Source organism: Dryas octopetala, chromosome 2 (genome assembly GCF_963921425.1).
Source record: "Dryas octopetala chromosome 2, drDryOcto1.1, whole genome shotgun sequence".
Lineage (NCBI taxonomy): Eukaryota > Viridiplantae > Streptophyta > Magnoliopsida > Rosales > Rosaceae > Dryas > Dryas octopetala.
The window spans coordinates 7,764,350-7,836,438 of record NC_141367.1 but is presented as its reverse complement, the minus strand read 5'-3'; the positions used below and the strand labels follow the sequence as shown (position 1 = coordinate 7,836,438).

Sequence of the window (72,089 nt, the reverse complement as noted above, 5' to 3'; positions counted from 1 at the left end):
ATGCTTGAAAAGGCAAGAAAAATTTAGCACAACAATCACCTTCATGGAGAATCCTATATCTAAACCAACACCTCTATAACCTCTCTAACACAAACATATATCAATAAGTCCTATATCCTTAATTTCTAAAATTATAAGAATTGATCGAAATACAATTATATCTCTAAGCCTAATCTCAGATTAATAAAAAAAAAAAGCTCTACAATGTGATGCTAACCATCTAGTGTGCTCTTTCATATCCAAAGAAACAAAGTTGATCTTCCTAGCTTATAATTTTATTAGCCCACTCCATAATGAATCAAAATTTAGACCGACAATAGAATAAGCAACAAATTACTATCTTACCATCACTTCCAATACTAGTTCGACAACTTTGTTGCCTCTGCCTACAGCAAGGATACTGGCTTGAAGAAGTAAAAGACAAATTTGTACGAGAGATACCAAACACAAGCATATTTTTCCATTGTGAAGTATCTGAAGGCTCCTAGTCCAAGACTCGTAATCAAACTCCGCCCTAGCCTGCACTCCCCAGAACCAAATCCCCCAAAATCCAAAACCTTAATTAATCCAAAAAAAAAAAATTAGATTACGCTAAACTAACCTTGCGGTCATGCTCTTCGGCGAAGAACTCAGTTCACATCGCTCTTGGGAATGGAGTCGTTGGAGTCGATGGCGAGGGCGGTGTCACGAACCTAGACTGGGAGGCCTTACTCGAGGTCCAGGAGGTTCTTAAACTTGTTGTAGGCCTGGAAAATCTCAGCCTTCCTGAACAGGGCATCGGGGCCGAGCCGCCACTGGAAGACGGTGAAAGGGCTCGTGCAGATCTTGCACTCCTTGCCGTAATCGGTGCGTGTCAAGCCAACGTAGGGCTTGTCGCCGAGGCACGACTTGCAGATCGGGAAGTCTGAGCTCTCGATCTTGCGACGTCGTCCAGATCGAGCTCTCTTCTCTTTCTCTTCGCGACTTCTCAGACTTCTCTTTCTCTCGGATTGGAAAACCAGCTAGCTTATAACCACAGCCGTATGGAAAACCAGCTACCTTCAACTTCGCGCTCAATCATCTTCGTCGGAGATCGATGAAGAAGATGGATGAGCTTGGGTGTGGCTGTGGCTGTGGTTGAGTCTGGATGTGAGTGTGGGTGTGTGAATGCAAGTCTGTGTGAGCTATAGAGTGTAAATGCGGGTTGTCAAATTTTTTTTAAGTGGTGAACAGTAGCGCCTTTTTTCCATTATTAGTATAGATATCAATTTTAAAGTAGAGTTAATAAATTTGTCCAATAAAATATATCGCATTGAAAATTTTGATGATATGTAAAATAGTTTATGTATCAATTTTTCAAAAAAAACCATTTAATCGATATTAAAAATTATATTATATCGAATACCTATAAAATTGATATTAATATAGTGATATGTATGAGCTTTTTTGTAGTAGTGAAATCACCAATGTAGATTTTCTAATGAGTTAAAATATCTAGAACCTAGATTACTTTTTATTATTTTTTATGAGAAACAGACTTTCATTAATGAAAAAAGAAGTACAGAGTACAATACAGTGGACAAGATCCTAAATAACAAGCTCTAGGATGTTCTAATAATAAAACAAGTAGAATACAACAGCAATCAATTAACATATAGCAGAGTACAACATCCTAAAAACAAACTCTAGTATGTAGTACAACAACAGAAACAAACTCTAACACACAACATCCTCCCAATTAGACATAATTACAGAGAATTAATAGTCCCTGAAATCTGGATCGACTGATGCCCATAGGCGAAGCCCAAAACCAAACTCTCTCCCCACCTTTGAACAAACAGAAAAGAAGAAACAAACTACGCTCTTACCATCGAAGTGTTGAGAACTAGCCCCATATTGGTTAGGCTAGATGTCTAGTAAAGTTATATATACCCACTTAGTCTCTCCATGTAGTAGTTTAAACTTTTCGGGTGGATGTTCAATACCATCAAAAATAGGTCATCTTAACAGGGATCACATATTAGAAATTCTGGACACATAAAAAAGGGGGCATTTGCCCAGTCTATGACCAACTAAAATAGGGGTCCAACATGAGGGAAAGTGTTTGGCACAAGTCCCACAGTGGATGCCAGCTTAAAGTGCACAAAATATGAACGGCTAAGTCAACAATAAAGATCAAGTTTCAGCATTCTTAAGCCTAAAAATGTTGGCTAACAAACTCTTCTCATGAAATGACATTTTTTTTGCAAGGTCATCAATATTCTTTGTGTGTCCATACACATACATACACTAACACTAATATAAAACCTTTAAATATCAGAAAAACAACAACCTAACTGAAGAAAAATAATGCAATATAAATATAAACAGAAAAAGACTAACAATAATAATAAAATAAATAAATAATTCACATTATATATCCAAAATTGAATGGAACGCACCTTTACTAAAAGAAAATTCACTGAAGCGATTGAGAGGACAAATATGATGCTTACAGAAAGGAAAAACCACTGAAGCGATAGAGAGGACAAATATGATGCTTACAGAAAGGAAAAACCACTGAAGCGATTGAGAGGACAAATATGATGCTTACAGAAAGGAAAAACGAAAGAAAGTCAGAGAATTGCCACTCCATAGAAGGATTATAAAATCAAAATATATAATGCAAAAACCTAAATGAAGAAATGATAGACATAACTATATAAGTGCAAAATACATATATACATTTACCTGAAGAAATGCCTTCAATACCCACAATAATGCCAGCAAAAGCACACCATTAACCGAAAACCCACCTATATATGTGCACAAATAAATTTTCAGAACCAAAAACAAATAGATAAATTCATAGACCAAAGAATGAATATAAGTGCACAGACTGTAACGCCCCGAACCTCAGGCTCATAAATGCACTGAAACCTTGACATTTAAACCTCTTTTCAAAGAATGAGCCATGCAATTAACATAATAAATAAATATATCTGATAAATCATAGTGTGAGCCCAAAACATTTATGTAAAATTTTACTGTATAAATCCGATTAAATCAAATTAAAATGGGTCCTGCTGCATCGACATGGTACGGTCCGACCTCGGTGGTCGCTACTACCTGGGGGAACGTCAAAAACAAAATTTTTGAGAAAAACTCTCAGTGATTGGACCAAATAACTCCAAAACTTTTCATTTGAAAACCATTTTATAAAACTACTCATTCTCTTTGAAAACTCCCAATTTTTAAAACTACGTTTTGAACTGATAAAAAGAATAACTAAAAATGTTTTTATCAAATAAAATTTTGTGGTAATATCGTTGGCCATATAAGTACCCATTCGACGGGCTCCACACTGGTACCGTTACAAAACCGTCGCACCAAGTGGATCGTCTACATAACCTTCCACCCGCACCGTCGCAACGCCGTCATGCGAGTGGACTACGGTGTCCCTTGTACCGTCGCAACGCCGTCATACAAGTGGACACACGATGGCCTTTGTACCGTCGAATCGCCGTCGTACAATAAGCCAAAGTGTCGTACGTGCTCTTAAATTGCCCTTCCACCCACACCGTCGCAACGCCGTCATGCGAGTGGATTTAGGGTGTCCCTTGTACCGTCGAATCGCCGTCATACAAGTGGACTTATAGTGGCCCGTGTACCGTCGAATCGCCGTCATACAAGTGGACTTATAGTGGCCCGTGTACCGTCGAATCGCCGTCATACAACAAGCCAAAGTGTCGTACGTGCACTTAGATTGCCCTTCCACCCACACCGTCGCAACGCCGTCATGCGAGTGGATTTAGGGTGTCCCTTGTACCGTCGAATCGCCGTCATACAAGTGGACTTATAGTGGCCCGTGTACTGTCGAATCGCCGTCGTACAACAAGCCAAAGTGTCGTACGTGCACGTAGACTACCCCCAAAGGGCGAGGCATCCCGGCACACGGCCCAAAGCCTATGTGTGTGCTGTGATGGGTCCCAAAGACCTACTTAATAACCGGTGGGTACTTAGACGGCATTTAAATAATTTGTTTAAACATTTATTAACCCTTAAGCTCTAAAACTTAAAACATTTAACAAAACTTTTTAATATAACATAAGTACTCATAATAATTCAAATATAATCATTTATTTTCCAAATCGATAAGCTTCCGAGTTACTTTACTGAATAAATCTCAAACTTAAAAAGAAACTTGTCCGAGGCTCACTTCGATTCAGAAAGCTCGTCCTAGAGTGAAATCGGTATATTAAAACAATTAATATTTATTTTTATATTTGAACTAGTCTCACTGCCTTGTCCTCTCCACGCCGACTCCTCAACTTAGTTAATCTACAAAACAAACCCCTGGATCGTGGAATGGTTCATCGGGTTACACGAAACCCAGTAAGCTATGAAACTCGTGTGAGATAACTTAAATTAAACATAATCTCATGTGCATTCAATAATGACAAAACATCATCCATAAATCCGCAATCACAATGATCCAATTATTTAATTAACAAGCAACCCATCAATCTAATTCTCAAGTTTCAATTATGAAATCTCCAACTAGATCAATAGACTAAATAACATTTCATAATAATCCGGTTTCATTTTCCATTTATAGCAAAACCATATAACATTCCACAATATTACAATTATTCACTTAGCATTCTATACTAATCCAATTATTCAATTCATACTGAATATATCATTAATTCAATCCCAGAGCTACCATTTGATTCAATATACCGAAGTTATAATTAACTGAGTCATCCTATATCTCAATTAACAAAACCAAACTAAATTAAATTCATTTAACCAGGAAATCAATTATCGATCCACAATCAGCAAAACCATTAACACCACTAATTCAACCATGGAAATTCACCTATTTCAATCAAATCAAGCTCAATGATGGTCAGCGGCCCACAACCTAAATCAGAGTCCGTAAACAAATTACTATAAATATGAACAATGGCCGGAAATAGGGTCGGCTGCCACAAATGGTGGTTGCCCACACCATATTTCCTACTCAAACGCGAATTCATAATTCTCAAGCTATCAACCAGTTGCAGTCCATCACAAACAAACCCAAATTTGCAGAAAAGAACACAAAACCATCGAAATAGGATCACCAGCACTGTCACATGCGGCGGAGCTCGCAGTGGCAGTGGGTGCCTCACCTGCAATTTCCTAGTTTACAACTAATTACACAATTTTAATCCAGCCAATAACAAAAACACCCAGAGGGAAGCAAAACTCACCTAAACCTGCGGCTAAGAGTGGCCGGAATCGCCGCAGACGACGGTGGCAGTGGCGTTTGGATTGGGGGCTTTCCGATTCCGGCCCCATTGACTTCATCCGAACACACCCATGTGTTCAGTTCAGCGAGAGGGGACTAACCATACCCTCAGAGCGGCAAGACACCGCCGGAAAAGCAGCATCGCCGCCGGGAGCCACCGACTGCTTCTCTCCTTCGAAACGGCGGCGGTGGAAGTCGGTTGGATAATCGGAGACCACCTTCAGGCTCGCCACGATGAGAAAAAGGAGACCCGACCGGTCCGACGTCGTAACTCCTACGGGATCGGTGGATTGTCGACGAGATCGATTTCTGTCTCGCGCCGATTCTCCGTCTTCGGCGGTCGGCCGACGATGGGAAGGGCTGCTGGGGGTCGGCGACGTCGAGGGGAACTCGCCGGTACCCGTCTCCGGTCGAGAGGTGGCCGGACGGCGAGTCTGCCGAGGGGAGAAGGCGGGCGGAGGTAGAGAGAGAAGAGAGAGGGGAGACGCGAGAGAGGGGAGAGAGAGTGAATCCAGAAATTTCTGGATTTGGATATTTATAACTTACTCATGCAAAATTACGAAATTGCCCCTCCTTTCAAATGCCCGTATCTCTTAAACCGTAACTCTGATTTATGCGTGCTTCGTGTCTACGAACTCGTAGGCTCAAAATCTATCCAACGGACCCAAAATCAAAATCAAAAGTCTACTAATTTTAAAAGTAAACTTTGGGTCAATCTCCTTTTAAAATAATATTTATAATAAATCCAAAACCCTTTTAATTTCCAAATAAATTCTTAAAATGATCAAAATAAATTCTCAAAATATTTAAAATAAAACTTTGAAAGATACGGGATCTCACACAGACAGATTTAGAGAAATTAAACAAATATAGATGCACAGAAAGGAACATTAAAATTTTGAGAAAAAAATTGAGTCTACTGCACATAATTTTTCCAAAACCCACTAACCCTAAAATTGTAACGACCCGACCAAAATTTCATTATAAATTAAAATTTTTATTTTTATTTGTATTGGTCATTTAAAGGCGTAGTGGGAGATTAAAGTGTGAGACTTCGTATTTTGTTCCAAAGAATTTTTTTTTAATATATATTTTCGGAATTTATTTGAGAAATAAAAGGTTTTGAATTTAAATTTTAAATTTTTGTTTTAAAATTGAGCTTGACCCAAAGTTGACTTTTAAAATTAGTGGGTTTCTGAATTTGACTTTAGACTTGATGGGAAGGTCTCGAGTCCACGAGTTCACAGACACGTAGCACATGTCGATCCGAGTTACGGTTTGAAAGATACGGACATATGAAGTGAGTGGCAAACTTGTAATTTTTACGAAAGTAGGTTTTAAAACCCAAAAAATCAGATTTTTAGGGGGACTCTCTCTCTCCTCTCTCACACATCTCTCTCTCTCTCTCCCCGGTTTTCTCTCTCCCCGCGACCTCTCTCTCTCATCATTCCTCGGTCGTCCGGTGTCGGACATCAGCGAGCCGACCGGTGTTGGACTCGTCTCCACGCCGCCGACCTCACAGTGAGGTCCGATCAGCCAACCCAGCCGCAACGGCGGCGCAACGGTGCGATTTTCGAACGAAGTTCTCCGACGACGACGCGACTTTTCCGGCGAGTTCGAGGGCGGCGATCACTTGGGTCTTCTTCCCCAGTCCACGGCGAGTCATGTCGTGCCACCTCCTTGCTCCGACAAGCTCTCGCGACGGCGGATCGTGGCTGAGAAGTCCGCCGGCTTCCACTGCCGATTTCGGCCATTTCCGGCAACTTTTGGCCGTCGGTCCAGTTTTGGAAAACGATCCTCTAGGTATGGGCTTTCTTTCCCCCTTGTTCTTGCGTGTCAATTTTGAGAATTTGGAGATTGAAATTTTAATGATTGTACCCATTTCGGGTTTACCTTGAATTGAGCATATTTGAATGAATTCTGAGTTGTTTTTGGTCCAATTGAAGTGCCTAGATTGATTGGGGTTGATTTTAGTTGAAAAACCAATTTGTTGTAGGATCGGTCGCCGCTGCCACCACTTCCTCCGCCACTTGTGGCGGCGGGTCAGCGGTTATTTGTCTCTTTTTGCCCAAATTGAACTTCTAGGAAACCCTCGAAGGTTGTTTGGAGAATTCTGTGAAATTTCTGTATATATTGAAGTTGGTTGTCTGGTCTTAACAGGTACACGAGCTCGGGAAATCTCATTCCCGATGCCGTTATGCTGCCGGATTTGGTATCCGAGCAGTGGAACTGTGAATGATGCTTATTGGATTGTAATGTAGAGTACTGTTATTGAATGATCTGTTTTGTGTGTTTGTTGCTTTATGTTAGGAAGACTAAGGGTAGGATTTGGATCATGAGAATGAATTGATGAGGATCTGAGGTTAAGGAAATAAATTTGGAAATTTAGAGTTTGTCCTGAGGATAATTGTTGGATTAGGAAAGAAATGTTTATTGTCGAAGTAAATAAATGATGATTAGGCGATTATTATACCGATTTGATCGAATTGAGTATTGAGAAAGTATTGGTATGATTTGAGTGACAAACAAGTGAAGGGTCGTGAGTAGGAATCAATCTCGGAAAGGTTTCGGTGTAGTTCGAAGTAAACAGTGAGTGGATTTTGTTTATGATTGATTATTTATACAATGATGATTAAGACGTTGTGATTTGAGGAGAGACGCCTCCTTTTGATAAGTGGGTTTGATAAGGAGAATTTCGAAAAGAATATTTAAAGACTGCTGTGTAAATGCACGTGTTGATCGGTCGAGCCTGCCTGTGTAAAATACACGGGATTGTGGCCAAGATGTGAGCCTGCTCGTATGGAGTGACCCTCCGTACGAGATTGTAGCCAAGATACGAGCCTCCTTGTGCGGAGAGACCCCTCCGCACGACATTGTGGTCAGGATACGAGCCTGCTCGTGCGGAGCAACCCCTCCGTACGAGATTGTGGCCAGGATACGAGCCTGCTCGTGGGGAGCGACCCCTCAGTACGAGATTGTGGCCAGGATACGAGCCTGCTTGTGCGGAGAGACCCCTCCGTACGAGATTGTGGCCAGGATACGGTTCTGCTCTTACAGAATGACCTCTATGTGCGAGATTATGGCTAGGATATGGGCCTACCCGAGGGCGGGATTGTGGCCAGGACATTGTCTACAGTACAGGTACGAGAATGATGTGAGTTTTAAGAATAAGTGTTTCGAGATATCAGTTTCCAAGGATAAATTCAATCAGAGTTTGATTTACGGTTGAGGGGATTTAAAAATGGTTTTGAAAGACGATATTTTTTTTTAAGTAGTTATAAAGCTGGAGAAATTCCAAGAAACGTAGTGTGTGAAATTAGATAGATGGTTGTTTGGTTGCTTGTCTGCATTTGCTTCCTAGGTCTTAGTAAAGTCTAGCTTGAATCGTGAGGACGGAAATGATGGTGTCCATGCATTGAGGATATTAATTAGGATGTCAATGATTGAGGTTGAGGTTAATGGTCGATGGTTAGGCAATTGATTTGTCAGAGTATAATTATTATTATTGATGGAACATTAGGTGATTGAAGAATTTCGGATTTATGAGGATTAATTAGTTACGCCTTGGATTTTTTGCGAATATCTTGTGGATTGTAAATTGAGATAACTGACAATAGTATTTTGAGGCCTTGTGAATTCTTATCAAGGATAAATATTTACGTCATTTCATTCATACGAGCTCTAGTGAGCTTACCGGGTTAATTGTTTGAATGACCCGGTGCACCCTGGATAGGGTGAGTGTGGTTAATGTTTTGCAGGTTAAGCAGGCTGAGGAGGCAGTGAGGAGAAGTTGAGGCAGTGGGACCCACTTTGTTTTGATTTAACTGATTTTATACAGTGATTTTTACATACATGTTTTTGGGCTCACACTCTGATTTATCAAATGTATTTATTTATTATGTTAAGTGCATGGCTCATTCTTTGAAAAGAGTTTTAAAGGACAAAGTTTCAGTATATTTTTGGGCCCTAGGATCGGGGCGTTACAGATGGTATCAGAGCTAGACCTGGCCGGAAGTGTGTGGATTGCAAGACCCAGGAACCAAGACCCTGAGTGGGCGGCTGCGCGAGGCAGTGGCGAGCTACCAGGTGAGGAGAAGTGAGTGATCTCACACTGCCCGGGTGAGGAATGGTGATGTTACAGAAAGTTTGAGAAAATCAGTTCAGAAAATGTTTGTGAAAGCTAGTTTGAGAAAGAAAATGATTTTCAAGTGATTTCAGAAAAGTATTTTATTTGAGCCATGAAAAATGTTGGAGAAAGTTTTGCGAAATGTCCCCTGCAATGCCATCGCCTCTCTGCTCCTCAGCAAGTTCAGGAAAGGTGGAAGTTGGAAACTTAGTAAGAGGTTTGAATTTAGAAGAGTTTGAAGTTGAAGTAAGTTTATTAGTTAGAGAACAAAGGTTCAAGGGGTATTACTTTAGAAATTTATTAATTACAACAAAAGGAAATTAAAGAGGTAGAAAGCATTTGGAAAGTGACAATCCTAAGGTAGTGGATACAAGTAGTGTTGATAAAAGAAAAAGAAGGAAGGAGTACTTGGTACGTTGGTAGCGTGTGGAGTGGTGAATGAATTTAAGAATGAACCTGGAAATTTGTAGTGATTCCACTAACCTTTCTTAACTTGGGGCCTATGATTTTTGGAAGGATTGATGATGACTCGACGGATGGTAATGTGGAGTTAGATCAATTCGGAGATTTTCGTATCATGTGCAGGAAGTTTGGATAATTGGAATAAGGAATGGTTTGATGGATGTATTCACAAATGATTTTGAAAATTGTGATCAAATTTTATTTTGAATATTGCTAGTTACAATTTGAGCGCAGAAGAATAATCAGAATGGCGCAACGGAAGCGTGGTAAGACTTGGAATAGTCACGTCGGTACATGGTCAATAGAGGGATCAGCGAGGCCGATAGGAGGTACGAGTTTGGGCATCACTTGTCTATTACGATATATGCTAAATTTCGAGGACGAATTTTTGTAAGGGGGGAAGGTTGTAACGACCCCTCCAAAATTTCATTAGAAATTAAAATTTTTATTTTTATTCGTATTGGTAATTTAAAGGCGTAGTGGGGGATTAAAGTGTGAGACTTCGTATTTTGTTCCAAAGAATTTTTTTTTTATATATATTTTGGGAATTTATTTGAGAAATAAAAGGTTTTGAATTTAAATTTTAAATTTTTGTTTTAAAATTGGGCTTGACCCAAAGTTGACTTTTAAAATTAGTGGGTTTCTGAATTTGACTTTAGGCTTGATGGGAAGGTCTCGAGTCCACGAGTTCACAGACACGTAGTACGTGTCGATTCGAGTTACGGTTTGAAAGATACGGACATATGAAGTGAGTGGCAAACTTGTAATTTTTACGAAAGTAGGTTTTAAAACCCAAAAAATCAGATTTTTAGGGGGACTCTCTCTCTCCTCTCTCACGCATCTCTCTCTCTCTCTCCCCGGTTTTCTCTCTCCCCACGACATCTCTCTCTCATCATTCCTCGGTCGTCCGGTGTCGGACATCAGCGAGCCGACCGGCGTTGGACTCGTCTCCACGCCGCCGACCTCACAGTGAGGTCCGATCAGCCAACCCAGCCGCAACGGCGGCGCAACGGTGCTATTTTTGAACGAAGTTCTCCGACGACGACGCGACTTTTCCGGCGAGTTCGAGGGCGGCGATCACTTGGGTCTTCTTCCCCAGTCCACAGCGAGTCATGTCGTGCCACCTCCTTGCTCCGACAACCTCTCGCGACGGCAGATCGTGGCTGAGAAGTCCGCCAGCTTCCACTGCCGATTTCGGCCATTTCCGGCAACTTTTGGCCGTCGGTCCAGTTTTGGAAAACGATCCTCTAGGTATGGGCTTTCTTTCCCCTTGTTATTGCGTGTCAATTTTGAGAATTTGGAGATCGAAATTTTAAGGATTGTACCCATTTCGGGTTTACCTTGAATTGAGCATATTTGAATGAATTCTGAGTTGTTTTTGGTCCAATTGAAGTGCCTAGGTTGATTGGGGTTGATTTTAGTTGAAAAACCAATTAGTTTTAGGATCGGTCGCCGCTGCCACCACTGCCTCCGCCACTTGTGGCGGCGGGTCAGCGGTTATTTGTCTCTTTTTGCCCAAATTGAACTTCTAGGAAACCCTCGGAGGTTGTTTGGAGAATTCTGTGAAATTTCTGTATATATATTGAAGTTGGTTGTCTGGTCCTAACAGGTACACGGGCTCGGGAAATCTCATTCCCGATGCCGTTATGCTGCCGGATTTGGTATCCGAGCAGTGGAACTGTGAATGATGCTTATTGGATTGTAATGTAGAGTACTGTTATTGAATGATCTGTTTTGTGTGTTTGTTGCTTTATGTTAGGAAGACTAAGGGTAGGATTTGGATCATGAGAATGAATTGATGAGGATTTGAGGTTAAGGAAATAAATTTGGAAATTTAGAGTTTGTCCTGAGGATAATTGTTGAATTAGGAAAGAAATGTTTATTGTCGAAGTAAATAAATGATGATTAGGCGATTATTATACCGATTTGATCAAATTGAGTATTGAGAAAGTATTGGTATGATTTGAGTGACAAAAAAGTGAAGGGTCGTGAGTAGGAATCAATCTCGGAAAGGTTTCAGTGTAGTTCGAAGTAAACAGTGAGTGGATTTTGTTTATGATTGATTATTTATACAATGATGATTAAGACGTTGTGATTTGAGGAGAGACACCTCCTTTTGATGAGTGGGTTTGATAAGGAGAATTTAGAAAAGATATTTAAAGACTGCTGTGTAAATGCACGTGTTGACCGATCGAGCCTGCCTGTGTAAAATACACGGGATTGTGGCCAGGATGTGAGCCTGCTCGTATGGAGTGACCCTCCGTACGAGATTGTGGCCAGGATACGAGCCTGCTCGTGCGGAGAGACCCCTCCGTACGAGATTGTGGCCAGGATACGAGCCTGCTCTTGCGAAGAGACCCCTCCGTACGAGATTGTGGCCAGGATACGAGCCTGCTCGTGCGGAGCGACCCCTCCGTACGAGATTGTGGCCAGGATACGAGCCTGCTCGTGGGGAGCGACTCCTCCGTACGAGATTGTGGCCAGGATACGAGCCTGCTTGTGCGAAGAGACCCCTCCGTACGAGATTGTGGCCAGGATACGGTTCTGCTCTTACAGAATGACCTCTATGTGCGAGATTATGGCTAGGATATGGGCCTGCCCGAGGGCGGGATTGTGGCCAGGACATTGTCTACAGTACAGGTACGAGAATGATGTGAGTTTTAAGAATAAGTGTTTCGAGATATCAGTTTCCAAGGATAAATTCAGTCAGAGTTTGATTTACGGTTGAGGGGATTTAAAAATGGTTTTGAAAGACGAGATTTTTTTTTAAGTAGTTATAAAGCTGGAGAAATTCCAAGAAACGAAGTGTGTGAAATTAGATAGATGGTTGTTTGGTTGCTTGTGTGCATTTGCTTGCTAGGTCTTAGTAAAGTCTAGGCTTGAATCGTGAGGACGGAAATGATGGTGTCCATGCATTGAGGATATTAATTAGGATGTCAATGATTGAGGTTGAGGTTAATGGTCGATGGTTAGGCAATTGATTTGTCAGAGTATAATTATTATTATTGATGGAACATTAGGTGATTGAAGAATTTTGGATTTATGAGGATTAATTAGTTACGCCTTGGATTTTTTGCGAATATCTTGTGGATTGTATATTGAGATAACTGACAATAGTATTTTGAGGCCTTGTGAATTCTTATCAAGGATAAATATTTACGTCATTTCATTCATACGAGCTCTAGTGAGCTTATCGAGTTAATTGTTTGAATGACCCGGTGCACCCTGAATAGGGTGCAGTGTGGTTAATGTTTTGCAGGTTAAGCAGGCTGAGGAGGCAGTGAGGAGAAGTTGAGGCAGTGGGACCCACTTTGTTTTGATTTAACTAATTTTATACAGTGATTTTTACATACATGTTTTTGGGCTCACACTCTGATTTATCAAATGTATTTATTTATTATGTTAAGTGCATGGCTCATTCTTTGAAAAGAGGTTTAAAGGACAAAGTTTCAATGTATTTTTGGGCCCTAGGATCGGGGCGTTACAAAAATCAAAGAGGTAGATAATCAGGAGAATAGAAGTACATTGAGTCAATTGCACACAAGTTTCCCCAAAACCCAAAATAAAAAAGGTAGATAATCAGGCTTACCCATGGATGTGACAGAGAGTAAGCGAGCAAATAACCGATCGGTGGACAGAGAGTAAGCCAGAGGAAGATTAGAGCGAGATTGAGACAGTGAGATAGAGTGAGAGAGCGTTCTGTGTATTTGGGGAAAGATTTTTTGCGGGAGAGTAAGAGGAGAAGCAGGGAGCTAGGGAAAGCAGGGAATGAGCTTGAGCGTACATTCTGTGTTTTTTGTTTTAGTTTTAGTTTTAGTTTTTTGGGTTTAGGTGTGGCGCGCTCAAGACCTCATCAGCATAAAATGATGTTATAGCATTTTTAATGGATATGCTACCATTGCGTTATTTTTAATAGCAGTTTGAAAAAAGTGCTATAGTGAAATGCTATAATAAGTACATTTTGTTGTAGTGTGAGGGGCAATTTGTAAAATTATAAAAGTGAGTTTTTAAATACCCTAAATCAGAAAATTTTTCTGATTTCTGTCTTTCTGTCTCTCTCTCTCTCTCTCTCTCCAGAAATTTCTACAAACTTCTCACTCTCTCTCTTTATTTTTCTCTCTTTCCCGCAACCCATCCACTACACACACCGCCCTCAGACCAGCCCAGTTATTTCCGGCCACCACCCAACCAGCCGACCCAGCCTCACCGGCATGACCCCATCCGACCGTACCGACCACCACCTCCCAATCACCCCCTGCAGACCAGCCCTCACATGCGAGCGAACAAGCCAGAAAATCCTCAGCCGCCGCCCCTCTCTTCGCCCAGCCATCTCCAGCCACCTGAGGTCACCAGCGTGCCCCCCCAACGCCGGCCAGCTCTCCAGCTCCTCCTCCAGTTAGCCCAGCCTCCTTGCGCGTCGGTGCTGCTCAAAAAGGCCACACAGGGCCGTCGACTTTTCCCTCCATTTTCAGTCAAATTTCACCTCAAATCTTCAAGATTCTTGGTGGGTTTTTCTACTCTAGGTACGGGCTTTCTTTCCTATATTTTTGGTAGAGTAATTTTTGAAGAAATCTGAAACTTGGAATTTGATTTAGGAATTCATTTCGGGTCCCCTTGAATTCCGGATTTTGGGGTGTTTCTTGATGTTTGTTTGGATAATTACACCTTATGAAACCTCTATGATTGTTTAGAATTGAAAATTTTGTGTGGGTTTAAGAAAAAAGGGTATTTTTAACTACATTGATTTTGGAGCCGCCGCTTTGGGCGGCACCCATGGTGACCTCGACCCCCACAGTCACCTTTTGGATGTAAGTTTATCTTAGAGCCCATTTTTAGATTGGTTGTTGGTCTTGGTTATGTTGGAAGAGATGGGTGGAACCAAAGGTATTTCGAATTGTAATTAGAAACCTTGCCAATACCGAACTTATTCTCGAACAAGTTTCTTTTTAAGTTTGGGATTTGTTTTGGATCTTTGGGTGAACTTAGGTTGAGCCGAGAAACCTTAGGGGCGGTTGTGGAAGTGTTGTTGGTCAACTAGTGTAGATCGTAAACCATCGCATAGGAACGAAAGTCGAGTGGGACGTTAGGTTTCTTACACACTCTTTAATTATCGTAAAACTGATACTAAATTATGGTTTTGTTGTTTATTTTTGTAACGCCCCGAACCTCGGGCCCATGAAAATACTGAACATCAAACTGTTAAATCTATTTTCTCTTACCTTGAGCCATGCACAACAACATAAGTAAATATAATTCTGTCAAAAACATTTTAAACAGACCACTGAGTAAAACCAATAAATAAATCTTTCTGGGTCCCACCGCCTCGTCTCCCCCTCCACTGCTTCCTCAGTCTGCTTAACCTGCAAAACACAAATCCTACACCACATCCATGGTGTACCGGGTTATACAACAAACCCGATAATCTCACTAGAGTTCGTATGTGTGAAATGACATAATAATAATTGTCCTCAATGATTTTCTCAATCCCCAAACTCAAAAATAATCCACAAAATATCCATAATTACTTAATTTACAAAACATTCCACCACCAATCATCCAAACATCAAGATAATCAAAAACTCCTCAGATGCACATCAAATCTCATTAATAATAATAAAACATTTTAGCAAATCAATTGCCTAATCTTTAACTATTAACCTCAACATCAACCTCAAACATTCACATTCTAATTAATAACCTCACGACATAATCACCCTCGCTTCCCTTCTCAAGCTTCAAGCCTAACCTTTACCAAGTTCTAACCAGCCCAAGTCCTAACGAACAAATGCACACAAGAAATCCAGCAACAATTAAACTAACTAATTTCACTCACGTCGCTTTTGAAATCCTCTAGCTTTCAAACTACCTTCAAAATCTCTTCCTTCATATCCATTTTTCAATCCCCTCAAAATTTGTAAATCGACCTCAGAAGAACAATTTATACTCCACAACCAAAACCTCACTCCACAAACTATAAATCGCTCGCCACTTCCCGTGTAGAGCGGATCGATGCACGGGCAGGCAGGTATGCTCGCCACTTCTCGTGCAGAGCGAATCTATACACGAGCAGGCAGGAATGCTCGCCACTTCTCGTGCAGAACGAATCAATGCACGAGCAGGCAGGATGCTCGCCACTTCTCGTGCAGAGCGAATCAATGCACGAGCAGGCAGGATGCTCGCCACTTCTCGTGCAGAGCGAATCAATGCACGAGCAGGCAGGATGCTCGCCACTTCTCGTGCAGAGCGAATCTATACACGAGCAGGCAGGATTTCTCACACAACCTCAATCACAACATTCTCAGAACCATCTTATAGCCATCCTTATATCACAATGTATAAATGCCTCATGTATTTCTCCTCAGATTCATCTCTACATATGCATCATCATCAACACTTGTTGTTAGACAATTTATTCTTTAAACATTTACTCTCAGTTTACTCCGAGCTATGCCAAATCCAAGAATCCCTTCCGAAATTGATTCTTACTCATGACCTTTCACTTGTTTGTTACTCAAATCATACCAAATGTTTCATCAAAAGTAACTTGATTATTCTGTAAGATAATTACCTAATCATTTTCATTAATCCTCGACAATAAGTATTTCTTCCCTAATCCAGCAATTATTCTCGGGCAACCCTATAATTCCTAAATAATTCCCTAGCCTCAAATCCTCATCAATTCATTCTCCTAACTTAAATCCTACACCTAGTCTTCTCTAACGTAAAGCAGCAAATCCATAAAACAGACAATTAAACCATGGTACTCAACAATATAAGCAGATAAGTTTCACTCACAATTTAACTACGTAAAAGACCGAAATACCCTTCACGGTGCCATTGCTCGGATACCAAATCCGGCAGCATAACGGCATCGGGAATGGGATTTCCCGAGCCCATGTACCTGTTAAGACCAGACAACCAATATTTAAATATTCAGGGTTCACAATTTGGCCGTTCAACAGCCGAAATAGGCGGTAACCACCACGCACGGTGGCTGCCCAGCCCCTAACAACACACAAACACTCACCAATACGCAAACAAACCCTAAAATTGGCCTCTAGATGTCCTGGGGAGGCTGATTGACAAGGAAAATCACCCGACCCGCCGCCACAAGTGGCGGAGCCGACGGTGGCAGCGGCGGCACAAACTTAAAAAATGCCCAAATTCAACTCCAAACAATCCTAATCATATAATAGAACCTTTAATTGCACAAAAACAACACGAATTTGAGTCCAATTCCAAGATATTTGAAAATAACATAAACCCTAAAATCGAATTTCTAAAATCACAAAATTGAACATCGACACCTTAGGGGAAAGATTACCCGTACCTAGAGGATCGATTTTGTCAACTGGATCGACGGCCAAATCTCGCCGGAAATGGCCGAAACTGGCCGGAGAAGACGATCGGACAACCATCTTCGATCCGCCGCCGTTTGAGGTCATCGGAGCATGGGGTAACCACTGGGAGACTCGCCGTGGCCTGGGGAAGAGAACCCAGGTGGTCCGGCGCTGCAACTCCGTCGGAAAACGCAGATCGCCGGCGGGGTGGCTCGGCCCCGTTTCACGTCGTTTCTCCGTCATGGGTGATCGGCAGGAAAAAAGGAGACCACCGGGAGAGAGAGGGGAGGGAGGCGATGGCGGCAGGCCAAAACCCGAGCCCAGCTGCCGTCGGACGCGCCGTCACGCGCCGGTGACAGGCGCGGCGAGGGTGAGGGGCGAGAGAGACAGGCACGGGGAGAGAGGAGAGAGAGAGTGAGTGAATAAAAAAAATCTGACTTTTTTGGGTTTTTAAAACCCCCTTTCATAAAAATTACAAGTTTGCCACTCGCTTCAAAAGCCCGTATCTTTCAAACCGTAGCTCCGATTGACGCGTGCCGCGCGTCTACGAACTCGTGGACTCGAGACTTTTCCAACGTGCCCAAAGTCAAAGACGAAAGTCCATTATTTTTAAAAGTCAAACTTTGGGTCGGGTCGTTACAACCTTCCCCCCTTACAAAAATTTCGTCCTCGAAATTTAGCATATATCGTAACAGACAAGTGATGCCCAAACTCGTACCTCCTATCGACCTCGCTGATCCCTCTATTGACCACGTGCCAACGTGATTTATTTAAGTCTCACCATGCTTCCGCTGCGCCACTCTGATTGACCCTCTGATCTCTTATTAATAAACTTACTCAACCTTCCAACTTTTGTAACTTCAAACCTCATACTAAGTCTCAAACTTCCAACTTTCCTGAACTTGCTGAGGAGCGGAGAGACGATGACAGTGCATGGGACATTTCTCAAAACTTTCTCAAACATTTTCATGGCTCAAATAAAATACATTTCTGAAATCACTTGAAAATCATTTTTATTTCTCAAACTGGCTTCTCAAACCTTCTGTAAATCACCATTCCTCACCCGGGCAGTGTGGGATCACTCACTTCTCCTCACCTAGTAGCTCGCCACTGCCTCGCGCAGCCGCCCACTCAGGGTCTTGGTCCCTGGGTCTTGCAATCCACACACTTCCGGCCGGGTCTAGCTCTGATACCATTTGAAACGCCCCGAACCTCGGGCCCATGAAAATACTGAACATCAAACTGTTAAATCTATTTTCTCTTACCTTGAGCCATGCACAACAACATAAGTAAATATAATTCTGTCAAAAACATTTTAAACAGACCACTGAGTAAAACCAATAAATAAATCTTTCTGGGTCCCACCGCCTCGTCTCCCCCTCCACTGCTTCCTCAGTCTGCTTAACCTGCAAAACACAAATCCTACACCACATCCATGGTGTACCGGGTTATACAACAAACCCGATAATCTCACTAGAGTTCGTATGTGTGAAATGACATAATAATAATTGTCCTCAATGATTTTCTCAATCCCCAAACTCAAAAATAATCCACAAAATATCCATAATTACTTAATTTACAAAACATTCCACCACCAATCATCCAAACATCAAGATAATCAAAAACTCCTCAGATGCACATCAAATCTCATTAATAATAATAAAACATTTTAGCAAATCAATTGCCTAATCTTTAACTATTAACCTCAACATCAACCTCAAACATTCACATTCTAATTAATAACCTCACGACATAATCACCCTCGCTTCCCTTCTCAAGCTTCAAGCCTAACCTTTACCAAGTTCTAACCAGCCCAAGTCCTAACGAACAAATGCACACAAGAAATCCAGCAACAATTAAACTAACTAATTTCACTCACGTCGCTTTTGAAATCCTCTAGCTTTCAAACTACCTTCAAAATCTCTTCCTTCATATCCATTTTTCAATCCCCTCAAAATTTGTAAATCGACCTCAGAAGAACAATTTATACTCCACAACCAAAACCTCACTCCACAAACTATAAATCGCTCGCCACTTCCCGTGCAGAGCGGATCGATGCACGGGTAGGCAGGTATGCTCGCCACTTCTCGTGCAGAGCGAATCTATACACGAGCAGGCAGGAATGCTCGCCACTTCTCGTGCAGAACGAATCAATGCACGAGCAGGCAGGATGCTCGCCACTTCTCGTGCAGAGCGAATCAATGCACGAGCAGGCAGGATGCTCGCCACTTCTCGTGCAGAGCGAATCAATGCACGAGCAGGCAGGATGCTCGCCACTTCTCGTGCAGAGCGAATCTATACACGAGCAGGCAGGATTTCTCACACAACCTCAATCACAACATTCTCAGAACCATCTTATAGCCATCCTTGTATCACAATGTATAAATGCCTCATGTATTTCTCCTCAGATTCATCTCTACATATGCATCATCATCAACACTTGTTGTTAGACAATTTATTCTTTAAACATTTACTCTCAGTTTACTCCGAGCTATGCCAAATCCAAGAATCCCTTCCGAAATTGATTCTTACTCATGACCTTTCACTTGTTTGTTACTCAAATCATACCAAATGTTTCATCAAAAGTAACTTGATTATTCTGGAAGATAATTACCTAATCATTTTCATTAATCCTCGACAATAAGTATTTCTTCCCTAATCCAGCAATTATTCTCGGGCAACCCTATAATTCCTAAATAATTCCCTAGCCTCAAATCCTCATCAATTCATTCTCCTAACTTAAATCCTACACCTAGTCTTCTCTAACGTAAAGCAGCAAATCCATAAAACAGACAATTAAACCATGGTACTCAACAATATAAGCAGATAAGTTTCACTCACAATTTAACTACGTAAAAGACCGAAATACCCTTCACGGTGCCATTGCTCGGATACCAAATCCGGCAGCATAACGGCATCGGGAATGGGATTTCCCGAGCCCATGTACCTGTTAAGACCAGACAACCAATATTTAAATATTCAGGGTTCACAATTTGGCCGTTCAACAGCCGAAATAGGCGGTAACCACCACGCACGGTGGCTGCCCAGCCCCTAACAACACACAAACACTCACCAATACGCAAACAAACCCTAAAATTGGCCTCTAGATGTCCTGGGGAGGCTGATTGACAAGGAAAATCACCCGACCCGCCGCCACAAGTGGCGGAGCCGACGGTGGCAGCGGCGGCACAAACTTAAAAAATGCCCAAATTCAACTCCAAACAATCCTAATCATATAATAGAACCTTTAATTGCACAAAAACAACACGAATTTGAGTCCAATTCCAAGATATTTGAAAATAACATAAACCCTAAAATCGAATTTCTAAAATCACAAAATTGAACATCGACACCTTAGGGGAAAGATTACCCGTACCTAGAGGATCGATTTTGTCAACTGGATCGACGGCCAAATCTCGCCGGAAATGGCCGAAACTGGCCGGAGAAGACGATCGGACAACCATCTTCGATCCGCCGCCGTTTGAGGTCATCGGAGCATGGGGTAACCACTGGGAGACTCGCCGTGGCCTGGGGAAGAGAACCCAGGTGGTCCGGCGCTGCAACTCCGTCGGAAAACGCAGATCGCCGGCGGGGTGGCTCGGCCCCGTTTCACGTCGTTTCTCCGTCATGGGTGATCGGCAGGAAAAAAGGAGACCACCGGGAGAGAGAGGGGAGGGAGGCGATGGCGGCAGGCCAAAACCCGAGCCCAGCTGCCGTCGGACGCGCCGTCACGCGCCGGTGACAGGCGCGGCGAGGGTGAGGGGCGAGAGAGACAGGCACGGGGAGAGAGGAGAGAGAGAGTGAGTGAATAAAAAAAATCTGACTTTTTTGGGTTTTTAAAACCCCCTTTCATAAAAATTACAAGTTTGCCACTCGCTTCAAAAGCCCGTATCTTTCAAACCGTAGCTCCGATTGACGCGTGCCGCGCGTCTACGAACTCGTGGACTCGAGACTTTTCCAACGTGCCCAAAGTCAAAGACGAAAGTCCATTATTTTTAAAAGTCAAACTTTGGGTCGGGTCGTTACAATTTTATAGGCGAGACAACCATGGCTCGTGACGATCCTGCGGAGGATCGAAGCTAGGGCTATCTCTGTGAGTGGACCTTTGTTTCTTTAAATGATTTTATGAAATTTGTGCTTTATATTGGATATTTGAGTTTGATTAAGAAATAATAAGTGTGAGTGAACTTTTACTTATCAAAGGAATTTTATGAAATCCCATTAATTTAATTATGTTAAGCATCTTGAATTTGATTTTGAGATTTGATGAATAAATGTTGAATTTTGGGTTTTCAAATACCTTCGTACATTAGTTTTAAAACATGATTTTACTTGTTGAACCGTTTAAATTGATGGATTTATTTTGGAAAGGATTCTAGCTTCTTACTCTTTCCTTATGGCTTATTTATTACTTTGGTTTTTGATCGAAAAGAATTGAGCTATGTATTACGTTTATGGATTTAAAGTTTTTCTTTGGAAGTACTATAATATTTATTCTTGGTGGAAAAATGATCTATGAATTGGTTATGGAAAATGGTTTTCAAACCACCATTTGCAGTACCCTTCAGGTTATCAGATTTGGATAGGTCTTTGGGACCCATCACGGCACACATATAGGCTTTGGGCCGTGTGTCGGGATGCTTCACCCTTTGGGGGCTGCTCTGCGTGCACGTGCGACCAGGATTGCCTGCACGTGTTGAATTTTACTCCACGCGTGTGTATGGCCAAGATATTGCCTGCACGTGTATGGATTTTATTCCGCACGTGTATATGGCCAGGATATTGCCTGCCTGTGCGATGCAGAAGTTCCGCACAGGTGTATGGCTAGGTTATTCAGGGTATATAGCATGGTGGAAAATGAAATTGATATCTTCAAGAGTTTAAATATGGATTTTAAGTGAGAACTACTTTTCGAGATTTATAATGATTTTGATTTTATTATTTTTATAACTTTGTTAATTTAGATGGTTGATTATTGAGAAAGGTGTTTTGAGTTATCTTTTCCTTGAGTTTCATTGGTTTTATAATATTCTTAAGCTTGAAAATGATTTTAAAACTGGGGGATTTCAAAGAGCGACGTGAGCTCTTAGAGTTAAATGTGATTATGAAGGGTTTTCTGAAAAGATATTTAACCTTTGATTTCATTTTCATTAAACTGTCCACTCACTGAGTTTGTCTCACGGTTTACCTTATTTTGTCTTAAATTGTCCCCTCAGGTAGTAGCTTTGGTGGAGGTCGAGCCGATAACGTCGAGGCATTTACGTCCATATCCTTACTCGAACGCTGTAGGCGTCATTCTAGCCTTATAAAAATTCCATGTAACAGAATAGAGGCTCTGATAACCACTTTAAATATTAAGTTGGTTTCTCTGTGAAATTGTTGGGTCTGAGACCCTTTTTGGTTGTGGTAGAGGTGGTTGCTGATTTAGAAGTGCTTTAACAGGTTTTGAAAATTTCTGGGTTAGTCCATTTTCAGGGGAGGTTTTGCCGAATTTTCGATAGGATTTTCTTTGATTTTGGATCCCACAGGACCTCTCTGGGTTTCAGGGTGGAATTCGGGGGCGGTCCTGTCAATACATCACCAAACAGTACAGTTTTCAAAAAGAGTGCAACGGAGTCAGAGAACTGCTAGTTAGAAACTTGAAATGCTTTAAACAATATATTGGAAATCATCAATGTATGCATACTCATAAACAATATCTGGATTTAAGAAAAAGCATGACCATCGTAATGAAAAAGCATGACGATGAAATCACTTAATAGAAACTGTAAAATTGAAGTAAAAGAAGAAATTGAATCCCGTGAATTAAAAAAGAAAAAAGATTAAAAATAGTATACGAAGTAATATGGTTCCTTTACCTTCTTCAAAATCTTGTTCACACTTTCTTTTTGCTTGATTCCCACTACAATGGCCAATAAGTTTGTTGATGACTTTGAGTTCTAAACAAAAGGAGTGCAGACTGCAGAGCATACATCAACATTCAAATCAAATAGCCAGTGAGCAGTAAAAAATTGCATTACTTACAACCCTATTCAGTGCATATCCACTGTAAATGCAGCTAAATGAGATTAAATTAAACCCAAGTAAAAAATTCTCAGGCACCCCGAAAAGTTATATTATCACTACAATCAACATATAAATATTGGGATGATGAATTCAAAGAACATATAAATATCTCATAAAAGCAAGAGGGGACTTACAGAAGTGGAGGCCTTCATCATCGACAATAAAACTAGCTAGCTCCTTGGTATCTGTAACGACCCGACCCAAATTTTCACTAGAAATTTAAATTTTTATTTAACTATGTTTTTAAGAGATATTTTTTTTAGATGTGAAATTGTATTTTAAAGATTTTGAGATTTATTTGGAAAATAAAAAGAGTTTTGATTTAAAGTTTTGATTTATTTAATTTTGTTTTAATTTAAGCTTGACCAAAAGTTGACTTTTAAAAAGAATGAGAATTCGATTTTGACTTCGGGTCTGTTAGATAGGTTTCGATTCCACGATTTCATAGACACGTAGCACGCGTCATTTCGAGTTACGGTTTGAAAGATACGGACACCTGAAGTGAGGGGCAATTTTGTAAATTTGTATAAGTGGGTTTTTAAAATACCCAAAATCAGAAATTTTTTTCTGATTTCTCTCTCTCTCTCCAGAAAATTCTACACTCTTCTCTCTCCCCCTTTATCTCTCTCTCTTTCCCCCCCCCCCCCCGCACCCTCTCACTTCTCCCTCTCTCCCCGAGCTCACTCACCTCCCCCTCTCTTTTCTCACCGGCGCGGCCAGCTCCGGCGACCAGAGGTCGGCGACCAGAGGCCGACGACCAGCAACCCCACTGACCCAGTTTTCTCTCTCCCCGTGCTCTCCCTCTCCTTCGCGTCTCTCTCTCTCTCCCCCTTCTCGGCGCGCGACACCACCAGGCCGGACCGTCCTCTCCGGCGAGTTTCCCGACCAGCCCAGGCCACCGGCGAGCCTTCCCGACGCCGACCACCTCTCCCGGCCATTCCTCCAGCCAGCCAGCCCCCCTGCACGCTGGTTTTGCTCGAAAAAGCCACACAGACCCGCCGGCCTTTCCCTCCATTTTTAGTCGGATTTTCATCGCAATCAACTCGAATTTAGGTGGGTTTTCTTCCCTTCTTAGTAGGCTCTCATTCTCTTGTGGCTTGATTATCTGAATTTGAGAAATTGTTGAAGATTGAATTTGGGAAATTTATGTCAATTCGGAATTTCTGTGGGTTTTGGATTGGGGGGGCTATTGTGATGTTGTTTTGGATAAATTTTGTCTCTAGGAAATCCAATGGCTGTGTAGGATTGAAATTTGGAGGAAATTGGGAGAAATTTGTGAAGTCTAGTTTTGGTACATTAGTGGCTGCCACTTTAAGCGGCGAAAACGGCGGTTCTGATTAACCAGCCGCCAATTTCTTTTGATACTTGAATTTAAAACTCTTTTGGAGTTGGTTATTAATTGTGTTTAGATGGAAATTTTCTGGAGTTTACGAAACCCCAATTTGGATTGATATTGGATACGTTTTCTATATTGAAAACGATTCCCGAGTGAACCTAGGTCAAGGCATAACACACGTAAGGTTTATTTGGGTATTAATGGATTAAATGTTTGGATACTTTTCTGATATCGAACTTACTCTCAGACGGTGTGCTCGATTGAGGTGGGCTATGTAGATTTATTCTCGAGATTTAAAATTTGGTTTTAGAAGTGTGGTTGATGCTGGTGTGAGCCGGGAAGTTTCGAGATGGTTAGGAATAGGTTAGAGAGCGTATAGTTTTGAGGAAGATGATTTATAACCATTACTCGAGCATGAGTTTAGCGAGACTAATTTCATATTTTATCGTTGTGTTATAGGCGACACGATCGGGGTTCACGACGATCCGGCGGAGGATCGACATTAGATTTTTTTCACTGTGAGTGGACTTTATTTTGCAAATGCTTTTTTTTAAATTCATGATTTATTTATGTGGTTATTGAATTTGTTTGAGAGATATTAGAGGTTGAATTGGATCTGTGATTTGGAAGTGTTTTCTTAAATTATGATTTTATTATTTGGTTATCATGAGTCTTGAATTGGAAATATTGATTTGAGTTACGAATTTTATGAAGATAAATGAGCAGTTTAAAACCGTCATATTAGTACCCCCTTCAGCAGGTAAATATTGCTCTGCACTAGCCTAGAGATGACTCGGCGGTGTATGACCAGCACAGGTACATAATTGCTCTGCACTCGCCTAGAGATGACTCGGCGGTGTATGACCAGCACAGGTACATAATTGCTCTGCACTCGCCTAGAGATGACTCGGCGGTGTATGACCAGCACAGGTACATAATTGCTCTGCACTCGCCTAGAGATGACTCGGCGGTGTATGACCAGCACAGGTGTATATTTGCTCTGCACTTGCCTAGAGATGACTCGGCAGTGTATGACCAGCAGTTTTCCCGGGTACTAGTGTGGCGTGAGTTTTCAGTTGTGAAGTGTTTTGAGAAAATATATTACACCAGTAAACGTTTTAAACGACAGTTTCATTAAGGCATTGCATTTTATTTCAGATATTTTAATAATTTTACAGCTTGAGAGTATTAATTGTTTTTCATGAGTTTTATAACATTTTTAAGACTTGTGAAATTGTTTTAAAACTGGGGGATTTCAAAGAGCGACGTGAGGTTTTAGAGTTAAAAATATTTAGACTTGATTTCATCTCCATTTGACTGTCCACTCACTGAGCCTATCTCACCGTTTCTTGTTTTGTCTTAAATTGTCCCCCAGGTAGTAGATTTGGTGGAGGTCGAGCCAAACACGTCGAGGCAGTTGCAATCATCTCCTTAGTCGATGACAGGACCGCCCCCGGATTCCACCCTGAAACCCGGAGAGGTCCTGCGGGAATCCAAATTCAAGGAAAATCCTACCGAAAATTCGGCAGAACCTCCCCTGAAAATGGACTAACCCAGAAATTTTAAACCTGTTAAAAACACTTCTAAACAGCAACCACCTCTACCACAACCAAATAGGGTCTCAGACCCAACAATTTCACAGAGAAACCAACTTAAAATTTTTAGAGTGGTTATCAGAGCTCCTATCCTATTGCAAGGAAATTTTATATAATAAAGTGTCGCCTACAAAGTCCGACTAGGGAGATGGACGCGAATGCCTCGACGTTATTGGCTCGACCTCCACCAAAGCCACTACCTGGGGGGACAATTTAAGACAAAACAAAACAAACCGTGAGACAGGCTCAGTGAGTGGACACTTAAATGGGAATGAAATCAAGTCTAAATATTTTTAACTCTAAAACCTCACGTCGCTCTTTGAACACCCCCAGTTTTAAAATCATTTTCGCTCTAAGAGTATTGTAAAACTAAACCAAAGCACCAACTCTTTATCGAATAAAACTTCAAACATTAAAAGTTCTGAGTAGTTTATAAATTTAAAATAAAATATCGAAATAAAACTGTATAATACATTTGTAATAAAATAATTTAAACTGAAAACTTCTTTCTCAAACCACTCTCAATATACAAAAAAATTTATAAAACTGTTCAACTGAAAACGTCATACTTAAAAACCCTTTTTTTCTGCCATAAACTCATCACTTAAAATACTTAACAGTCGAAAACACACACCAGTCAGTTACCCGGAGAATCTGTCATACATGCGCAGAGCCGAGAATCTGTCATACACATGCAGAGCCTAAAAATCTGTCGTACGTGCACGCAGAGCGGCCCCCAAAGGGCGAAACATCCCGACACACGGCCCAAAGCCTATATGTGCATCGTGATGGGTCCCAAAGACCTATTAAATCTGATAACCTGGAGGGTACTGCAAAGGTGGTTTGAAAACCATTTTTCCATAAACCAAATACATCCTTTTTCCACCAAAAATAAATATCAAGGTACTTCCCCAAAAGAAACTTAAATTCCATAAGCCAACATACGAAATCCGAATTAAATTCAATATACATAAATCAAACTAATACTTTTCGACAAATTTGAAATATTAAATGAACCTTGTATATAAAATAAGAAACTAAATTCTTTTTCCAAAACCCAACAACTCACTAAAATCAACATGTAAATATATGTTTTAAAAACTTTCTTATAAAGCATTTGAAATCCAAAATCTAACATTTTTATCAAATCCCAAATCAAATTCAATTAGCCAAGATAAAAATGCAAATTTCATAAATCATTTTAAGGAAGTAATGTCCACTCACAGTGAGAAAATTCTAACTTCGATCCTCCGCCGGATCGTCACGAACCCCAGTCGTCTCACCTAAAGAATAAAATGATCAAACCATAGATTAGTCTCGGTTCTACGACATTTAAAGGGTGTGTGTGTGTGTGTGGAGCCTAACGTTCCACTCAACTTCGTTCCTACGCGATTGGTTTACGATCTACACGAATTGACCAATAACATTTCCACAACCGCCCCTAAGGTTTCCCGGCTCAAAATCCAACTACACCCAAACATTTAATCCACCAAACATATCCAATTAAACTTTATGTGCACCATACCTCGACCAGGACTCGTCTCTGAGTCGATGTGATACAGAAAAATATCTGAATACAATCCAAATTGAGGTTTCGTCAAATCCATAAGACTTCCACCTGCTCCAAATCAATAACCAACTTAGAAATCGCTCTAAAAAAACAAATCTAATTTCCAAGAATGACAATGAGGGACAAGACCACCACTGATGCCGCCCAGCCTTGTTGTTTCCAAGATTAATTTAGCCAAAAACAATTGACTTCAATAGAACCCATTTAATTTCTCAAACCTAAGCATCAATAGGGAAGAAATTTGTCCAGATTAACCACAAGAACAGCCCTAAAATTCAAAATTTTAGAGCATCCGAAATGGCAGAAAATCCCTAAACTCAATCTTCCATATAAACTCAAAATTAAGCAGCCACAACACAAGATATTGAAAGCCCATCAAGAGGGAGAGAGAACCCACCTGGTATGGAGGTGGTTAGCGCCGGATTTCACCGAAATTTGGCGAGACAGAGGGGAGCCAACCCGCTGAGTTCTTCTTAGTTTTTCTGTGCGCGCGGGTTGGGCTGGCTGGAGGAGCGGTCGGGCTGAGCTGGTCGGCCAAAAGGAAGGTCGCCGGAGGGTCGGGTCGGCGGGAAGTGGTCGACGGCGAGGTGGAGCTGGCTGTGGCAGTTGTGTGTGCAGGGCTGGTCGCGGGGGAAAGAAGACAGAGGGAGAGAGAGTGGGTGAGCTTGGGGGAAAAGGGGGGTGTTCGCCGGAGGTCGAGGCCGGCAAGGGTGGCCGGCGATGGTAAGTGGGGGTGGCTGGGTGGTGCCGGTGTGCAGGGGTGAGGAGACACAGAGATAAAGGGGGGTGCGAGGAGAGAGAAATAAAGGGAGAGAGAGAGAGAGCGAGAATGTTCTAGAAAAAGAGAGAGAAACCCCTTAAAAATCAGATTTTGAATTTTTTTAAAACCCAATTTGTCAATTTTACAAAATTGCCCCTCGCTTCAAACGCTCATATCTCTCAAGCCGTAACTCGAAACGACGCGTGCTACGTGTCTATGAAATCGTGGGTTCGAAACCTATCTAACGGACCCAAAGTCAAAATCGAAAGCCCATTTATTTTAAAAGTCAAATTTTGGGTCAATCCCAAATTAAAACGAAAATAAATATTTAAATCAAAACCCTTTTTATTTTCCAAATAAATCTCAAAATCTTTAAAATACAATTCTACATAAAAAAAATCTCTTAAAAACATAGTTAAATAAAAATTTAAATTTCTAGTGAAAATTTGGGTCGGGTCGTTACAACCTTCCCCCCTTACAAAAATTTCGTCCTCGAAATTTAGCATAATCTTAACAGAGGAGTAAGGGCTAAACTCATGTCTGCTATCAAGTTTCCAATCTGATTCCTGCAATGTACGATGCAATCGTGAGATTTGAACAAAGGAAATCTCTCTTTATATGAAGCGGCCTGCTTATTTGACCCATCAATTTTGAAGTGAGTTGTCACTGTGTCTATGTCCAGAGGTGAGCCGCAAGCTCTCATCTCGAAAGTATGGTGATGACGTGCCCTGGAATTCGTTTGGTGATCCATTAGAAGTTTCATCACTATACCAAAGGAGTAGGTCTTATGAATAGGTAATAATAGAGCATAATTGTATCCATATATCATTTGTCTTGTCCAAAGGAAACTTAAATTCTTGCTTCAAGTTGTCTCAAGTTCTATCGGTCTCGCTAACTCCTCCGCTGACCGCGTATTGGGGTGATTAGTCTAATCCTCACTATGCTTCCGCTGCCCCACTCTGATTATTAACCTTCTGAGTTCTAACCGTATCCAAATTATAACTATCACCAAAATAATAACATAAGTCCACTATATATGCTGCCCTGACGATCCACAAATAAAATGCATCTCTATACGGTCCTTGACTAGTTAGTACCACTCTCACGGCAGGCGTTTCAACTCTCCATTTTCTTTTTTCTTTTTTTTTTTTTTTTTCTTTTTTTTTTTTAACGCTTACTTGGATCTCTTTCTATCAGTACTCATGTTAGTTTCTCATTTCTCCAACCATTCCTCATATCAGGTCATGTCACTCTGATCAAAACTCTTAGCTTCCATCAATGATCATCTAAAATAGAATAACACCATGAAGCCCATAATTATTAATAATGTATCCTCATTCCAAACGGTAAACATGGTATTAACATTAGTTTCACCTAAATTATCATTCTTGTCACAAACGAAAATTTCCACTAGGAAGTTATAAAATCCCATAATAAATTGACTCTTCCTATTATTTCAATCGATTAAATTCCCTTCAGTTTAACCACATAACTTCGCCCATGATAAATAAATTCGCCAAAACAGATATATTATCCAACATAAAATATGATCGCGACTTCAAGTGTCGTTATTTACTACATCTTCCACACCATTCCTTACATATCCATGAAAATGAGAAATAAATTTTGATCGTGAACTAAGGGGTCACCCTCAAGCTCCTATAATTTCCTTAGCAATGTGTGAGGTATTCAGGTCTATTTCGACTCCAACTACCCAGACTTCCGTCACAAGATACTTATGTCTCTAAAATGGTCTAGCTCCTCATTACCATCCATAAGTCATCATTAATCCATCGAGTAATCACATGCCCTAAGTTAAGAAAACTAGATTAGTGGAATTTCAACAATTTCAAGCTTACTCTTTTAAATAAAAACATCACTTCATATGCCATCACTTCATATGTCATCACTTGTGATGTCCCTCCTCTTCTAATATTAACCCTTACTTAAATCCAATACTTGATCTCTTGCTTCCCATATGCCTTCCACCTTCTAATTTCTCCTATCATCCCTTTAAGTCACGTATTTCTCTACTCAAATTCCTTCATTGTCCTCACTAAACTTCCAAAATAAAACAATTTATTTATCCCTTAATCGTTATTATGATATCTTTATCCTAATACACAAGCATCTATCATTCGCCATCCTTATTGTAAACCATCAAAGTTTAACTAAGCTTCACTGTGTCACATCTTCGATACTTAATCTCTAGGGAAATCTATAATTCTAATAACATTAAATTCCATAAAATTTCAACTTGATTTCCTCGAATGGGCTTCAACGAAGTACTGAAACATTTAACAATACGCTTTCAACTCCGCAGTTACTGATTAAAAAAAATCCTCACGAGTACGGCCCAAGTTGTAATACAAGCATACCGCAAACGTAACACTCACGTTAATTGTATTAAATCTACCCCCATAAACTTGCCACAATCTATTTTGAGGCCGGCCACGTCGAGGAGGCATGTCCACACAAGCTGAGGAAAACCTTTCCATACCTCGAAGGATGCACACAAGGTGCCGAGTCTACAGAAATTTAAAACCTAATGCTCTGATACCAAGTTGACAGGACCGCCCCCGGATTCCACCCTGAAACCCGGAGAGGTCCTGCGGGAATCCAAATTCAAGGAAAATCCTACCGAAAATTCGGCAGAACCTCCCCTGAAAATGGACTAACCCAGAAATTTTAAACCTGTTAAAAACACTTCTAAACAGCAACCACCTCTACCACAACCAAATAGGGTCTCAGACCCAACAATTTCACAGAGAAACCAACTTAAAATTTTTAGAGTGGTTATCAGAGCTCCTATCCTATTGCAAGGAAATTTTATATAATAAAGTGTCGCCTACAAAGTCCGACTAGGGAGATGGACGCGAATGCCTCGACGTTATTGGCTCGACCTCCACCAAAGCCACTACCTGGGGGGACAATTTAAGACAAAACAAAACAAACCGTGAGACAGGCTCAGTGAGTGGACACTTAAATGGGAATGAAATCAAGTCTAAATATTTTTAACTCTAAAACCTCACGTCGCTCTTTGAACACCCCCAGTTTTAAAATCATTTTCGCTCTAAGAGTATTGTAAAACTAAACCAAAGCACCAACTCTTTATCGAATAAAACTTCAAACATTAAAAGTTCTGAGTAGTTTATAAATTTAAAATAAAATATCGAAATAAAACTGTATAATACATTTGTAATAAAATAATTTAAACTGAAAACTTCTTTCTCAAACCACTCTCAATATACAAAAAAATTTATAAAACTGTTCAACTGAAAACGTCATACTTAAAAACCCTTTTTTTCTGCCATAAACTCATCACTTAAAATACTTAACAGTCGAAAACACACACCAGTCAGTTACCCGGAGAATCTGTCATACATGCGCAGAGCCGAGAATCTGTCATACACATGCAGAGCCTAAAAATCTGTCGTACGTGCACGCAGAGCGGCCCCCAAAGGGCGAAACATCCCGACACACGGCCCAAAGCCTATATGTGCATCGTGATGGGTCCCAAAGACCTATTAAATCTGATAACCTGGAGGGTACTGCAAAGGTGGTTTGAAAACCATTTTTCCATAAACCAAATACATCCTTTTTCCACCAAAAATAAATATCAAGGTACTTCCCCAAAAGAAACTTAAATTCCATAAGCCAACATACGAAATCCGAATTAAATTCAATATACATAAATCAAACTAATACTTTTCGACAAATTTGAAATATTAAATGAACCTTGTATATAAAATAAGAAACTAAATTCTTTTTCCAAAACCCAACAACTCACTAAAATCAACATGTAAATATATGTTTTAAAAACTTTCTTATAAAGCATTTGAAATCCAAAATCTAACATTTTTATCAAATCCCAAATCAAATTCAATTAGCCAAGATAAAAATGCAAATTTCATAAATCATTTTAAGGAAGTAATGTCCACTCACAGTGAGAAAATTCTAACTTCGATCCTCCGCCGGATCGTCACGAACCCCAGTCGTCTCACCTAAAGAATAAAATGATCAAACCATAGATTAGTCTCGGTTCTACGACATTTAAAGGGTGTGTGTGTGTGTGTGGAGCCTAACGTTCCACTCAACTTCGTTCCTACGCGATTGGTTTACGATCTACACGAATTGACCAATAACATTTCCACAACCGCCCCTAAGGTTTCCCGGCTCAAAATCCAACTACACCCAAACATTTAATCCACCAAACATATCCAATTAAACTTTATGTGCACCATACCTCGACCAGGACTCGTCTCTGAGTCGATGTGATACAGAAAAATATCTGAATACAATCCAAATTGAGGTTTCGTCAAATCCATAAGACTTCCACCTGCTCCAAATCAATAACCAACTTAGAAATCGCTCTAAAAAAACAAATCTAATTTCCAAGAATGACAATGAGGGACAAGACCACCACTGATGCCGCCCAGCCTTGTTGTTTCCAAGATTAATTTAGCCAAAAACAATTGACTTCAATAGAACCCATTTAATTTCTCAAACCTAAGCATCAATAGGGAAGAAATTTGTCCAGATTAACCACAAGAACAGCCCTAAAATTCAAAATTTTAGAGCATCCGAAATGGCAGAAAATCCCTAAACTCAATCTTCCATATAAACTCAAAATTAAGCAGCCACAACACAAGATATTGAAAGCCCATCAAGAGGGAGAGAGAACCCACCTGGTATGGAGGTGGTTAGCGCCGGATTTCACCGAAATTTGGCGAGACAGAGGGGAGCCAACCCGCTGAGTTCTTCTTAGTTTTTCTGTGCGCGCGGGTTGGGCTGGCTGGAGGAGCGGTCGGGCTGAGCTGGTCGGCCAAAAGGAAGGTCGCCGGAGGGTCGGGTCGGCGGGAAGTGGTCGACGGCGAGGTGGAGCTGGCTGTGGCAGTTGTGTGTGCAGGGCTGGTCGCGGGGGAAAGAAGACAGAGGGAGAGAGAGTGGGTGAGCTTGGGGGAAAAGGGGGGTGTTCGCCGGAGGTCGAGGCCGGCAAGGGTGGCCGGCGATGGTAAGTGGGGGTGGCTGGGTGGTGCCGGTGTGCAGGGGTGAGGAGACACAGAGATAAAGGGGGGTGCGAGGAGAGAGAAATAAAGGGAGAGAGAGAGAGAGCGAGAATGTTCTAGAAAAAGAGAGAGAAACCCCTTAAAAATCAGATTTTGAATTTTTTTAAAACCCAATTTGTCAATTTTACAAAATTGCCCCTCGCTTCAAACGCTCATATCTCTCAAGCCGTAACTCGAAACGACGCGTGCTACGTGTCTATGAAATCGTGGGTTCGAAACCTATCTAACGGACCCAAAGTCAAAATCGAAAGCCCATTTATTTTAAAAGTCAAATTTTGGGTCAATCCCAAATTAAAACGAAAATAAATATTTAAATCAAAACCCTTTTTATTTTCCAAATAAATCTCAAAATCTTTAAAATACAATTCTACATAAAAAAAATCTCTTAAAAACATAGTTAAATAAAAATTTAAATTTCTAGTGAAAATTTGGGTCGGGTCGTTACAGTCGAACCCTGTAGGCGCCATTTAATTTTTGTAAAAATTCCATGTAATAGAATAGCAGCTCTGATAACCACCCTACAAATTTTAAGTTGGATTTCTGTGAGATTGTTGGGTCTGAGACCCTATTTGGTTGTGGTAGAGGTGGTTGCTGTATAGAAGTGCTTTTTAACAGGTTTGAATTTCTGGGTTAGTCCATTTTCAGGGGAGGTTCTGCCGAATTTTCGGTAGGATTTTTCTTGAATTTGGATTCCCGCAGGATCTCTCCGGGTTTCAGGGTGGAATCCGGGGGCGGTCCTGTCAGTATCAACAAATTGAGAACAATCCTCAAGATCTCATAAAATGCAATAAAATTTCTGCATGCAAATTTGTCACTAATCTTACAAATAATAGGTAGTGAGGATGGGTACCTGAGTATAAGAGGTAGTGAGGCAAACGCCAACATTGGGATGGTAACTAGGGGCACACCCTCCATTGCTCTACTCAAAGTTTAAGAAAACCTTTCTCGCTCCTTCAAGAATAAATGTGATTCTATTAGAAAATCAAAACCCAAAGAGTAACAACAGTAGCTAACCCCAGCCAGTTAAGCAAAGAAAACTCCATTAACAGCCAAAGAGAAAGAAGCACTTGTAGTGCTTGACTTCTGCACAACTTTACTTGTAATTGGTACAAAGAAAGGAGATTGGTTTAGTACGTTACCCAAAAAGATGAGGAGGCTTGCTTAATCTATCTGAAACAGGACAAAATGGATCAAATAAAGAACTAACTGGGGCCAGATAAACCAAAAATTCTTGTCTGTGACTTGCACCAGAGGTATCCCTTGGACTACAACATGTCTTTCTTGAATTTCAATTGCCATTTGAGCTATAAGCTTGCAGCTTTGTTCCAACTGCTAAGATTATCTTCAACCAATACAATTGTTAGTCCTCGATCATTAATTAGGCGTACAGTATTATTATTAGCTTTATTTTAATTATGTGTTGCAAGAATGGATGCAACTTAATTAGGCATTTCATTTTAAAGCTTCTTACAACTAGAGGAAGTATATAGATAGCACAAACAAAGCCTCCCATCCTGAAACAAAGGAAACCAATAACTAAATAATACAGTAAATATCTTTGTTATTTAGTTTTGAGATATTAACATCAAATAGATTGATACAGTAAATCGATCCTTCCAATGTTGCTTCTTTATATTTTCTTCTTTTACGTTTTTCACTTTGACAAAGTGGCCAACTTTAGACATAATATATGAAACTGAATGAATTAATGAACGAATAGACAAAGTGCAATTTTCTTCTTAATTTTACTTTATGATTACCCAAGTTGTTATGCTAGTCTTTACAATACAACAAGCCAGATTATATCCAAGTGTTTGCATTGAATGTATATGAAACGATAGGTATGGTATAAAGCCCTCAATTTGATTTAACTGATTTTTTTTTTTTTTTCATAAAACTATGAAAGAAATTGGAACAGAGGAGGAGGAGTTAGTGACATCAATCTTACAAAATAGAAGGTGACTGGCGTTTTAGTCCAGAATCTTGTGTGGTCTCTTACAAACGATGTCTCATCAATAAGCCTGATCGAACTTTGTAGGATCTGTTTAAAATAGAAAGAAAACTCCACTTTAGCACTCAATGCATTGCAGACAAGTATAAGTACAAGCAACAAATTAACAATATTACTACCAAAGTCTAGCTAGCTTCACTAGAAATTACATTACATGACTAATAATTGATTAATTAATTACAAAATTAAATTGAGTAGCTGTTTGTTGTGTTGTCCAATGATTTACCATTGAATTCACTTAGCCGATTGTTCCCACTCCTTCCACCCACGAATCTGCAAAAAAAAATTATATATAATATATATATTAAGGGTAGAAAATGAATATTAAGTCATATATATATTATATAGCATATATACATCACCTCCATATCTGGAATCAATTTCAAAGACATATTTTGAGAACTTAGAAGAAATATAGATAGATAATAGATAAAATTACCCAAATATATACTACACACTGATGTAAGGTGAGGGGTGACCCACCTTCAATCTTCCAAGTGTCATGGTTATGGCATCGTATATAACGTGAAATACTGCAAAGAAGAATATGAAGATGTGCAGTTGATGTAATGCATTTGTAGATATAAGCGGCACTTGTCCCTGTATGTATCAAAATACATCCATCCATCATATTTCGATTAGACAGAATGTAACTCTTCAGAATTTATGGAGAAAAAAAAAAGTAGATATTGAGCACAAAAAACAATACAACAAAAATAAAGCAAATGGCAATCTACCTTATAAGTAATAAGTTGTAACGCCCCGAACCTTGGGCCCATAAACACACTGAAATTTTGCCCTTTAAACCTCTTTTCAAAGAATGAGCCATGCACTTAACATAATAAATTAATACATTTGATAAATCAGAGCGCGAGTCCAAAAACATTTATGTAAAAATTACTGTATAAAATCAATTAAATCAAAATAAAATGGGTCTCACTACTTCGTCTTCTCCCCACTGCCCCCTCAGCCTGCTTAACCTGCAAAACACAAACCCTACACCACAACCGTGGTGTACCGGGTCATTCAAACAAACAACCCGGTAAGCTCACTAGAGCTCGTATGAGTGAAATAACTTAAACAATAATTCTTCATCATCCACAGTAAAACCCATAATTACTCAAAATGCATAATAATTTCATCAACAATTTCATCCAAGCATCAAGACAAACATAATTCCTCAAATTCATATCATAATTCCACCAAAAATAATAATAATCATTCTGCAATTCAGTTGCCTAATCATCATCTATTAACCTCAACCTCAAATCATTCCCGTCTTAATTTAATAATCTCAGTGCATAATCATCCTCATTCTCATTCTCAAAAATTCAAGCCTAGACTTACCAAGTCCTAGCAAACAAATGCAACACGCAAGCAAAGCAACAATTCAACTATCTAATTTCACTCACAACGCTCTTTGAAATCCCTCTAATTTCACCCATATCACTCTTTGAAATCCCCAATCTTTAAAACATTTTCACAAATTCATTTTTAAATCATCTCAAAACTGTAAATCAAACTCTGAAAAGCAAATAATACTCTGAAGCTGTAAAACTATTAAAATATCTGAAATAAAATGCAATGCCTTTCTGAAACTGTCATTTAAAATATTTACTGATGTAAAATCATTTCTTAAAATACTCCACAACTGAAATCTCACACCACACTAGTACCCGGGGAACTGTTGGTCGTACACTGCCGAGTCATCTCTAGGCAAGTGCAGAGCAAATCTATACCTGCTGTGATGCTGGTCATACACCAACGACTAGGCAAGTGCAGAGCGAGTGCTGGTCATACACCGCCGAGTCATCTCTAAGCGAGTGCAGAGCAATTATATACCTGCTGAAGGGGGTACTAATATGGTGGTTTGAAACTGCTTCTGAATATCTCAAAAATACTCTTCCAGATAAAAACTGAAATTTAATTCTTCCAGTAAATTCGCTTAAATAAAATCATTCTCAAATTATGAAAGCTGCTCGATCAAAATCATTTTCTAAAGGACAGAAATTCATTAATAAAACTTCCCCAAAATAATAACAAAACCATTTCCAGAAACTGTCCATACTCAAATAAATCAAGAAAATAGTTGAATTATAAAATGTGCAAAACATTTCGAAAACCAAAGATCCACTCACAGTCTACCCCGAGCTACACCGAATCCCTTCCGAAACTGATTCCTACTAACGACTCCTCACTTGTATTGCCATTAAATCATACCAATACTTCCTCAATATTTAATCTGATCGTTTTGCATAATAATTGCCCAATCCTCATTCATTAATCCTCGACGAAAAGTATTTCTTCCCTAATCCATCAATTATTCTCGGGCAACCCTATAATTCCTAATTAATTTCGTAGCCTCAAATCCTCATCAATTCATCCCCATGATCCAAATCCTACACTTGGCCTTCCTAATATAAGACGGCAAACGCACAAAAACAGACAATTTATTAACGGTACTCTACATTAAAAATCGATAAGTTTCACTCACAGTCTAACCACGCGAAAAGACCGAAATGCCCTTCTTGGCGCCTTTGCTCGGATATCAAATCCGACAGCATGACGACATCAGGAATAAGATTTCCCGAGCCCGCGTACCTGTTAAGACCAGACAACCAAATCAAATACACACAGAATTCACAATTACGCCACTAAACAACCGAAACGGGCAGCCGCCTCCACACACGGTGGCAGCCCCGCCCCAAACAACACACAAACATTTACAAAAACTCACCAAAAGGACCCAGAAAAGTTCCTGGGATCTCAAATAAGCGGAAATAGGTCAAACGACCACTAACCCGCTGCCAAAAGTGGTGGTTTCGATGGTGGCAGCGGCGGCACAAACCTCGAGGATCAATTCTCGTAACTGGATCGACGGCCAATTATAGCCAAAAATGCCGGAATCGGCGGCGGAAGTCGGCGGCTGGCTTGGCTTCCCGAGCTCATTGGTCCGTCGTGGAGCATCCTCTGGATGAACGGAGGCCATGGCCGGACTTGCCATGACGAGGGGAACAAAGCCCAGTAGGTCCGGTGTCATGTCTTGGCCGAAAAAATCAAGTCGTCGACGAGAGCCTCTCTCGGTCATCGCATCGATTCTCCGTCGAGCGTGGTCGCCGGAGTAAGGGAGTGGCATGGTTGGACTCGCCGGGGCTTAGGGAAGAAAACCCAAGTGGTCCGACGCCGCAACTCTGTCAGAAAACGCAGATCGCCGGCGAGAGCATCTTCTCTGTCTTCGCGTCGATTCGTCGCGATGGTGGCTCAGGTGGGTGATCGGCGACTTGGGGGAGGAAGAGGGAAGGGTGGCGAGCACGGTGGGCCAAACACCCAGCCCAGCTGCCGCCGGACGCGCCACGGCGCGCTGGCGATAGAGGCGGCGAAGGTGAGGGGCGAGAGAGACGCGGGATAGAGAGAGAGAGAGAGAGAGAGAGAGAGAGGTCTGACTTTTTGGGTTTTAAAACCCCCTTTTGTAAAAATTACAAGTTTGCCCTTTACTTCAAATGCCCGTAACTCTTAAACGGTAACTCGGATTGACGCGTGCTATGTGTCTACGAACTCGTGGACTCGAAACCTTCCCAACAGGCCCAAAGTCAAAATCGAAAGCCCATTTATTTTAAAAGTCACCTTTGGGTCAAGCCAAAATTAAAACAAAAATTTAAAATTAAATCAAAAACCTTTTTATTTTCCAAATAAATTCCCAAAATCCTTAAAATAAATTCAAAATTTTTAAAATAATTATCTGGAAAATACGGGGTCTCACATAAGTAACACAAGTTGAATTCAGATTGTAAAGTAAGTAATCGTACTGGTTCAGAATTCAGAATGTGGGTCAAGGAAAATTGAACTGCCAACTGACCCAAATAAGTCGAGATAAAAATTGGGTTTGTATAGTGAAGGAGAGTGTATGGGTTCATGGGTAATGGTTAATGGGTATCACTAGATCGAAATCATCCAACGTGGTTTGTGAGCCAACTGGATGACAAGCACGCATAGATGGTTGGTTCATAGTGACAGGACTGCCTCCGGATTTCCACCCTGAAACCCGAAGAGGTCCTGCGGGATCCAAAATCAAGGAAAATCCTATCGAAAATTCGGCAGAACCTCCCTTGAAAATGGACTAACCCAAAATTTCAAAACCTGTTAAAAACACTTCTAAACCATCAACCACCTCTACCAGAACCAAAAAGGGTCTCGGACCCAACAATTCACAGAAAAACCATCTTAAAAATTTGGGACTGGTTATCAGAGCCACTAATCTATTACAAGAAATTTTTACATTGGAAATAGAATGGCACTTACTGGTCCGAGTAGGAATATGGACGTAAATGCCTCGACGTTATCGGGTCGACCTCCACCAAAGCTACTACCTGGGGGGACAATTTGACAAAACAAGATAAACCGTGAGACAAACTCAGTGAGTGGACAGATTTATGGAAACGAAAACAAAAGTAAATTTTCTGTTTTCGTTAAATCCTTCAAAACCAGGTTTTGCTTTAAGACCTCATGTCACTCTTTGAAATCCCCCAGTTTTAAAACCATTTCTAATCTTTAAGAGTATAATAAAACTAAAGGACTCAAGGAGAAGATAATTCAAAACACATTTCTCAAAAGCTAACCATTTAAATTAACAAGTCATAAAAATAATGATAACGAAATCTTTATAAATCACGAAAAGTAGTTCTCACTTGAAATCCATATTTAAACTCTTGAAGATACCAATTTCATTTTCCACTATGCTATATACCCTGAATAACCTGGCCATACACCTGTGTGAAATTCCTGCATTTCACAGGCAGGCAATGTCCTGGCCATACACACGCGTGGAGTCAAATCCAACACGTGCAGACAATATCCTGGCCATCCACACGTACGAATAAAATCAGCACGTGCAGGCAATTCTGGTTATACGTGCACGCAGAGCGGCCCCCAAAGGGCGAAGCATCCCGACATACGGCCCAAAGTCTATACGTGTGCCGTGATGGGTCCCAAAGACCTATCCAAACTGATAATCTGGAGGGTACTGCAAAGGGTGGTTTTGAAAACCATTTTCCATAACCAAATCATAAATCCTTTTTCCACCAAGAATAAATATCAAGGTACTTTTCCAAAAAGAAACATAAAATCCATAAGCCAACATACATAATTCGAATCAAATTCAATATACATAAATCAAAATAATACCTTTCAACAAAACCGAAATATTAAATGAACCTTGTATATAAAATGATAAACTAAATTCCTTTCCCAAAGCCCAACAACTCACTAAAACCAACATGTAAATATATGTTTTAAAAACTTACTTATGAAGCATTTGAAATCCGAAATCCAACATTTTTCATCAAATTCCAAATCAAATTCAAGCTATCATGCATAATAGGATTTATGAAATCTTTTATCAATTTATTTGAAAACCAAAGTTCGCTCACATTTGTTATTACTCAAACAAATTCAATTAACCAAGATAAAATGCAATTTTCATAAATCATTTTAAGGAAGTAAGGTCCACTCACAGAAATAGCCCTAGCTTCGATCCTCTGCCGGATCGTCACGAGCCACGGTTGTCTTGCCTATAAAATAAACAACAAAAACATAAATTAGTTTCGGTTCTACGACATTTAAAGGGTGTGTGTGTGTAGCCTAAAGTCCCACTCAACTTCCTTCCTACGTGATTGGTTTACGATCTATACGAATTGACCAATAACACTTCCACAAACTCCCCTAAGGTTTCCCGGCTCAACCTAACCACATTCACTATAACTAATAATGATAACCCAATCAACCAATTATCATAAATACTCTAAAATTATGGAATATCAGTGGGGTTTCGAAATCATAGAGATTGCTGCCCAAGGTGGCTGTTTCAAGCCCAAAAATTAACTAAATATACAAAAATTTCTCAATCTTCATATACATTCATATCTAACATCCAATTTCGGGTTTCCTAAACATGAGATTGTCCAAAATCACACCAAAAATACCCTGAGACTCGGCCAACCCCAACTGACCCAAATTGGTTTCCAACCTTACAAATCCAACTTCCCAAAACTTAAATTTCCTCCAATTTAGTCTAAATTTTGGGTTCTAGATGACCAATGGGTATTTTGGGGATGTAAATCATCTCAGAAAATAGAGAGAAAAGCCTTCAATCTAAAATCTACAGAGGAACCCGAAATGCCCTTCAATTCTCCAAAATTCAAATTTCTAAATGCTCAAATTGAACAAGATAGGTATAGGGGAAATAAAGCCCATAAGAAATGGAGGGAAACCCACCTGAAAACAAGCCGAACGGAGGCCGGAGGTGGCCGGAATCGCCGAAGAGAAGGGGCAGCGGTTGAATTGTTTTCTGGCAAGTTTTTCCGATGTGCAGGGGAGCTGGGTTGGGCTGGAGGAAGGCCGGGCTGAGCTGGTCGGCATCGGGGAAGGCTCGCCAGAGGTTGGCGAGGGGTGGTCGGTGCCTGGGACGTTGATCAGTGGCCTTGGGCCGCCGAGAAGCTGGTCGGGAAAACGGGTACGGCCTGCTGGAGTCGCGCGTAGAGGAGAGAGAAAAGGATCGAGGAGAGAGAGAGAGAATGGGCTCGGGGGGTTCGCCGGAGCCAGAGGCTGGCAGGGGTTGCCGGTGATGGTGAGGTGACAGGACCGCCCCCGGATTCCACCCTGAAACCCGGAGAGGTCCTGCGGGAATCCAAATTCAAGGAAAAGATAACTCAAAACACATTTCTCAATAACCAGCCATTTAAATTAACAAAGTCATAAAAATAATAATAAAATCGAAATCATTATAAAACTCGAAAGATATTTCTCACTTAAAATCCATACTTAAACTCTGAAGATACCAATTTCATTTTCCACCATGCTATATACTCTGAATAATCCTGACCATACACCTGTGTGGAATTACAGGCAGGCAATATCCTGGCCATACACACGCGTGGAGTAAAATCCAACACGTGCAGGCAATATCCTGGCCATACACACGCGTGAATAAAATCAGCACGTGCAGGCAAACTTGGTCATACGTGCACGCAGAGCAGCCCCCAAAGGGCGAAGCATCCTGACACACGGCCCAAAGCCTATATGTGTGCCGTGATGGGTCCCAAAGACCTATGTATCTGATAACCTAGAGGGTACTGCAAAGGGTGGTTTGAAAACCATTTTTTCCATAACCCAAATAATAGATCATTTTTCCACCGGAAATAAATATCATGGTACTTTCCCAAAAGAAGCTTTAAATCCATAAACCAGCAGACGAAATTCGAATCAAATTCAATATACAGAGATCGAGATAATACTTTTCGACAAAACTGAAATATTAAATGAACTTTGTATATAAACTGAAAAACCAAATTTCCTTTCCCAAAGCCCAACAACTCACTAAAACCAACATGTAAATCTATATTTTAAAAACTTACTTATGAGGCATTTGAAATCCGAAATCCAACATCAAATCCCAAATCAAAGTCAGCCATCATGCAAAATAGGATTAATGAAATCTTTAATGAATTTATTTGAAAACCAAAGCTCGCTCACATTTATTATTAATAAAACAAATTCAATTAACCAAGATAAAAATGCAAATTCCATAAATCATTTAAGAAAGTAAGGTCCACTCACAGAGCTAGCCCTAGCTTCGATCCTCCGCCGGATCGTCACGAACCACGATCGTCTCGCCTCGATCAGAAAATTCTTCCTAAGATGAGTTTAGTATCGGCAAAGTCACAAATTTCTATCCAACACTTCTCGGCTTCTCCAACAACTTCGGACCTGCTCACAAATCAACCCATGATCAACGACTGGTCTGATTAAACTCAACCAATTCCCATTCAGCGGCCATGTGGCCTCGGAGTGGCCGGAATTCGACACTGCCGCCAGTTCCGACGGCTGCCCAAACCTGATTTCCAACCCAAACACAAATGCATCAACTTAAATTCAACTCCAATAAGATCATTAAACTTAAAAGAGACAGGAAACATTGAAGGGAATCTGAGCTGATCACCACGAGCGGTGAAGCTCGCGGTGGCCGTGGGTGGGTGAGTTAGGTTTTTTAATTTCGGGCACAATCAGACCAAATCAATCATACAAACTTGTAGAGAATGAAGAGAGGATCGATTTCAGTACCTGGTTCGAGACCAGAAGTCGCCGGAGTCGCCGGAACGGCCACCGGAGTAGCCGCGGTCTTCTAGCTTCGCACCACCGTTTTGGGAGGTCATCGGAGTGAAAGAATTGTACGGGGAAGCTTAGAACGTCGAGGGGAATCGATTTGTAGTGGTCGGACCTCGCAATTTGGCCGGAAAATCCAAGTCATCTGCAGGGGCTGGCTTCGGATTTCGCGCCGTCACGTCGTGGTGGTGGTCCGATTGGGTGATTAGAGGCTAGGGGAAGATGGAGAAGGAGAAGGCGAGGTGATGGGTGGGTGTCTCGTCGCCATTGGCTGCCGGACGGTGAGACACTCGCCGGAGGAGACGATCGGCCAGAGAGAAAGGAGAGGAAAGAGAGAGAATTAGGGGGGGTGTGCGTGAGGAGAGAGAGAGATAGGAATTTAAATAAAAATTTGGATCTTTCTAGAAATCCCTAGAATGCAAAAGTCTAAAATACCCTCCAAACTTTGTTCGTCTGTAAAATCCAAACCGTAACTCTGTTCTACGCGTGCTTCATGTCTACGAACTCGTGGGATCGGGATCTATCCAACGGGCCAAAAGTCAAAAACGAACGCCCACTAATTTTAAAAGTCAACGTTGGGGTCAAGTCTAATTTAAAACGAAAATTTAAAATAAATCCAAAACATTTTATTTCTCAATAAATTCCCAAAATAATCACAATGAATTCTCCAATCTTTAAAATACTTTTCAAAATAAAACTTAGAAAAATACATGGTCTTACAAATCTTAAAATGAAACATTTTAAATCTAAATTAAAATTTTAAATAACGTTAAATCAATTTCAGTGAAAACATTAAATAAACTCTCAAAGTAAATTAAAAAAATTTCCAAGGTCGCAAAACTAAACTTCCTTAAAACCCTCTTAAAACCAAAGTTAAATAAAAATTTAAACTTCCAGTGAAATTTGGATCGGGTCGTTACATGAGGGGTGGTGGTCGGGGTTGGTGCGCGCAGGGGATGGGTGCGGGAGTGGAGAGGGAGAGAGTGCCGGGGAGAGAGAGTAATAAAGGGAGAGAGAGAAGTTTGTAGAAAATTCTAGAGAGAGAGAAGAATCAGAAAATCTTTCTGATTTTGGGTATTTAAAAACCCACTTTTATAAATTTACAAAATTGCCCCTCACTTCACATGTCCGTATCTTTCAAACCGTAACTTGAAACGACGCGTGCTACGTGTCTATGAAATCGTGGGCTCGAAACCTATCCAACGGGTCCAAAGTCAAAACCAAAAGCCCGATAGAATAAAAAGTCAACTTTTGCGTCAAACCCAATTTAAAACAAAAATTTAAAATTTAAATCAAAACCCTTTTTATTTTCCAAATAAATCTCAAAATCTTTAAAATACAATTCAATATCCTTTTTAAAAAAAAAACTTCTTAAAAACATAGTTAAATAAAAATAAAAATTTCTAGTGGAAATTTGGGTCGGGTCGTTACACATAGACCTATTCATAAATCAACCATAAACAACCAAAGAAATGCCGAAATATCAACAAGATCCAAGACTAAATTAGCTAAAACAAGAAAATCAAAGAACCCACTGAACTTACCCAAAATGATGTGCTACAGGATCGATCTAAGGTGATGAGTGAGTGGAGTACGCAATTGAGGAAGATGGCAAGAGAGAAGCTCATGGGACTGTGAAATCACAGCTAGGGCTTTGAGAAGGGGAGGAGATACACCTCAGAGGAAAGAAAGGGAGAGACTGAGAACGAGAGACAGACCCATATAGAGGGCTAAGATAGAGAGATGGTGATGTTGGAGATGCGCGATGAAGACGGTGACGATCGAGGGACTGTGCGCTATGAGGATGGTGAAGATGGAGAAGTCAGAGGGATGAATGTCTGAAGGGGTGAAGTCAGAGAATGAGTGTGTCTGAAGGGCTTTTGACCTTCTCTTCTTTCACATTTGTTGTTGAAGAAAGTGACTCAAATAATTCTGTAGCCTCATCTTCAGTTTTTCACATAAATGCACCACCACATGCCTAATCCACCTTAGCTTGATCCCTCTCCAAAAGTCCTTGATAAAAACAACAAATCACATACCAAGGGGATAAGTTGTGGTGCAGGCAGCTAGTAAGCAACTCATTGAATCTGTCCCAAGTCTCATGGAATAACTCATCAGCTTTTTGCACAAATCCAAGGATCTCCTTCCTAATCGAATTGGTCTTGGAAATGGAATAGAACTTGTACAGGAACTTGTTCGAAAGATCATCCCAAGTTGAAATGTGTAACGCCCCAAACCTCGGGCCCATAAAAATACTGAACATCAAACTTTTAAACTTGTTCTCTTTTCTTTTGAGCCATGCATAACAACATAATAAATAAATACGTTTAACAAATCAGAATGTGAGCCCAAAAACATTTATATATAAAATCACTGTATAAAAACAAACACATAAATCAAAATGGGTCCTACTGCCTCGTCTTCTCCTCATTGCCTCATTAGCCTGCTTAACCTGCAAAACAACTACAACCACACTGCACCATGTCCATGGTACACCTGGTCATTCAAACAAACAACCCGGTAAGCTCACTAGTGCTCGTATGAGTGAAATAATTTAAACAATAATCCTCAAAATTCTTTAATTTCCAATACTCAAAAATAATCCACAATAAAATCCATAATTACTCAATCGCATAATAATTCCATCACCAATCATCTAAGCATCAAGATAAAATCATAAATCCTCGTATCCAAATCAAATCCCATCAATAAATAATAATCATCATTCTGGCAAATCAATTGCCTAAACGTCAACTATTAACCTCAACATCAACCATTCACATTCTAACCCATAATCTCAGTGCATAATCATCCTCATTCTCATTCTCAAATATTCAAGCCTAAACTTTACCAAGTCCTAGCCAAACCAAATCCTAACAAACAAATGCACACAAGCACATAAAGCAATGAAAAAGACTATCTAATTTCACTCACCTTGCTCTTTGAAATTCCCTTAATTTCAGTCACATCGCTCTTGAAATCCCCCAGCTTTAAAACCTTTTCTCAAATCCATTTTTAAATCATCTCAAAACTGCAAATCAACCTCTGAACAACAATTAATACTCCCAAAATACTCCACAACTGAAACCTCTCGCCACACTAGTACCCGGAGAACTGCTGGTCATAAACTGAGGTAACTAAGCTCGCCATATCTGGTGTATAGGCATGAGCAGGCAGATAAGCTCGACACTTCCCGTGCAGAGCGAATCGATGCACAGGCAGGCAGGTATGCTCGCCACTTCTCGTGCAGAGCGTATCGATGCACGAGCAGGCAGGAATGCTCGCCACTTCTCGTGCAGAGCGAATCTATACACGAGCAGACAGGAATGCTAGCCACTTCTCGTGCAGAGAGAATCAATACACGAGCAGGCAGGAATGCTCGCCACTTCTCGTGCGGAGCGAATCAATGCACGAGCAGGCAGGTAACTAGGCTCGCCACTTCCCATATGGAGCGAATCGATGCATGGGCAGGCAGGTATTCTCGCATAATCTCAATCACAACACTCACAAAACCATCTCATAACTTTCACTGTTTAATAATATATTAATATCCCTTGTAATTCTTCTCAGATTCACCTCTATATAGGGATCATCATCAACACTTACTGTTTTGTCCGAACTATACCGAATTTTTTCCGAAGTTGATTCCTACTCACGACCCATCACTTGTCTGTCACTCAAATCATACGGCCAACACTTCCTTAATAATTAATTCGGTCGTTTTATATAATAACTGCCTAATCATCATTCATTAACCTCGACAATAAACATTTCTTCTCTAATTCAGCGATTATCCTCAAAGTAACTTTATAATTCCCAATTAATCCCGTAGTCTCAAATCCTCGTCACTACATTCTCATGATTCATATCCTACACTTAGCCTCTTCTAACATAAAGTAACAAATCATGCAAAACAGACAATTCATCTACGGTACTCAACAATATAACCAGATAAGTTTCACTCAGAGTTTAACCGCGTGAAAAAGACCGAAATGCCCTTGGACGGCAACACGCTCGGATAACAAATCTGGCAACATGACGGCATCGGGAATAAGATTTCCCGAGCCCGCGTACCATAAGCAACTAGAAGGGTTCCTGGGACCTCAATTGGACGAAATTGGGTCAAACTACCACTAACTCGCCGCCAAATGTGGTGGTTCCGATGGTGGCAGTGGTGGCACAAACCTCGAGGATCATTTTTGACAACTGGACCGACGGCCAAAAGTCGCTGGAAACGTCGGAATCGGCGCCGGAAGCCGCCGACCTTTGTGTCGTTGATTCGCCGCTGTGAGCAGTCGTCAGAGCAAAGGGGTGACACAGTTGAACTCGCCGAAGCCTGGGGAGGGAAACCCAAGTGATCGTCGGTCCCAAATCGGCCGGAATAGTCGAGTCGCCGCCAGTGGCAGTCGGGTCTGCTCGAGTTCGTACGCAGTCGTCGCCGAGTTTCTGTGCTAGATGTTGCCATCGGGAGGAATAGGAGAGAGAGACGAAGCCAACGCCACCAGTCTCGTCGCCATCATCCGTCGAACGACCAAGAAATCGAGGAGAAAGAGCGATCAGAGAGAGAGATGAGAGAGAAATAGAGACAGAGACAGAGAGATCAAGGGAGGAGAGAGAGAAGGGGGCTAAGGACGGTGGCTCGTCGCCGCCCCCTGGCCGGACGGCGAGGGAGAGGTCGGAGAAAGATAGGGCACTTGAGGGAGGTGGGTCGGGGGGAGAGAGAGAGAGAGAGAGAGAGAGAGAGAGAGAGAGAGAGAGAGAGAGAGTGTAACGTCCCGATCCTAGGGCCCAAAAATACACTGAAACTTTGTCTTTTAAACCTCTTTTCAAAGAATGAGCCATGCACTTAACATAATAATTAAATACATTTGGTAAATAAGAGTGTGAGCCCAAAACATTTATGTAAAATTTACTGTATAAAATCAGTTAAATCAAATTAAAGTGGGTCCCACTGCCTCGTCTTCTCCTCACTGCCTCCTCAGCCTGCTTAACCTGCAAAAACACTAACAACCACACTGCACCATACACATGGTACACCGGGTCATTTAAACAAACAACCCGGTAAGCTCACTAGAGCTCGTATAAGTGAAATGTCATACTAATAATTGTACTCTGACAAATCAATTGCATAATCATAAACCATTAACCTCAATCTCAATCATTCACATCCTAATTAATATCCTCAATGCATAGACACCATCATTTCCGTCCTCATGATTCAAGCTTAGATTTCACTAAATCCTAGTAAACAAATGCAATACAAGCAACCCAACAACCATCTATCTAATTTCACACACTTCGTTTCTTGGAAATCCTCCAGTTTTATAACTACTTTCAAAAATCTCCTTTCAAAACCATTTTTAAATCCCCTTAACCGCAAATCAAGCTCTGAACTGAATTTATCCTTGGAAACCGATATCTCGAAACACTTATTCTTAAAGCTCACATCATCCTCGTACCTGTACTGTAGACAATGTCCTGGCCACAATCCCGCGCTCGAGCAGGCTCAAATCCTAGCCACAATCTCGTACGGTTGACCCTTCCGCACGAGCAGGCTCGTATCCTGGCCACAATCTCGTACGGATGACCCTTCCGCACGAGCAGGCTTGTATCCTGGCCACAATCTCGTACGGATGACCCTTCTGCACGAGCAGGCTCGTATCCTGGCCACAATCTCGTACGGATGACCCTTCCGCACGAGCAGGCTCGTATCCTGGCCACAATCTCGCACGGATGACCCTTCCGCACGAGCAGGCTCGTATCCTGGCCACAATCTCGTACGGAGGGGTCTCTCCGTACGAGCAGGCTCGTATCCTAGCCACAATCTCATACGGAGGGGTCTCTCCGTACGAGCAGGCTCGTATCCTAGCCACAATCTCATACGGAGGGGTCTCTCCGTACGAGCAGGCTCGTATCCTAGCCACAATCTCATACGGAGGGGTCTCTCCGTACGAGCAGGCTCGTATCCTAGCCACAATCTCATACGGAGGGGTCTCTCTGTACGAGCAGGCTCGTATCCTAGCCACAATCTCATACGGAGGGGTCTCTCCGTACGAGCAGGCTCATCCAATCCGTACTCGCATTTCCAACTCACAACATTTTTCCCAAAATTTCTCTGAACTCTGCCGAATCCTTCCGAATTTGATCCCCGCTTATAAACCATCACTTGTCTGTCACTCGAAACATACTGACTTTTCCTCAATAATTAGTTTGATCATTTGTATCTAATAACTGCCTAATCATCAATCATTAACCTCGACTATAATTAATCATTCTCTAATTTGGTGACTCTCCTCTAAGCAACGCTATAATTCCCAATTAATTCCTTCGCCTCAAATCCTCGTCAATTCATTTTCCTAATTCAAATCCTACACCTAATCTTCTCTAACGTAAAACAGCAAATCTTTAAAACAGACAATGAAACCACGGTACTCAACAATATAAGCAGATAAGCTTCACTTAAAATTTAACTACGTAAAAGTCCGGAATACCCTTCACGGTGCCATTGCTCGGATACCAAATCCGGCAACATAACGGCATCGGAATGAGATTTCCCGAGCCCATGTACCTGTTAAGACCAGACAACCAATATTTAAATATTCAGGATTCACAACTTGACCATTCAATGACCGAAATGGACGGTAACCACCACGCACGGTGACTGCCCGGTCCTAAACCACGCAGAAATTTCACAGAACTCACCAAATAACCACAGAGGGTCTCTTAGAAATTCAATTTGGGCAAAATGAGAGAAATGATCGCTGACCCGCCGCCACAAGTGGCGGAAGCAAGGGTGGCAGCGGCGTCATATCCTATAAAAATGATTTTTCAACTAACAATCAACCAAATTTCAACATGGACACTTCAACTGGATGAAAAATAACTCAGGAATCATTTAAATAGGTTCAATTCAAGGTAAACCCGAAATGAGTACAAGCCTTAAAATTTCAAATCTCTGGATTCTCAAAATTGACACGCAAGAACAAGGGAGAAAGAAAGCTCGTACCTAGAGGATCATTTCTCATAATTGGACCGACGGCCAATTATCGCCGGAAACGCCGGAATCGGCGGCGGAAGCCGCCGGCCTTGAGTGGTCGATTCGCCGTCGTGCGAACTCCGATGGACGATCGGAGGGTACCATCGTGATGGGTTCGACGAGAGGGAGCTTTCTGGGCCAGAGTTGGGTTGCGAAACCGCCGGAACCGTCGCGTCACCACCAGAGCTACAACCGGCCCTAACTGGGTTTCTGGTTTGGGGAATTCATGGGCTGAACCGATGCCAGGGAAAAGAAGAAGGAGGGACGGCGAGGAGATCTGGGCCGGTCCCGTCGTCAGCCACGGCCGGACGCGCCGCCACGCGCCGGTGACAGTGACGGCTGCACAGTTGCAGCGAGAGAGAGACGCGCGGGAGAGAGAGAGCACGGGGAGAGAGGAGAGAGATATAAAGGAGAGAGAGAGTGTTCTAGAGAGAGAGAGAAATTTCTAGAAATCTGAATTTTTAAACCCCAAATTTGTCATTTTACAAAATTGCCCCTCGCTTTAAATGCCCATAACTTTCAAACCGTAACTCCGATTGACGCGTGCCGCGTGTCTACGAGCTCGTGGGCTCGAGATCTATCAAATGGGCCCAAGGTCAAAGACGAAAGTCTCTTAGTTTTAAAAGTCAACTTTGGGTCGGGTCGTTACAGAGAGAGAGAGAGAGAGAGAATGGAATAAAAAATCTGATTTTTGGGTTTTAAAACCCACTTTCGTAAAAATTACAAGTTTGCCCTTTACTTCAAAAGCCCGTATCTTTCAAACGGTAACTCGGATCGACGCGTGCTTCGTATCTACGAACTTGTGGACTCGAAACATTTCCAGCGGGCCCAAAGTCAAAATCGAAGCCCATTTATTTTAAAAGTCAACTTTGGGTCAAGCCCAAATTAAAACAAAAATTTAAAATTAAATCAAAACCCTTTTTATTTTCCAAATAAATCCCAAAATCCTTAACATAAATATTCAAAATATTTAAAATAATTATCTAGAAAATACGGGGTCTCACAAAATGGAACTACTGGGCAGCGAAAGGAAACATTCTTAAACGATACTAATCGGCATTCAACGCCCTCAATTGTGCGGCTTCACATACCCCAGAAAACTCCTTCAGGAAGTGGATCGGATCCTCCCCTTTCAAACCATGGTAACTCGGCAATAAATAGATCTGACCACTCTTGATCTCGAAATCAGTGGCTATTGTTGCATAACGGATGCAAGACGGTTGAGTGGGCAGCGAGGGTGCTGAAAAGTGAGTCAGAGGCTGTGGCACATTCTCATTTGCTTCAACCATTTTGACGCTTCCACTGTCCTCACTACTCGAATCAGATGCACTAAGTTGAGGGCTGATGTGTAAAGTACCTAACGCTTCGTTTTTGAGCCTCTCCAACCTTGCAATAACTTCAGGGTTCATAAAACACACCTAATCAAGAGAAAAACACACAATCAGTAGAAAGAATGGTTATCATGACATTTATTAAAAACTAAAAACTGACCAAAAATAAAAACTAACTAATATAACTTAATTCTAATGTCTAATTAAACCAATTCATTCATATTAGACACCATTCCCCGGCAACGGCGCCAAAAACTTGTTGAATGTTTTCTTAGAACAAAATAAACACATATCTCATTCCAAGTATACTCGCAAGTGCACGAATCGCATCAGTAGAAAAGCGTACAAGCACGAGGTCGATCCCACAGGGAATGGTTAATAAATAACAAATCAGTTCAAATAATCAAAAGAATAACTAAATGGGGGATTTTAGAAAGATGGAAACACACGCACACATCACCACACGCACACACCCATTATCCTATCTTGCAATGTTAAGTTTTTAGTTTCAAATCAGATATGCATACTCCAACCATCCAAGGCTAATGACAATTAATTCAAACACAATGTATTAAAGTTTGACTGCTAAAAAGGTTTGATTAGTTACTTTCTCTCAATTGTTCTCCTAAGGCATAAATTAAGAGCTTCTTAGGCCTCCCCTAACCAGTTAACTTACATGTTCCCCAGTGCTAAGCTAAGGCAGCTGTTACCCATGCAAGAGTCATTAAGATCTATGAGAACGTCAAACATGCACAACATATAAGCTTTGATTATTTCCTTATAGAGATCGCCCAAAACCATTACCAAGAATAATCCCTTATTCCCTTGTTACTTGTGATTTAGTGTATTTGATTAGTCCACAGCTAAACCTAACAAATAAACTAGATGCAATTATCCTAAGGTGGCCAGTCAAAAGACGTAAACAACTAGTGTCAGATTCAATCAAATAATGAGAATTTAATACATGCAAACATCAAATTAATTAATCAAGAGACGGATAAACGATTTGTTAAAGCATGACATCTCTGAAAATCAACCTACAACTAACATGCAAGATAGAATAATTAAACCTACATAATTAAAATAATAAACAGAAAACTAAAATAAATAAACAAAATCTGAATTACTTAAATAAAATCTCAATCCATAATTAAAACAAAATCAGAAACACAAAACTAAATTAAAAGAAAAATTCTAAACAAAAACAATTGAAGAACATCAAGAGGGGTTTGCGGCAAGGCAAGGAGAAGAAGGGAACCTCACACAAGCAGGTGGCTCACGGCTAGGGTGAGCTAGGGCTTGCGGCAAAGGCTCCTTCTTCCTTGCTGCCACGCCTCTCTCTTCCTCTCTCTAGAACTCGGCACCTCTCTCTCTCTTTGGAATTCTGCAATTCTGAAAAATAATAAAAACTGAAGGTCTGAAGCTTGAGAAAGCATGATATATTTATAGAGGTGTGAGGGAGAAATCCTTGTGAGGCAAGGCTTAGGGTTATGCGGCAGCAGCTAGGGTTAGGAGAGGCTTGGGCTTGCGGCAAGGGCTTGCATCTTGGGCTTAAGTGACTCACACAAGGCCTCTAGGGTTTCAGTCCATGCGCATGGGCTGCTAGTCTTGGCGCATTGGGCTTGGGCTGCTGGGCTTCTAGGGTTGGCGTATGCATGCATGCATGCATGGCCCTTCTGATTTCGGCATCCCATAGGCCCATGGCCCATTTGAATTGTTGACTTGTCATTGTTGACCCTTGACCAATGTCTTTGACTTCCCATTTTGCCCCTCATTTCCATTTGAGTTCAAATTCATTTCTTCCCTCTATTTATTTCCATGGATGTCCACTACCTTCTAGAAACTTCTAGAACCTTGACTTGATAGAGTTGACTTTGACCAACCTTTCCTAGTCCAACTACGATTTCTTGTAAATGAAGGATTCCTTATCCATTTCGACTTCTCGTAATGACCATATTGCCCCTGGGGTCTCCTAGTGTCATTAGGACTCCTTTCCCTAGTAGGGTTAGGTTTCCTAGTTCAATCAGGAATTCCTGTTTCAATTAGGATTTCTCATTTCTGGCTCGACAATAATGGTTTTGGATTTGACGTTTCCTAGTGTGACTAGGAATCCTCATTTGACTAAAATTTCTGCTCTTTTCCTGGTTTGACCAGGAATTGACCCATTTTCCTAGTTTGACCAGGAAATGTCCCAAAACGACTCCATTGCTCCTTTTTCCTATTTCTGCGTCATTTGACCTGAAAACATAAAAACAAGACAAGAAATACAAAATATTGAGTTCTAACACTCTTGGTTAAGGAATTAGTATCATAAAGTGATGCAAAATGCACACTCATCAGCTGCATAGATTTGTGGAAACTCTTGAGATTCTTGTGGATTTGGCTGTATATCAATCGGTTTGAGGTTAGCTTGAGAAGTGACATCTCCTACTGCCTTTTTCTTGGACTTTGATCTCTTAGTACCCTTAACCATGTTTGCTAACCTGTAGGTGGGAAAAAGCAGAATACCAATAAATAATTAGAAGTCTACTCTCCTTTTAGATTAAAAATGAATCAATAGAATAAACCATCCAATATCCAAAAGAAAAATGCTACATGTTTACTTACTGTTCTGACCGAAACACTAAAGGATAGGGAAGAAATATAGCTACTGTAAGAAACAACACATATAGAAGAAAATATAGACTGAAATGAACATCATATTTCTTTGATAATCTGAGTACATATATTACACAAAGATGCCCTCACAATCCCCCCTCACATAACCAACTTGCTCATTACAATCATTAGTATCCATCTCAAGTTCATTTGGTGTGGGAACTACATTTGCATTCTCATCATACTCTTCCAACTCAGAGAAATTAACCTCTCGGTGGTGCCTTTAATAGGATATACCTAGGAATCATGTTCTCTTGAATAAAAAACTTGCTTCACTTGAGATGGATAAATGGATCTCTCACAAATTGACTTTGACCTTGGTGTAGGTTAACAAAGGTAAATCCATCTTCTTTCCTAACACCATTACCAACATTTGCCCACTGACACTTAAAGATCGGCACATAACATGAGTGGTAATCTAATAAAATTATATCAGTTAGTATCCCATAATAGGTAACCATATCAGGTACTTGTGCAGCATCCTTTGCGCTTGCCCTGCACATGGTTGTTGCTTCAATGGAAACACCACTGTTTTGAGTTGACAACTCAATATCTATTGTATGAAACTTCTGCCGATTGATCTCATATCCATTGAAGGACAATGCCCCATTTCTAGGACCATATGCAAGCAATTTTAATATCTCTGAATGATCACTTGAATTAATAGGAATCTGTTAAAAACAATCAAATTGAGTCAAATATATACTTTCTTATATGTTGTAGCTAATAAAATTTGATCTTCTACATAGCATGTCACCTTTTCCTTTAACCATGCTACAAATTTTTCAGTATGCCTCTTCCAAAGTAAGCTAGAATTTTTTTGAAGACTTTTGTTAGATTGCTTTAACTCCTCTTTATGCATCCTATAGTATAATGCAAAAGTGAGTCAGTTGACTTATAGTTGTAGTTAGAAATTCTATAGTTTTATGAGTAATTTACTTACTCCAAGGATGGTTCAACCTCGGCTGTATTGAATAGCACACAACAGTGTGCAATTTCTAACAATTCATCACTTAATGTAATCAGCCTTTTCCCAGAAATTGGATGACCCTCAAGAATTACCTCATTCCCAAAATCTTCTAGTACTTCTTGAATATCAACTTCAATTGAGTGCTTGAGAAACTCACTACAAAATGCTATGCACTCTTCTGCAAGATAGCATTCTGCAATGGACCCCTTAGGCTGTGCACGATTCCTTACATATCCTTTGAATATTTTCATATGTCTGGAAGCATGAAACTATTATATTAAAATATGTACTACTTCTAAAATGAACTATATGATTAGGTAAAAAAAAATTGATATATGTGTTCCTAACCTCTCAAAAGGATACATCCAGTGGTAGTGGACTAGTCCACACAATTGTACTTTTCTTCCTAAATGAATTGGTAAGTGAATCATAATGTCAAAAAATTAAGGAGGAAAGAACCTTTCAAGCAAGCATAAGGTTTCCACCACATCATTCTCAATTGATAGCATATTTTCTCTATCAATAACATGCTGATAGATTTTGTTGAGAATTGACACATGCGATTATTGCCTTTCTTGGCCCTACTGACAGCAATCCTTTTAAAGCTACAGGCAATAGTTGTTGCATCTGAACATGATAATCATGACACTTGAGGCCAATAATCTTGCATTCCTCTATTGATATACAATTCCCAATGTTAGAGCTATAACCATCAGGCACCTTCAAGTCAAATAACCTCTTGCAAAAACTTTTTTTCTCAGCCTTTGATAATGTATGTGGAGCTGGAGGAAGGTATGTCCTAGTTTCTCAAACTTCTGCATGTAGGTCTTTCCTAATTCCCATATCTTCTAAATCCTTACGAGCATTGAGTCCATCTTTTGATTTTCCATTAATATCCAATAGTGTGCCTATTATGCTTTCACAAAAGTTTTTCTGTACATGCATAACATCCAAATTATGGCGCAATGACAATTCCTGTTAGGAAGATAAAAAATATGAGTTCAGTGTATCTATATACTTTAAAATTGTTAAGAAGATAAAGTTCAGAGTTCAAGGATATAAAATACTCACCTCCCAATATGGTATATCAAAACAGATGGACCTCTTCTTCCACATCTCTGGATCTTTGTTGTCATCTCTTTTATTTTTTTTTTCTTATCAGACTTCCCTAATCATTCACAAAATCTTTAAGAGCAAGAGAAATATTTCTACCTGTCATGATTCTGGAATTTCTTCCATTTTCTTCCTTGCCATTGAACCATGACTTATTTTTCCGAAACGGGTGTGACGGTGGTAGAAATCTCCTATGACCCATGTATACACCCTTCCTACTAAATTTTAGCCACCTGTAACGCTCCGAACCTCGGGCCCATAAAACACTGAAACATCAACCTTGAAAATCTGTTTTCTCTTTCCTTTGAGCCATGCACATAAATATAAATAAATACAATTTTACCAAAAACATTTAAACAAAAACATTGTGTAAAAACAATTAAATAAATCTCGCTGAGTCCCACTGCCTCGACTTCTCCTCACTGCCTCCTCAGCCTACTAAACCTGTAAAACACAAACAACTACACTGCACCATATCCATGGTACACCGGGTCATTCAAACAAACAACCTGGTAAGCTCACTAGAGCTCATATGAGTGAAATGACGAAATAAATTATCCTCAATAAGAAATCACATGGCCTCAAAATACTTTTCCTCAATTTTCACAATTTACCATCCACAAAAAAATCCATAAATACTTAATCAATAATAATTTCATCGCCAAATCACACAAGCATCAAGATAAAACATAATTCCTCAAATTCACATCAAATCTTACCAATAATATTTATAATCATTCCGTCAAATCAATTGCCTAATCGTCAACTATTAACCTCAACCTCAAATCATTCACATCGTAATTAACAACCTCAATGCATAATCACCATCAATTCCATCCTCAAGATTCAAGCCTAGACTTTACCAAGTCTTAGCAAACAATGCAATATTACCACACAATACAACCAATCATCTATCTAATTTCACTCACATCGCTCATTGAAATCCCCCAATTTTAAAACCTTTTCTCAATCCATTTTTAAATCATCTCACAACTGTAAATCGCTCGCCACTTCCCGTGCAGAGCGAATTGATGCACGGACAGGCAGGTATGCTCGCCACTTCTCGTGCATAGCGGATCAATGCACGAGTAGGCAGGATGCTCGCCACTTCTCGTGTAGAGCGCCACTTCTCATGCAGAGCGAATCAATGCATGAGCAGGCAGGATGCTCGCCACTTCTCGTGCAGAGCGAATCAATGCACTAGCAGGCAGGTAACTAAGCTCGCCACTTCCTGCACAGAGCAAATCGATGCACGGGCAGACATGTATTCTCACACAACCTCAATCACAACATTCTCAAAACTATCTCATAACTATCCTTGTTTCACAATGTATTAATGCCTCTTGTATTTCTCCTCGGATTCATCTCTACATATGCATCACCATCAACACTTGCTGTCAGAAAATTTATTCCTTAAACATTTGCTCTCCACCCACAAAACCTTTCGACATGGGAAGCCAGCCACTTAATTATCACTCAAAGTTTACTCTGAGCTATGCCGAGTCCCTTCCGAAATTGATTCGTGCTCATGACTCCTTACTTGTTTACCACTAAAATCATACCAAATACTTCCTCAAAAGTAACTTGATTATTCTGTAAGATAATTGCCTAATCATTTTTTATTAATCCTCGACAATAAGCATTTTTTCTCAAATCCAGCAATTATTCTCGGGCAACTCTATAATTCCTAATTAATTCCCTAGCCTCAAATCCTCATCAATTCATTCTCATGATCCAAATCCTACACTTAGTCTTCTCTAACACATAACAACAAACACACAAACAGGCAATTCATTAACGGTACTCTACATTAAAAACTGATAAGTTTCACTCACAGTTTAACTGCGTGAAACGACCGATGTGCCCTTCACGGTGCCATTTCTCGGATTTCAAATTCGGCAACATAACGGTATCAGGGAAAGATTTCCCGAGCCCGTGTACGTATTAAGACCAGACAATCAACAATTTCACAAACCAGAAATACAAATGGGCCGTTAAACGACCGAAATGGGCGGTAACCACCACACATGGTGGCTGCCCAACCCCAAACAACACCTAAAAATCACCTAAACTCACCCACGGGCTTCGGTTGACTGGCCAGAGGCCAAAAGCCAACAATTCAAGTCATCGGCACGGCCAAACGCGGCGAGACCCGCGGTGGTCCGTAGGGGTCAACTTGCACGAATTTCAAAACTGAAAATCAACGTAAGCAAATTACACAGGCACGAAGGACACGTCGAGAGGATCAACTTTTATACCTGCGTCGACGGCCAATTCTCGCCGGAATCGCTGAAATCCTTCGGAGCAGCCGCGGCCCAAAATCTTCGATCCGCCACCGTGGGGGTCGTCGGAGCCAGGAAAGGCCAAGGATGAACTCTCCGTGAAGAGGGGAGGAGGACCCAGGTGGTCCGGCGTCGCGTCGTGGCCGGAGAATGCAGATCGCCGGCGGGGAGACTCGGCCCTGTTTCGCGTCATTTCTCCGTCGAGGATGGTCGCCGGAGCAAGGGAGTGGCATGGCTGAACTCGCCGGGGCCTGGGGAAGAAAACCCAAGTGGTCGCCGCCCTCAACTCTGCCAGAAAAATGAGTCGCCGCCGGGGGCCCGATTGGCATTGAACTGGGTTCGGTTTTTGAGGGGTTTATGGGCTAAACGGTGCACAGAGGAAGGAGGAGGGAAGAGAGGCGAGCTTGGGGAGCTTTCGTCCGCCTCCATCCGCCGCCAGACACACGCCCACGCGCCAGTGACAGAGCGGCGGTGCTGAACGGGTGAGAGAGAGAGAGAGAGAGAGAGAGAGAGAGAGAGAGAGAGAGAGAGTGAGTGAGAGTGAGAGTGATAAAAATATGAAATTTTGGGTTTTATAACCACTTTTGTATAAATTACAAGTTTGCCCTTTACTTCAAATGTCCGTAACTCTCAAACCGTAACTCGGATTGACGCGTGCTATGTGTCTACGAACTCGTGGACTCGAGATCTATGCAACGTGCCCAAAGTCAAAACCGAAAGCTCAATAGAATGAAAAGTCAACTTTGGGTCAAGCCCAAATTAAAACAAAAATTAAAATTAAACCACAACTTTTTTAAATTCCAAATAAATTCCCAAAATCCTTGAAATAAATTCTCAAAATATTTAAAATAAAATTTTGAAAAATACGGGGTCTTACACCACCGCTAATGAGTATTTTTACCACATATAGGACATGCTATTCTACCTTTTGTCGTACAGCCAGCAAGATTTCCATAGGTTGGAAAATCGTTTACTGTCCACATCAAAACTACTCTCAAATTAAAGATAGTTTTACTGAATGCATCATATACATTCACTCCACTGTCCCACAAATGTTGCAAATCTTCTATAAGTGGCTGTAAATATACATCAATGTCATTTCCAGGTTGCTTTGGACCAGGACTCAATAATGTTAACAGAATATTCTCTTTTTTCATGCATAACCCAGGTGGTAAGTTGTATGTAACAAGCATTACTGGCCAACAACTATGTGTAGAGCTCAAATTGGAAAGTGGATTGAAGCCATCTGTAGCAAGACTAGCCTAAGGTTGTGTGGATCAGATGAAAATGATGGCCATTTAGCATTAACCAAGTCCCATGCTACAGAATCCACCGGGTGACGCATCATCCCATCATTACTTTTATGATTGAAATGCCATCTTAAATTTTCTGCCATGCTTTAAGACCTAAAAATCCTTCTAAATCTGGGAATGATAGGAAAATATCTCAAAACTTTAGCAGGCACACCCTTTTTAATCTTCTTTATACGCTTATCTACCTTCCATCTTGAACCACTACATTTTGGGCAATTCTCCATGTTCTCATACTCTTTTCTAAAGAGACAGCAATCCTTCTTGCATGCATGAATCTTTTCATACCCTATATCGAATCTTTTCTAAAGAGACCACAAGGACGTTAGAAGCACATTTTGCATTGGTAACATGCCATGCAAAATCTCTAGAAGCCCATTGAAACTCTTATCGGTCCATCCACTTACAGTTTTGTGTCTATATAAAGTTACAATGGCCGATAACTTTGTATAATTTGTACAACTAAGGTATAGAGGGGTTTCTGCATCATCTAATTGTTCAATGAAATCATCACCTCTTCTTTCTTCCATAGGCTCCATATAGTCTTCATCATTCAAGCATGCTACCCTGTATAAGTTATATGCCTCACACATATCTATTTCTTCAAGTCCCTCATTTGTAACTGGTTTTTCCCCATGGTGAAACCAATTTGTGTATGTTCGATCCATTTCCTTTATCACCAAATGCTCAAAAATAGTATAACAAAATTGATGACTTAAATTCCAACAATTTTTGCAAGGGCAGAAAATCTTTTTTGAGTTCCCTGAATTATTTTCTGCTCTTTTCACGAAATTTCATGCTCCTTGAAAGTACTTATCAGTAGCTCTAAAATTAAAAAGAAAAAAAAATAAAAATGAATGCAATCAGAAGCCTACCTAGATTGTTTAATTTTAAGTGTTCAATTAGATTGTAAGGTAATTGTTACCTGTTAAGATGCACACAATCTTTATCCATCATCTTAAATTCACATAAGATCTACATAAACAAGTTCTATTATATCAGAGAACCGATTCCATATCGATCACTCAATTGCCCAAAACTAAAATTAACAAATTTAAATACATTATAAGCTATTATATAACTGATTTCATATCCTCAGGGAAAGTATCTTACTAGAGCTTAAAGCTTTATTCTAGGCTCTTAGTGTTTTGACAAACTAAAAGCATGCAGATTCAATGCAAGCATAGATGCAAAAAAATAGATATATAATTTGTAAAGAAAGACTAGTACCAAAGAATAGCTTTGCCGAGTTGAGTTGAGTTAATTTGTAAAGAAAGACTAGTACCTGGCTTGCTTTGCACTTGCACTTGAAGCTCGAAAGCACAAAAATCTCTTTAAATGCAATGGTTTCTTTGATCGACCTTCACACCAATTTACCCTTGCATCTTTACTTCTGTTACAACAAAATAACATAGTTACTTAATAAATATAAATAAATAACATTATAACTATGAAACAGGTCCAACATTGACATAAAAAAAATAAATAAATAAATAAACCATTGTTATGCATTAATGGTTTCTTCAAAATTTAGAGATGCCTCTTTTTAGGCTATATTTTATTGCAGCTAGCTGTAATGATTGTTAAAGTCTTTGGTTATAACCTATTGTCTATCTTAACAGTGGACATACTTGTGTTGTACTTCTTTTTTAATTGATAAAAGTTTTGTTTCTCATAACCAAAAGAAATTAAAATAAAAAAACCACCTAAGACATTGTTTAATACATGACATCTCTAGAAAATCTTAAAAACTATAATGCAGTCATTAACAGACAAATGAGTAACATTTTTCATAAAACAAAAATAAAATACTATTAAAAGTCAGTGGAAAGATAATTCCAAGAGAAATATTACTATCTCTGTCTGGAAGTGATCACTTGTAGGCAAAGGCAAGAATGCACGACCTTATTGTTGTGTAAATTTCTTGTAAGTCTCACCATAAAGTGATGGTACCTCAATAAGTCTACCCTGAATAGTTTCAAGGGCACCCTGAAAAGAAAAGACAAAATCCTTGCTTAATGACTATAAAATGAAGGATACCTACCAAGAAAAAAGCTGAAGTAAATATTCAATTGATTATATAAGTGTTGCTTCCATACTATTTCCAAGAGTAAAATATATATGTTAGCTTCGTATTAGATAGAAGGTAGAGTATAGCAACCAGAGCTTTTATTTATATTACATAGTTAACAGATGAGTAAATAAGAAAATGTGGTGACAATTCAAACACAAACAGCAACAACAACACACCAAGGCCAAAGCTAGCCACCAAAGGAACAGAATAACTGCAGCTTCCTTGTTCAAAATCAACAAGGACAGTAACTAATAAAATTCATTAGAAAATGAGGCTCACAACAATGCAAAAAATTCACCCTATCCCATAAGAAATCCACCGTTTTTGCAAGTTTCAATCCATACCATAAAAAGATTGCAATTGCACCACAGATCCATAAAACTTTAGCTTTTTTCCATCCTCCATGGAGGCCAAACAATAATAGAAAAGTAATGATCACCCTCAATAGAATGTAGCAATATTCAAAAAATATAGACAGATGAAGAAACGACAAAGATAATACAATATTTATGCTTTTTTCCATCCTCTGTATTTTATGCTTTAACCCTCTGAATTAATGAAAAATATTATACAATATGTTCAATTATTATACAATGCAAAAACCCAGATGAAGATACATAGGCACATGAAGATTAGTCACCCAAAAAATTCCTACAGCTCTCCAAAAGAAAATAGATTTATCAGAAGGTCAAAGCAGGATAATAAGCACATGAAAATTTCAAGAAAAAAAAAAAACATATAGATGAATTCATAGCCCAAAGAATTAATATAAGTGCCGAAGTAGAAAACCATAAAATTTGGATATTATAAGTAGATGCACCGAAAGGAACATGAAAAAAACATATATCAAAATGCTTAACTTGGCAAAAATAATGTGGGTTTTTATGTATAAGAAGGAAAAATCTTAATACCAATCGACTAAAATAAGTTGAAGCCTTATTTTTTCCTCCAAAGATTCAACCCAAAACTCAACTTTCCCAAAGAACCCAACCCAGCTGAAGCAGCAGAATAGACACATGAAAATTTTCTAAAGAAAAAGACATATGAATAAAGAGAATCAATTTCCCCAAAACCCACTAACCCTAAAATCATATAGGTAGATAATCAAGAGAATAGGCTTCATTACCAGGTGCTGGATCAAACCACAGAGAGAGCTTCATAGAGAAAGCGTTAGTCCAACCAAGTACTGGATTGGTCGGCGGCTGATTGGTCGACAGCGGAAGGAGAGAGAGACAGAGACAAAGAGTCTAGAGATCGAGAGAGAGAGTTAGAGAGACAGAGGGAGGGAGACAGAGGGAGGGAATGCGTTCTCTCTTGGAGAATAAGCGTTCTATCTTCCAGAAAGTGCGAGGGAAACAACCCCGCGTAAGGAAAGTTTTTGGGTTTATCTCTCGCTCGCATAATTAAGGACCTTGGGCCTAAAAAGGTTTATATATAGCATTTATCTTTTAATGGGCTATAATTAAGTGTCTTTTAATAGCAGTTAAAAAAAATGCTATACGTAAATGCTATAATAGGGGTTATTTCTATTGGTGGTTTCAAATACACTAATTAACTCCAGTGCTACATAATAAAACAGTATATAAACAAATATGTCAGGATAGTGCAACCCACGCCAGAGTGATTCAGCCTTCAACAAAGTGGTGCAACAAATTGGACCCATGGGTAGCCAATGGGAGATGCCACCTATGAGTAGGGATGGCAACGGGGCGGGTCGGGGCCGGGGGTGCCACCCCCATCCCCCGCCCTCGAAATGTTTTTAATCCCCGAATCCGCCCCATATCCCCGAGTACTTAAACGGGGATTCCCCGCCCCCGACCCCGCCGGGGAGTGTCTTCCCCGAACCCGCCCCGAATCCCCGACCTGTTTTCATGTTGAATTCTAAGTTTTTCTAACGAATCCAATCACAATTAAATTCTCTCCCTTTCTAGCTACTTTCGTTAATTTTCCCAGCAACCAAACGGATAAAAAAATAACTAAAGAAAAATCACAGTAGATCTACTGAACACACAACATTTCTCAATCACCAAATATTCTCAATTTCCAAAAAAAATTTCTTATTATACAGAGTAAACATGGATTAACAAATACATGAAAATGAACTTGAATGGCAAGGGGTCAAATACATGAAAATTAACTTCTTAGTTTCTAAGAGAAGAGAGAGTGGGCGAGAGGGCCGCGAGACAGAGGGGCGAGAGGACCGCGAGACAGAGGCTGAAGTGGGCCTCGATGCCGAGCTGCTCGCCGCTGAATATGGCTCTGTTGCGCAGCTGCTTCTCCTCGTCGCCGTCGTTGAAGGAGATCGCAGAGAAGGAGAGTGAAAGATCGCAGAGGAGGACTGGAGGAGAGTGAGAAGAGGTAGAGAGAGATCGCAGTGAGGGAGAGCTGAGAAGAGGGAGAAGAGAGAGAGGCGGCATGTATGAACAAAGGAAAAATTCTGATTTGTGATTTAGGGTTTGGTTCTTTTAAGTTTTAACTAATAAAAAAATAATATATAAAACTAATGAAACATATATATACCAATAAATATATACTATAATTACATGCTTTTTTAATATATATATATAAACATATATTGATACTATATAAACGTATTTGTAACTTTATAAACATGTAAACATACTAATAAACTAATTTTTCTAATAAACCCTAAACCCAAATTGGTTATAACTTTAATACAAATATGTTTGATACTAATTTAATAAATAATTATATATATACATCCTTATAATTTATATAATAAATTTTATATAAAAACTAATTAAAAATACCCTAAACCCTCTAAACCTTATACCCTATACTCTATAACCTATACCCTATATCCTATATCCTATACCCTATACTCTAAACCATATACCATATACCATATATTCTATACTAGTATACTCTATACCATATACCATACATACTACTATATATAAATTTAGTGTATAGAGTAATTAATAGAATTTAGGGTTTAGGGTTTAGGCTTTTAGGGTATTTAATAGAATTTAAGGTTTGAGGTTTAGGGTTTATGGTTGGTTTAGGAGTAAAGGGTTTAGGGTATAGGGTATAGGGTATAGGGTATAGGGTATAGGGTATAGGGTTTAGGGTTTAGGGTTTAGGGTTTAGGGTATAGGGTATAGGGTATAGGGTATAGGGTTTAGGGTTTAGGGTTTAGGGTTTAGTGTAGGGTTTAGGATATAGGGTTTAGGGTTTAGGGTATAGGGTTTAGGGTTTAGGGTTTAGGGTAGGGTTTAGGGTATAGGGTTTAGGGTTTAAGGTTTTATTATTTAAATTGTGTATAAATATATAAATTGGGATAGTGTACTCATAAGAACTTAGTGGTCTGATGGTAAGGAGCTTAGGGAGAGAGTTTGAGGTGCCAAGTTCGATTCCCAGCATAGCACTTTCAATGTTAAAATTTTAGTTATATATATATTTGGTGTAAACGGGGCGGGTTCGGGGTCGGGGGAGCTAAAACCATACCCGCCCCGCCCCCGACTCGGGGCCCCGCCTAAATCCCCGAACCCGAACCCGTCCCCATTTATTTCCCCCATTAGGGTTTTAATCGGATCGGGTCCCCACGGGGATTCATCCCCGCGGGGATTTTTGCCATCCCTACCTATGAGGATGAAAGAGAAACACCACCACGGATCCAAAGAAAGGATCTAAACCAGATAGCAAGGCTGAAAATGACAAGTTGCAAGTGCCACACCCACGACCTCCGTCTTGGTCTCCAACAACTGGATTATCTGCACTCACAAGAGTGCAATAGGGGGTAAGTGTCACATACGTTCATCGCTTCCCCTCGGGGGAAAATCCTGGCTAGGTTTGAAACAATACTCGAAAATATAGGATTTCAAGGGAAATAGTTAAAAGCAATGTACACCCAATAACAGGGTATCAATACCAATAATATTGTAACCAAATCCAGTAATGATAAAGATAATTATGCCAATAATCAGTGAGTAAAGCCTTTGCATGCTCATACATCTTTTTCAGTGAAAATCCTTCCTGTCACGTGACATAGTTCGGAAACATACCTGCGACCAATCACATACAAAGACCAACCGCCAGTATTGGAAATTCAACTACCACCTCGATACTGTGGTGAGAGTATCTATTTACCTAGTAATACCACATTGGTTAGCCTTTCTAGAAGGACATTCGACTAACTAGTCCGTACTTACCCTTCCGGAGGTTTAGGGGATCGAAACCCAAGGTCACAACATGTGCCCCTTTCTCTCAGGTCGTCCAAAGTATCACACAGAGAAAATCACACAAATATGCCATACAAAAACCATGCATATTCTCAATGAAAGACATTTTCATATACATATAGTACAAAAATAGGCAGGAAATCCAATACTCGGGATATGATACCTTCCCCCTACCTGCTTTACCAAAGTGTGTCCCTTGCTTGATCTGTAACAACCCGATCCAAATTTTTGGAAATTTAAGATATTTATTCAACTTTGTTCATTTTAAGAGATTTTATAAGGAAACGAAATTTGAAAGACCTCGAAAAAAAAAAAAAATTTACTAAATTACTTTAGAAATGTTTTAAGAATTTATTTGGTGTGCTCACTGATAATTGATTTAACATTATTTTAAAACTTATCGGCTAAAAGTGTTACATTTTTAAATTGTGAGACTCCGTATTTTTTCAAAGATTTATTTTAAATATTTTGAGAATTTATTTGGAAAATAAAAAGGGTTTTGGATTTAATTTTTGTTTTAAATTGGGCTTGAGCTAAAGTTGAATTTTAAAATTAGTGGACTTTCGTCTTTAATTTTGGGTACTTGGATAGATCTCGAGTCCACGAGTTCGTAAACACGAAGCACGCATAAATCAGAGTTACGGTTTGAAAGATATGGGCTTTTGAAGTGAGTGGCAAACTTGTAATTTATACAAAAGTGAGTTTTTAAACCCAAAAGTCAGAAATCTCTCTCTCTCTCCTCATTTCTCTCTCCTCCTTTCCAAAACTTTGACCGGCTATAACTCTCGCTCCCGACCTCTGATTAAGGCGTTCTAGGTGGCGTTGGAAAGCTATCGAGGATACCTTATATTGGTGATCTCGGTTCAGCCATCCGACCACCCACGACAGCGCAGCAAGCCACCAAAGTTGCGGCTGCACCATCGCAATCTCACTATTCCAGCAGAAATTGGATGGTCAAACCTACTGGGCTTTGTTCCCCTCGTCATGGTGAGTCTAGCCATGGTATCTGTTCATTCATACGATGCTCCACGACGGAGCAATGAGCTCGGGAAACCAAATCTCCACCGAAGACCACACCGTTGATTTCAGCTGTTTCCGGCGACTTTTGGTCGTCGGTCCAATTGTCAAAACGATCCTCGAGGTATGGGTAATCTTTCCCCTAAGGTGGGCACGTCCAATTTTGAGAAATTAGAAATTCGATTTTAGGGTTTATGCATATTTCAAATTTCTTGAAAGTAGACTTGAATTCGAGTTGTTATTATGTAATTGAAGGTTCCATTGTGCAATTAGGATTAATTAGAGTTGATTTTGGGTGTTTTCAAGATTTTGCCGCCGCTGCCACCATCGGAACGGCCACTTGTGGCGGCGGGTTGGGTGGTTTCCCTTGTTAATCAGCCTCCCTAGGACTCCCAGAGGCCAATCCCAGGATCCCTATTGCGTATTGGTGAGTGTTGTTTGTTGTTTGGGGCCGGGCAGCCACCGTGCATGGTGGTTACTGCCCATTTCGACCATTTAACAACCAAAATATTACCTTGCGTGAACTCTGAATAGTGTTTGATAGTGCATCATTGTTGTGGGCAGGTTGCAGTGACCCGAAAATTATTGTACGAAAACCAATCGAGAGTCAAACTTCAATTTCAATGCAAAACTACCCCGTATTATTTATCGAATGAACTCTCACAAGAGGTATAAGTTGGTTTTGTACGTTTGATTTGAGTTGAGTTGATAAGATGGGATAAATCATGGAAATTTAGTATGGGACTTCACTTACACCACGAGGGTCGTTTGGTCATTTTAGTTCTCAATTGAAATTCATATATACTTAATCCTCGATTATTAAAGTGAGCGGTTACTTTTGTATTAGGTTGATGGAGCTTCATCTCTTGAATTACTATTAGTGACGAACAAGTGAGAGTTTGTGATTTAGAAACGTGTTCTAAAAAGAGGGTTGAGCGTAACTCGGTAAATACTGTAAGTGGACTCTTGTTTCTTTAAAATGATTTATGAAATTCGTGATTTATTTTGATTATATAAATTTTAGTTATGAAATTGAAGTTTGAATGGGCTTTTGATTTTCTAAGGAATTCATGAAAATTTCATCAATCATTTCACACTAAATATTTTGGAAATTTATCTAGGGATTTGGTCATTGGTATTAAATGTTGGATTTTAAGTGTTATTTCGAATAAGTTTTATTGTTGGACGTTTGAAAGGAAACAAGTTTCTTATTTTTATACATATGGATTATTTCATATTTTAGCCTATGGTTAAAGATTTAATTGGTTTTATGTGTTTCGAATGAGATTTATTAAGGACTATTTTACTAGTTGTGCTTATGCATTGTGGATTAAGGATTTAAAGTTTCTGGGAACGATAAAGATATTTTCCGTGGAAAATGATATATTTGGGCTATGAAAAAAATGGTTTTCAAACCACCCTTTCAGAACCCTCCAGGTTATCAGATTGGATAGGTCTTTGAGACCCATCACGGAACACATATAGGCTTTGGGCCGTGTGTCGGAATGCTTTGCCCTTTGGGGGCTGCTCTGCGTGCACGTACGACCAGGATTGCCTGCACGTGTTGGATTTTACTCCACGCGTGTGTATGGCTAGGATATTGCCTGCACGTATATAGATTTTACTCCGCACGTGTATATGGCCAGGATATTGCCTGCCTGTACGATGCAGGAATTTCGCACAGGTGTATGGCCAGGTTTTTCAGGGTATAAGCATGGTGGGATTTTAAATATTTCAGGAGTTATTAAATACGGGTTTGATTGAGAATTTCCTTTTTGAGTTTTATCAAGATTTCCGTACAATGTATTTTATGACTTTTGTTTTAGAAGGTTGTTTATTGAAAAGTTATATTTTGATTTATTTAAATTTATGTAGTTTAAATGGTTTTATGTCTTCCTTAAAGATCGTAAGTTGGTTTTAAAACTAGGGGATTTCAAAGAGTGATGTGAGGTCTTAGTGGAGATTTGATTTTAAAGAAATTTGAAAGGATGAATAACTTAATGTTTTGTTCCTTTATTTTGTTCACTCACTGAGAGTTATCTCACGTTTTCTTTATTTTGTTATAACATTTCCCCCCCAGGTGTTATAGATCGCTGAGGTTGGGCTGTACCACGTCGAGGCAGGACTTTCAGCTCTTCGGCGTCATTTCCCCTAAGTTGTGGAATTAACTTTTATATTGTAAAAGGAGTTTAGTTATGCTCTGATTATCATGTGCTTTGGTGAATAAGAACTTTTTGGTTTTGGCATTGTGAGTGAGTCTGAGACCCTTTTTTTTGGCTTTGTGGTAGAGGTGGCTGAAAGACATAGGAGTGCTTTTACAGGTTCATAAATTTTGGGTTAGTCCATTTTCAGGGGAGGTTCTGCCAAATTTTCGGTAGGATTTTCCTTGATTTTGGATCCCACAGGACCTCTCCGGGTTTCAGGGTGGAACCCGGGGGGCAGTTCTGTCATGATCCCTTTCCTGGGTTTGGGTCCCACTTGTACCTGTTGGGAAACTGGAGATTCGAATCCGACAACAGCTATTAGGAACGTACTAAACGTACTATTGACCTTGTCGTTAAGACCAGCTAAAATCTAGAGGTTTGGCACTAGCTATAAGACCCCATATTTTTCAAGGAGTTATTTTAAATATTTTGCGAATTTATTTTAAGGATTTTGGGAATTTATTTGGAAATTTAAAAGGTTTTGGTTTAATTTTTAATTTTTGTTTTAAATTGGGCTTGACCCAAAAGTTGACTTTTTTAAAACTAATGGACTTTCGTCTTTGACTTTAGGCACGTTGAAAAGGTCTCGAGTCCACGAGTTCGTAGACACGCGGCATGCGTCAATCGGAGTTACCGTTTGAGAGATACGGACATGTGAAGTGAGTGGCAAACTTGTAAATTTTACGAAAGTGGGTTTTAAAAACCCCAAAAATCAGATTTCCTCTCTCATTTCTGTCTCTCTCTCTCTCTCTCTCCCCGCGCGTCTTTCTCTCGCCCCTCACCCTCACCGTTCCTGCCACCGGCGCGTGGCGGCGCGTCCGGCGGCGGCTGGGCTGGGTGTTTGGCCCATGCTGCTCGCCTCCCTCCCCTCTCTCTCCCTGTGGCCTTCATTTTTCCGGCCGATCACCCACGACGGAGAAACGACGCAAAACAGGGCCGAGCCTCTCGTCGGCGATCTCGCATTTTCCGGCCAAATCGCGGCGCCGGACCACCTGGGTTCTCTTCCCCAGGCCACGGCGAGTCTCCCAGTGTTTACCCCATGCTCCGATGACCTCAAACGGCGGCGGATCGAAGATGGTTGTCCGATCGTCTTCTCCGGCCAGTTTCGGCCATTTCCGGCGAGAATTGGCCGTCGACCCAGGTATCGTTTTGGCTCCTCTCGACGTCTCCTTCGTGTCTGTGTACTTAGTTTGAGCCATTTGTGATTCGATTTCGATTCCCCTATTTTGCAGCCACGGCCACTGTAGCTCCGCCTTGTGTGGCGGCGATTTGGGTGGTCTTCTTCGTCGGTATGCCTCTTTGGGACCTCCAGAAACCATAATTCAAGGTTCGTTGTTGTTTTTGAACTGTTTTGGGTGTTGTTCTAGGCCGGGCAGCCACCGTGTAGGGTGGCGGCCGCCCGTTTCAGTCGTTCAGTGGCGTAATTGTGAATTGTGTGTATGTTTATTTGGTTGTCTGGTCTTAACAGGTATACGGGCTCGGGAAATCACATTCCCGATGCCGTTATGCTGCCGGATTTGAGATCCGAGCAAAGGAGCCAAGAAGGGCATTTTTGTCATTTTACGTGGCTAAACAGTGAGTGAAACTTATCTGGTTATATTGTTGAGTACCGTAGATGAATTGTCTGTTTTGTGTGTTTGTTGTTTTATGTTAGAGAATGTTAAGTATAGGATTTAGATCATGAGAAGGAATTGATGAGGACTTGAGGCTAAGAAGTTAGTTGGGAATTTATAGAGTTGCCCTGGGATTAAGTATTGATTAGATGAGAAATGTCTATTTTCGAAGATTATGGAATGATGATAATTGCTGAATTAGAGAAGAAATATTTGTTGTCGAGGTATATGAGTGAGGATTAAGTAATTATTATACAGTAGACTGTGAATGGATCTTTGGTGTTCGAAATGTTTTGCACATCTTATAATTCAACTCTTTTCTTGATTTTTTTGAGTATGGACAGTTTCTGGAAATGGTTTTTGGTATTATTTTGGAGAAGTTTTATTAATGAATTTATGTCCTTTAGAAAATGATTTTGGTCAAGCAGCTTTCACAATTTGAGAATGATTTTATTTAAGCGGATTTATGGAAAGAATTAAATTTCAGTTTTTATCTGGAGGATAGTCTTGAGATGTGGTTGATTGAGATATAC

At 40.3% G+C, this 72,089-nt stretch overlaps 4 long non-coding RNA genes, 1 other non-coding gene and 1 pseudogene across 9 annotated transcripts in view; 2 read left to right on the top strand and 4 right to left on the bottom strand.

The window, feature by feature from the left end:
* LOC147292865 (uncharacterized) overlaps positions 1 to 1,170 on the bottom strand; it is a 7,324-nt gene extending 6,154 nt beyond the window's left edge. For 2 of the 5 annotated variants that reach the window (XR_015120372.1, XR_015120368.1), the window contains exon 1: positions 346 to 595. This is a non-coding gene — a long non-coding RNA (uncharacterized LOC147292865). The other 3 variants (XR_015120369.1, XR_015120371.1, XR_015120370.1) reach the window with 3 other exon arrangements.
* A 25,022-nt stretch (positions 1,171 to 26,192) lies between these two features.
* On the bottom strand, positions 26,193 to 28,425 carry LOC147292864 (uncharacterized). Its single transcript, XR_015120910.1, has 4 exons — positions 28,147 to 28,425; positions 27,705 to 27,797; positions 27,404 to 27,462; positions 26,193 to 26,379 (listed from the first exon to the last, which is right to left on the bottom strand). It is a non-coding gene; the product is annotated as an uncharacterized LOC147292864 (long non-coding RNA).
* Positions 28,426 to 31,243: 2,818 nt separating this feature from the next.
* LOC147292863 (uncharacterized) lies at positions 31,244 to 33,476 on the bottom strand. Its single transcript, XR_015120919.1, has 4 exons — positions 33,198 to 33,476; positions 32,756 to 32,848; positions 32,455 to 32,513; positions 31,244 to 31,430 (listed from the first exon to the last, which is right to left on the bottom strand). It is a non-coding gene; the product is annotated as an uncharacterized LOC147292863 (long non-coding RNA).
* Positions 33,477 to 45,794: 12,318 nt separating this feature from the next.
* Positions 45,795 to 45,901, top strand: LOC147292862 (small nucleolar RNA R71). The gene has a single exon (XR_015121005.1). It is a non-coding gene; the product is annotated as a small nucleolar RNA R71 (small nucleolar RNA).
* A 9,107-nt stretch (positions 45,902 to 55,008) lies between these two features.
* LOC147292861 (uncharacterized) lies at positions 55,009 to 61,400 on the bottom strand (annotated as a pseudogene).
* Positions 61,401 to 70,713: 9,313 nt separating this feature from the next.
* The window catches only part of LOC147292860 (uncharacterized), a 2,687-nt gene continuing 1,311 nt past the window's right edge, over positions 70,714 to 72,089 (top strand). The window contains exons 1-3 of the long non-coding RNA XR_015120786.1: positions 70,714 to 71,084; positions 71,176 to 71,270; positions 71,412 to 71,518. This is a non-coding gene — a long non-coding RNA (uncharacterized LOC147292860). The remainder of the gene's footprint in view (positions 71,085 to 71,175; positions 71,271 to 71,411; positions 71,519 to 72,089) is intronic.